We start from the raw sequence: 71,712 nt of genomic DNA on the forward strand, positions 1-71,712 counted from the left end.
GAGGGATATGGATATCGAGGATATTGAGGGATATGGATATCGAGGGAGATTGAGGGATATGGATATCGAGGATATTGAGGGATATGAATATTGAGGGAGATTGAGGGATTGGGATATCGAGGATATTGAGGGATATGGATATAGAGGGAGATTGAGGGATTTGGATATCGAGGGAGATTGAGGGATATGGATATCGAGGGATTTGGATATCGAGGGAGATTGAGGGATATGGATATCGAGAGAGATTGAGGGATAGGGATATCGAGGGAGATTGAGGGATATGGATATCGAGGATATTGAGGGATATGGATATCGAGGGAGATTGAGGGATTTGGATATCGAGGGAGATTGAGGGATATGGATATCGAGGGAGATTGAGGGATATGGATATCGAGGGAGATTGAGGGATATGGATATCGAGGGAGATTGAGGGATATGGATATCGAGGGAGATTGAGGGATTTGGATATCGAGGGAGATTGAGGGGTATGGATATCGAGGGAGATTGAGGGATATGGATATCGAGGGAGATTGAGGGATATGGATATCGAGGATACTGAGGGATATGGATATCGAGGGAGATTGAGGGATATGGATATCGAGGATATTGCGGGATATGGATATCGAGGATATTGAGGGATATTGAGGGATATTGAGGATATTGAGTTACAGGAAGTGAAAATACAAAATCAGGTGGAATCGAAGTGAATGGAAGAAAAGACATTCCAGCATCTGAATGACATCACCACCTGTCTCACACTTTCACGTTGGAGACCGGATGAAAACAGGGGCAACAAGTTGCTGCGACACCTAATGGCCACCGGGGGGAGTGAGATTCCACATTTTGGTTCACATCACCAACACAGAACATAATAAAATAGAATCCACTCATTATAATTTGCGTTTACTTTACAGTTCCACGCACACTGACTCTCACTGGGATACAGTTCCACACACACTGACTCTCACTGGGATACAGTTCCACACATACTGACTCCCACTGGGGTACAGTTCCACACACACTGACTCTCACTGGGATACAGTTCCACACACACTGACTCTCACTGGGATACAGTTCCACACACACTGACTCTCACTGGGGTACAGTTCCACACACACTGACTCACTGGGGTACAGTTCCACACACACTGACTCTCACTGGGATACAGTTCCACACATACTGACTCACTGGGGTACAGTTCCACACACACTGACTCTCACTGGGATACAGTTCCACACACACTGACTCTCACTGGGATACAGTTCCACACACACTGACTCTCACTGGGGTACAGTTCCACACACACTGACTCTCACTGGGATACAGTTCCACACACACTGGCTCTCACTGGGATATAGTTCCACACACTCTGGCTCTCACTGGGATGCAGTTCCACACACACTGGCTCTCACTGGGATACAGTTCCACACACACTGACTCTCACTGGGATATAGTTCCACACACTCTGGCTCTCACTGGGATACAGTTCCACACACACTGGCTCTCACTGGGATACAGTTCCACACACACTGACTCTCACTGGGATACAGTTCCACACACACTGACTCTCACTGGGATACAATTCCACACACACTGACTCTCACTGGGATACAGTTCCACACACTCTGGCTCTCACTGGGATACAGTTCCACACACACTGACTCTCACTGGGATACAGTTCCACACACACTGACTCTCACTGGGATACAGTTCCACACACACTGACTCTCACTGGGATACAGTTCCACACACTCTGACTCTCACTGGGATACAGTTCCACACACACTGACTCTCACTGGGGTACAGTTCCACACACACTGACTCTCATTGGGATACAGTTCCACACACACTGACTCTCATTGGGATACAGTTCCACACACACTGACTCTCACTGGGATACAGTTCCACACACACTGACTCTCACTGTGATACAGTTCCACACACATTGACTCTCACTGGGATACAGTTCCACACACACTGACTCTCACTGGGGTACAGTTCCACACACACTGACTCTCACTGGATACAGTTCCACACACACCGGCTCTCACTGGGGTACAGTTCCACACACACTGACTCTCACTGAGATACAGTTCCACACACACTGACTATCACTGGGGGACAGTTCCACACACACTGACTCTCACTGGGATACAGTTCCACACACACTGACTCTCACTGGGATACAGTTCCACACACACTGACTCTCACTGGGATACAGTTCCACACACACTGACTCTCACTGGGGTACAGTTCCACACACACTGACTCTCATTGGGGTACAGTTCCACACACACTGACTCTCACTGGGATACAGTTCTACACTCACTGACTCTCATTGGGGTACAGTTCCACACACACTGACTCTCACTGAATACAGTTCCACACACACTGACTCTCACTGGGATACAGTTCCACACACACTGACTCTCACTGGGATACAGTTCCACACACACTGACTCTCACTGGGATACAGTTCCACACACACTGACTCTCACTGGGGTACAGTTCCACACACACTGACTCTCACTGGGATACAGTTCCACACACACTGCCTCTCACTGAGATACAGTTCCACACACACTGACTCTCACTGGGATACAGTTCCACACACACTGACTCTCACTGGGATACAGTTCCACACACACTGACTCTCACTGGGATACAGTTCCACACACACTGACTCTCACTGGGATACAGTTCCACACACACTGACTCTCACTGGGATACAGTTCCACACACACTGACTCTCACTGGGATACAGTTCCACACACACTGACTCTCACTGGGATACATGGTTGGTAATCTGTTAAATTAAAAAATAATAATAATATTGTAAAAAAAATCTATTTGATTAACTAGATAGTGGAGTATCTAAACCTGAGGGCAGAGATCAGTATTTAGCATTTAATTTTACAGTAAAAATCTAACGTCAGGGCCATATACGTAATTGTAACTCAATCTAACAATAATTCAAGTCATAGAGTGTTTATTTTAAATTAATTAATTAGTACGCAAATGTCACTCCGCGGGGTGCAGTGCTCCAACTGTGAGATGTGGCAGATCTGGGACGCTTCCAGTGTCCCGGTCGTCTACATCTGCAGCAAGTGTAACCAATGGCAGCTCCTCACAGACCACGTGGTTCGGTTGGAGCAGCAATTGGATGCACTTAGGAGCATGCAGGTGGCGGAAAGCGTCATAGATAGGAGTTATAGAGATGTGGTCACACCCAAGGTGCAGGCAGAGAGATGGGTGACCACCAGAAGGGGCAGGAAGTCAGTGCAGGAATCCCCTGTGGTTGTCCCCCTCTCGAACAGGTATACTGCTTTGGATACTGTTGGGGGAATAGCTTATCAGGGGAAAACAGCAGCAGACAGAGAGGTGGCACCACGGCTGGCTCTGAAGTTCAGCAGGGAGGGTCAAAGCACAGAAGAGCAATAGTCAATAGGGGACTCTATAGTCAGGGGCACAGATAGGCGCTTCTGTGGATGTGAAAGAGACTCCAGGATGGTATGTTGCCTCCCTGGCGCCAGGATCCAGGATGTTTCAGAACGGGTAGCGGGCATCCTGAAGGGGGAGGGCAAACAGGCAGAGGTCATTGTACATATTGGTACTAACGACATAGGCAGGAAGGGGCATGAGGTCCTGCAGCAGGAGTGTAGGGAGCTCGGCAGAAAGTTAAAAGACAGGACCTCCAGGGTTGTAATCTCGGGATTACTCCCTGTGCCACGTGTCAGTGAGGCTAGAAATACGAAGATAGAGCAGCTAAACACGTGGCTAAACAGCCGGTGTAGGAGGGAGGGTTTCAGTTATTTGGACCACTGGGAGCTCTTCCGGGGCACGTGTGACCTATATAAGAAGGACGGGTTGCATCTAAACTGGAGAGGCATAAATATCCTGGCCGCGAGGTTTGCTAGTGTCACACGGGAGGGTTTAAACTAGTATGGCAGGGGGGTGGGCACGGGAGCAATAGGTCAGAAGGTGAGAGCATTGAGGGAGAACTAGGGAATAGGGACAGTGTGGCTCTATGGCAGAGCAGACAGGGAGAAGTTGTTGAACACAGCGGGTCTGGTGGCCTGAAGTGCATATGTTTTAATGCAAGAAGTATTACAGGTAAGGCAGATGAACTTGGAGCTTGGATTAGTCCTTGGAACTATGATGTTGTTGCCATTACAGAGACCTGGTTGAGGGAAGGACAGGATTGGCAGCTAAACATTCCAGGATTTAGATGCTTCAGGTGGGATAGAGGGGGTGTAAAAGGGGTGGCGGAGTTGCGCTACTGGTTAGGGAGAATTTCACAGCTGTACTACGGGAGGACACCTCAGAGGGCAGTGAGGCTATATGGGTAGAGATCAGGAATAAGAAGGGTGCAGTCACAATGTTGGGGGTTTACTACATACCTCCCAACAGCTAGCGCGAGATAGAGGAGCAGATAGGGAGACAGATTTTGGAAAAGAGTAAAAACAACAGGGTTGTTGTGATGGGAGACTTTAACTTCCCCAATATTTACTGGGACTCACTTAGTGCTAGGGGCTTGGACGGGGCAGAGTTTGTAAGGAGCATCCAGGAGGGCTTCTTAAAACAATATGTAGATAGTCCAACTAGGGAAGGGGCTGTACTGGACCTGGTATTGGGGCTGTACTGGACCTGGCCAGGTGGTAGAAGTTTCAGTAGGGGAGCATTTCGGTAACAGTGACCACAATTAAGTTTTAAAGTGCTGGTGGACAAGGATAAGAGTGGTCCTAGGGTGAATGTGGTAAATTGGGAGAAGGATAATTGTAACAATATTATGCGGGAACTGAAGAACGTAGATTGGGGGCGGATGTTTGAGGGTAAATCAACATCTGACATGTGGGAGGCTTTCAAATGTCAGTTGAAAGGAATACAGGACCGGCATGTTCCTGTGCGGAAGAAGGACAAATACGGCAAATTTCGGGAACCTTGGATAACGAGAGATATTGTAGGCTTGGAACAGGCGAAGCCTGTGTGGAATATAAGGAAAGTAGGAAGGAACTTCAGCAAGGAGTCAGGAGGGCTAAAAGAGGTCATGAAAAGTCATTGGCAAATCGGGTTAAGGAAAATCCCAAGGCTTTTTACACAGACATAAAAAGCAAGAGGGTAGTGTAGCCACCTGGAATGGCCACTTCCCGATTACGGAACGGACACTTTGCAAAGATTGCAGGGAAAATGGACAGTACTGAGAAAGCAAGCAGGTTCAGAGTGTGTCTGTATATTGGAGCCGCAGCTCCCAGACAAGACCAAAACTGTAGGCCCATTGGCATACTATCTCCGGGAACATTTGAGTAACATTTGAGTAACCGATACTAAGGCAGACACCCCGGCGCCAGAGGAGACCGAAACAAAGCAGGCCAACGACCACCTCGGACACGCCCAGCCATCAGGGCACCCACCCCTGAAATCAATAGGAATGATCGAGAAACGGTCCAATTGATTGGGGCCAAGTTCAAGGCCCGCCCAAAAGAGCGCGAAGCCCCTTTGGGTATAAGAAGGATCCCCCAAGAGAGAATCGTTCTCTTGGACCTGGCTCTCACCGAGGAGAGACCTGTCCACCAGCTGCACCAGAAGCAAGTAAGTCCACGGTCAACGCACGCTGCCAGACAGACGACCGTAGCTGTTCCCCTTCACCAGTTCGACCCCAGCAGCCTCAGAACCGAACAATGGCCATTGTTCCTCTGACTGAGTGGGCGCCCAAAGCTAAGTATAGGCTTTAGCAGTAGTGATAGTTTAGTCTGTAGAGTTTCGTGCATGAGTATATTTAACTGTGTGTGTAAATAAATAAGCATTAACTTTGAACTAACTAACTGGTGTATCGAGTCTTTGATCAGTATTCGGGTTTGAAGCTTGTGGCGGTATCGAAAGATACCTGCCGACTCTACAGCAAACGTAATTAGAATTAAAGAAGGCGACCATATTGACCGCCATATTCAGAGCCAACCAAAGAGAGCAACAGTAGCCAGGGAAAGGGTTGGCCCACTGAAGGACAGAGGAAGGAATCTATGTGTGGAGCCAGAGGAAATGGGTGAGGTACTAAATGAATACTTTACATCAGCATTCACCAAAGAGAAGGAATTGGTGGATGTTGATACTGGAGAAGGGTGTGTAGATAGCCTGGGTCACATTGAGATCCAAAAAGACGAAGTGTTGGGCGTCTTGAAAAATATTAAGGTAGATAAGTCCCCAGGGCCTGATGGGATCTACCCCAGAATATTGAAGGAGGAAAGCGAGGAAATTGCTGAGGCCTTGTCAGAAATCTTTAGATCCTCATTGTCTTCACGTGATGTCCCGGAGGACTGGAGAATAGCCAATGTTGTTCCTTTGTTTAAGAAGGGTAGCAAGGATAACCCAGGGAACTACAGGCCGGTGAGCCTTACCTCAGTGGTAGGGAAATTACTGGAGAGAAATCTTCGAAATAGGATCTACTCCCATTTGGAAGCAAATGGACGTATTAGTGAGAGGCAGCATGGTTTTGTGAAGGGAAGGTCGTGTCTCACTAACTTGATAGAGTTTTTCGAGGAGGTCACTAAGATGATTGATGCAGGTAGGGCAGTGGATGTTGTCTATATGGACTTCAGTAAGGCCTTTGACAAGGTCCCTCATGGCAGACAGGTACAAAAGGTGAAGTCACACAGGATCAGGGGTGAGCTGGCAAGATGGATACAGAACTGGCTAGGTGATAGAAGGCAGAGAGTAACAATGCTTTTCTGATTGGAGGGCTGTGACTAGTGGTGTTCCGCAGGGATCAGTGCTGGGGCCTTTGCTGATCGTAGTATATATAAATGATTTGGAGGAAAATGTAACTGGTCTGATTCGTAAGTTTGCAGACGACACAAAGGTTGGTGGAATTGCGGATAGCGATGAGGACTGTCAGAGGATACAGCAGGATTTAGATCGATTGGAGACTTGGGCAGAGAGATGGCAGATGGAGTTTAATCCGGACAAGTGTGAGGTAATGCATTTTGGAAGGTCTAATGCAGGTAGGGAATATACAGTGAATGGTAGAACCCTCAAGAGTATTGACAGTCAGAGAGATCTAGGTGTCCAGGTCCACAGGTCACTGAAAGGGGCAACACAGGTGGAGAAGGTAGTCAAGAAGGCATACGGCATGCTTGCCTTCATTGGCCGGGGCATTGAGTCTAAGAATTGGCAAGTCATGTTGCAGCTGTATAGAACTTTAGTTAGGCCACACTTAGCGTATAGTGTTCAATAGTGGTCGCCACACTACCAGAAGGATGTGGAGGCTTTAGAGAGGGCGCAAAAGAGATTTACCAGAATGCTGCCTGGTATGGAGGGCATTAGCTATGAGGAGAGGTTGAATAAACTCGGTTTGCTCTCACTGGAACGAAGGAGGTTGAGGGGAGACCTGATAGAGATCTACAAAATTATGAGGGGCATAGACAGAGTGGATAGTCAGAGGCTTTTCCCTGGGGTAGAGGGGTCAATTACTAGGGGGGCATAGGTTTAAGGTGCGAGGGGCAAGGTTTAGAGTAGATGTACGAGGCAAGTTTTTTACGCAGAGGGTAGTGGGTGCCTGGAACTCGCTACCGGAGGAGGTGGTGGAAGCAGGGACGATAGTGACATTTAAGGGGCATCTTGACAAATACATGAATAGGATGGGAATAGAGGGATACGGACCCAGGAAGTGTAGAAGATTGTAGTTTAGTCGGGCAGCATGGTCGGCACAGGCTTGGAGGGCCGAAGGGCCTGTTCCTGTGCTGTACATTTCTTTGTTCTTTGTTTGTTCTTTGTTCAATGGGGTTTCCCATTGTGGCACCCCAATGCCGTCGGGAAATCCCCGGGCGTGAGTGCGCTGCCGGCGAAGTGGAGGATCCGGCCGATGGACAATCCCGTCGATGGAGAATTTCATCCATGATTTCTTAAGGTATGAGTGACCCTCTGACAGTGCAGCACTCCCTCAGTACTGACCCTCTGACAGTGCAGCACTCCCTCAGTACTGACCCTCTGACAGTGCAGCACTCCCTCAGTACTGACCCTCTGACAGTGCGGCACTCCCTCAGTACTGACCCTCTGACAGTGCGGCACTCCCTCAGTACTGACCCTCTGACAGTGCGGCACTCCCTCGGTACTGACCCTCTGACAGTGCAGCACTCTCTCAGTACTGACCCTCTGACAGTGCAGCACTCTCTCAGTACTGACCCTCTGACAGTGCGGCGCTCCCTCAGTACTGACCCTCTGACAGTGCTGCACTCCCTCAGTACTGACCCTCTGACTGTGCGGCACTCCCTCAGTACTGACCCTCTGACAGTGTGGCACTCCCTCAGTACTGACCCTCTGACAGTGCGGCACTCCCTCGGTACTGACCCTCTGACAGTGCAGCACTCCCTCAGTACTGACCCTCTGACAGTGCAGCACTCCCTCAGTACTGACCCTCTGACAGTGCGGCACTCCCTCAGTACTGACCCTCTGACAGTGCTGCACTCCCTCAGTACTGACCCTCTGACAGTGCGGCACTCCCTCAGTACTGACCCTCTGACAGTGTGGCACTCCCTCAGTACTGACCCTCTGACAGTGCGGCACTCCCTCGGTACTGACCCTCTGACAGTGCAGCACTCCCTCAGTACTGACCCTCTGACAGTGCAGCACTCCCTCGGTACTGACCCTCTGACAGTGCAGCAGTCCCTCAGCACTGACCCTCTGACAGTGCAGCACTCCCTCGGTACTGACCCTCTGATAGTGTGTCAATCCCTCAGTACTGACCCTCTGACAGTGCAGCACTCCCTCGGTACTGACCCTCTGACAGTGCAGCACTCACTCAGTACTGACCCTCTGACAGTGCGGCACTCCCTCAGCACTGACCCTCTGACAGTGCGGCACTCCCTCAGTACTGACCCTCTGACAGTGCAGCACTCCCTCAGTACTGACCCTCTGACAGTGCGGCTCTCCTTCAGTACTGACCCTCTGACAGTGCAGCACTCACTCAGTACTGACCCTCTGACAGTGCGGCACTCCCTCAGCACTGACCCTCTAACAGTGCGGCACTCACTCAGTACTGACCCTCTGACAGTGCGGCACTACCTCAGTACTGACCCTCTGACAGTGCAGCACTCCCTCGGTACTGACCCTCTGACAGTGTGTCAATCCCTCAGTACTGACCCTCTGACAGTGCGGCACTCCCTCAGTACTGACCCTCTGAGAGTGCAGCATTCCCTCAGCACTGACCCTCTGACAGTGCGGTGCTCCCTCAGTACTGACCCTCTGACAGTGCGGCACTCCCTCGGTACTGACCCTCTGACAGTGCAGCACTCCCTCAGTACTGACCCTCTGACAGTGCAGCACTCCCTCAGTACTGACCCTCTGACAGTGCAGCACTCCCTCAGTACTGACCCTCTGACAGTGCAGCACTCCTTCAGTATGAACCCTAACCCTTCTCAGCCTTAATCATCTCCATTTATATTCCTTTTATCTTCTGTCCTCGGCACCTTTGTCTATCTCCACCTATCGCTGGCCACCTATCCAGCCCGCCCCCCCCTCTACTACAGTATAAATTTGACCCCATTTCCAGTTCTCTCCAGCTGTGACAAAGAGTCACCCAGATCGAAACGTAGCTCTATTTTCTCTCAGATGCGGTCTGTCATCTGCTGAGATTGTCCAGTATTTTGTTTTTGTACAGTTCCCATCTTCCCCTCTTGGTGCTGCTGACTTCCTGCCCCAGGGTCCTCCTGTCGCACTCTCCTCTAGGTGCTGCTGACTGTCTGTATAATGGTCTTCCTTTCACTCTCTAGGTGCTGACTGCCTGTCCCAGGGTCCTTCTCTCACATTTATTGGGTCGGCAAGATTTCATCTCTGCGAAGTCCGTGCAGTGGTCACTCCTATCGATACTGCCATGGCCAAATGCATCTGAGAATGGTCGATTGGTGAGGACGAGGTCAAGTAGGTTTTTCTCTCTTCTTACTTCCCTCACCACCTGCCACAGGCCCAGTCTAGCAACCACGTCCTTTCAGACTCCACCAGCTGGGTCAGTAGTATTGCTACCGAGCCGCTCTTTATAATGGACATTGTAGGCCCCCAACCAGAGTACCTTCTGTGCCTTTTCCACCCTCAGTGTCTTCCAATGGAGGTGGGGTATATATCACTCCAGCAGCACCTCTGCTTGATCTGTCCTACTGTGGGACAGTACGTACCCACAGACGGTGATGGTGATGTCGATGACATTTTTATAAGGCATGATTTTGTGAGTATGACAATAAGGCTGCTGCTTGACAAGTCTGTGAGACAGCTCTCCCAATTTTGGCACAAGCCCTTCAGATGCTAAAGAGGATTGTAGAGTCATAGAGACGTCAGAGACATAGAAAATAGGAGCGGGGGAGGCCATTCGGCCCTCCAGGCCTGCTCCACCATTCATTCTGATCATGAAACTCAATAGGCTGATCCTACCTTCCCTACATATTCTTTGATCCCCTTCGCCCCAAGTGTCATGTGAAAAATGAAATGAAAATCGCTTAGTCACAAGTAGGCTTCAATGAAGTTACTGTGAAAAGCCCCTAGTCGCCACATTCCGGCACCTGTTCGGGGAGGCTGGTACAGGAATTGAACCGTGCTGCTGGCCTGCCTGGGTCTGCTTTCAAAGCCAGCGATTTAGCCCAGTGTGCTAAACCAGCCCCATTTTGTTCCCTCATCTAAATTATTTATATTGCGAATAGCTGGGGTCCCAGCATTGATCTCTGTGGTACCCACTAGTCACTGCCTGACAATTAGAAAAAGACCCATTTATTCCTATTCTGACAACCAATTTTCTATCCATCTCAAGACACTACCCCTAATCCCATGCACTTTAATTTTACACGCAAATCTCTTATGCGGGACTTTTTGTCAAAAGCCTCCTGAAAGTCCAAAAGCACCACATCCATTGGCTCTCCCTCGTCAACTCGGTCAGTTAAATCCTCGAAGAATTCCACCCATGAAGATTTGTCAAACATGATTTCCCTTCATAAATCTACGTTGATACTGTCCAATCCTGCCACTGTTTTCTAAGTGCTTGGCTAATTCTTGACAATGGATTCTAGAATTTTCCCCACCACCGACATCAGACAACGGTCTATAATTCCGTTTTCTCTCCAACTCCCTTTTTTAAATAGTGGGGCTACATTCGCGACCAGGAGTCTATAGAATTTTGGAAGGTGAACCAACGCACCCACTATTTCTAGGGCCACTTCCTTAACTACACTGGGATGCAGATTATCACAGGGCTGGGTGGTCAATGTTGTCTCCGGTGCCTCAGTCGATGCCAGTAGGTTTTAAAAAAAACGTAGCATTTTGATACAACGCAGTGGCTTGCTGGGCCATGTCAGTCAGCATCTAAAAGTCAATCACATGGCTGCGTGCTTGGAATCAGATGTGGGCCGGACCAGGTCAAGGACGGCAGATTTCCTTCCTGTCGGCAAACCCATATCGCCACAAACTGTATTTTTCTTTTAAAACTATTTGGGTACTTTTTTTTTTTTTAAAAAGTCATAAATTTACCTTGATCTCACAACAAGCAGGGAACTCACATTTCAGCTACCTGATCAGCATGGTGGGGGTGTGAGAGAGCTGTTTGCTTGTTTGAACGGAAATGTATTTTATTTGAAGGGGTGAAGACTGGGATGAAGGAAAGGCCGAGTGGTTTACTGGAAATCGCCTGACAGAGAATCGTGAACCTGTTGTTTTGAACTCCGCTTTGGTGAAAAAGCCAAAAAGGAACTTGCTCTCACGCTGCCTTGCCTGAAACTCCATGTGGTTATCAGCCTGTAGCCTGAAAACCCTCATCCGATTATAGCTTGTCTGCATTTGGAAACCTGCAAAGCCGAGAAGCAAAGAATTGATCCAGATCTATATTTTCCTCCACACCGAAGCTCCGTTGGTGTGACCGTCCATCTACTGAGCTCTAGATTCACAGCTTCAAAACCCTGCAAACATTATCCTTTAATTTATAAAGCCTATCCTCCAAAGTCCACATCGGCAGCAACTATTTTTCCGTCCTTCGATTGTGTGCACATGTGCATGCGAGGGTATTTTTATAAAGGGAGATATTTATACTTAAAAAAAAAAAAATTTAGAGTACCCAATTCATTTTTTCCAATTAAGGGGCAATTTAGCATGGCCAATCCACCGAGCTTGCACATTTTTGGGTTGTGGAGCGAAACCCACGCAAGCACGGGGAGAATGTGCAAACTCCAAACGGACAGTGACCCAGAGCCGGGATCGAACCTGGGGCCTCGGCGCCTTGCTAACCACTGCAGCACTGTGCTGCCCGAGATATTTATACTTAAAGAGTACAATTCAGTGTTAGCTAGTTCTTGCAATTGGCTTTAAAACGTTTTGTTTTACAATAAATCAATCATTGAGTTTATTGCAAGCTGTTTGGTTAAAGCCTCTTTTATTTAGGGTCACAGCAGCGAAGATAATGAACTGCCCATTTTGGTGAGTGAATTAAAGTTTTTAAAGTAATGGTGTCATTTGTGGATCAGGTAAACTGTGCATCCCTCCCATCCCAATGAGAATATTCCTTAAAGGACATTAGTGAAGCAGATGGGTTTTTTACAACAATCCACAAAAGTTCCATAGTCACCATTATTGAGACTAGTTTTATATTCAAAATTTATTAATTGAACTTAAATTCTACAAGCTGCTGTGGTGGGATTTGAACCAATGTCCCCAGAGCATCAGCCCAGGTTTCTAGGGTACTAGTCCAGTGATTCACCACAACCTCTCACCCCACACCCTCAATACCAGTTCTCCAAGAGTTAAACATTCCTCAGTACTGGCCATGCGAGAGTGCAGCATCGCCTCAGTACTACCCCTCCACCAGTACGGCGCACCCGCTGTACTGACCCTCCGACTGTGCAGCACTCCCTCATCAGCCAGGATGATTTGTGTGGAGTCAGACCTGAAATCCTGACCTTGTGACTCACAGATTGTCAACTGACGCTAGAATTCAGAGATTTGCTATCAGTTTTCAATGTGAATTCATTTCTGTTACAAACAATTGACAACAACATTTCTGTTACGTGTGTAAATGTTTTAATTATATTTGAAATATATAGCCAAGTTTAAACATAATTCTTTGTTTAAAAAAACTTTACTGATGTTGTAAACCTGCTCTCCCATTAGAAAGAGGATCGTTTTTTTCTTCATGTTTTAACTATTCGACTTTCAGTTAAAACAGTCATTTATAGAACCAGATTCTAAATCTCAAGCAAGTCAACAATGTCAGTAAATCAGCAACTACTTCTGCAGAAAATCCCAGCACTGTGTTATACAGCAGAGAAAAGACAGGACAGAATATTCCGATTGTGAGCAACGTGCTGCACTCCTCATCCACCGCCAAGATGTGATGAGATTAGATCAGTAACCTTGAAATAACAACCTCCTCGTTGATACAAGACAGAGGTACAGAGAAACCTGCTTCTCTGAACACGGTCAGATCTATCATTTCCTGTTCTTCAGATCAATCAGAACACATTGCGCCGGGACCGGAGGGATGTAGGTTTCCGATGCTCATCTCAATCTCAGACAAGTTGTGAGGAGGATGTCACGCAGAAATCAAATGTCTTCCTGATTAGTCAGGAGGCACGAACGGGAATGAAAGAGCGGGTTGTCAGCATTCTTCCCCCCCATTAATGTGTGGGCGCAGTTACAAATCAGTGGCTTTTGTCAGCTGAATCTGGCTGCTTTAATTTACTAGCCCGGATTTCAGAAGACTACATTTACCAGGGTAAGGGGAGGGGAGCTGAGAAGGCAACAGAGCTCTGCATCACTGACAGAATCCCAGGAACAAACAGAATAGCAGAACAGTGTCTGCCCAAGGAGGAGCTAAAGGGGAAATAGAAGAGCAACAAAGTAGTGATTTGTCAGCTACTTTGGATGGAAAGAGGACTTTAAAATGCATTTGCCAGAAAATATCAGAGGAGCAAGAATTATGGTCTTATGGTCTAAAAGTTACAGCGGAAACAGAATGAGCTAGCAGAAAAATCTAAAATCTGTCAGGTCGACACAGCTTCAAAGAATAAATAATTTGGCAGCACCCAGACTCGAAGACTTGGGGCTCGGGTGTTTCTGTATCTCTACAACCTGGACAGAACACGTGCTGGAAACAAAGCAGATTAGTAGCTGATAGAAGGCACCATCCAAGCAGAGCTACAGAATGACACAAGGAGGGCGGCTCTTGAGAATCTTTTGTACTGCTTCTCCATTACTTGCTTTCTTGACTTCTTTGACAACCTGTAAAAGAGAGTAACAAAAACATTGATTAGCAACCATGCAGGACAACATGACTGGTAGTGATAATATCCTTCACGGTTTAATTTTGCTTCATTACGTACACCAACACACACCTTCCGTCAAAAGTGAATCACTGCAGTTCATGGCTACACAAGTACAGCAAGTACTTGCCTTAACATAGTCTAACATCCACAAACACTCCGCAGGACCAATCAAACACGTTTGTCACAGCCGCCCACATACAGAGATATCCCGAGAGAAAGCCACAAACCTGCGTCTGTATTCAGGACTGAATTGAAGGAAAGAACACAAGAGGCGGCTGAGATGCTATGGTCAGGGATTCTCCGTTTCGCCGGCTGGTCAATGGGGTTTCCCATTGTGGGGCAGCCCCACGCCGTCGGGAAACCCGCGGGCTGCCAGCAAAACGGAGCATCCCGCCGGCGGAGAATCCAGCCCAATATCTCTGCAATGGCGATTAGATATAAATGATTTACCTCTATTTGCACCACTACGTCATCCATCTTATTGCAGACTCTTTGTGGATTTAGGGAAGGAATTCCAGAGCTTAGGCCAAGGCAGGTAAAGGCACAGCAGCCAATGGTGGAGGGGTTAAAATCAGGCAATTGCAAGAGGTGAGAATTGGAGTAACATTGTGATTTGAGGATTGTAGGGCTGCAAGTGGTTGCAGAGCTGGGGAAGAGAGAGCGAAGTCATGGAGGGTTTGGAACACAAGGATACTATTGCAGGATTCAACGTGGGTCAAGAAGCACAGGAGGTGATGGATAAACGGGTATTTTCTACGAGTGGAGCAGTTGGCTGAATGATCTGTTTCCGTGCTGTAAAATCTACACGATGTGCAGAGCAGAACAGGGTGGGGCAGCGGGGAACTAACAATGTTGAGAATTGTACAAATTCAACTTAAAAGGATTCCACTTTCTACTTACATCATCTTCATAAGGGAACCCGCTGTTTTCTAGCTTGGAAAAGACCAGATTCCCATTGATTTCAATCTCAAAGCTTCCTGAGAAAGAAAAATATATTAACACACAATAATTCCTTTATAGGACACTATACAGAGAGAAAAGCAGACGGGTAATGCGTTACTGCCTTGAGACTGTACCATGGAGTGTTGGACCCAGTCTAGGCCAGGACCCCCTGCTAAATAACAAAATAATTTCAAGTGGCTGAATGGCCTGCTTCTGCCCCGAATGGAAACACAAAGGGAGAAAAGGAGGAACGATTTAAATAAACATTGAAACATCCTCCAGCATTCTTCTCGAGAAACACCCATCAGTGGCACTACGGACATTAAGAGGAGAGAACTGAACTATACAGCACGGCAGCACACGTGGATAGCACTTTGGCTGCACAGGTACGATTCCCGGCTTGGGTCAGTGCAGAGTCTGCACGTTCTCCCTGTGTCTGCGTGGGTTTCCTCCGGGTGCTCCGGTTTCCTCCCACAGTCCAAAGACGTGCAGGTTAGGTGGATTGGCCATGATAAATTGCCCTTAGTGACCAAAAAGGTTAGGAGGGGTTACTGGGTTAAGGTGGAAGTGAGGACTTAAGTGGGCCGGTGCAGACTTGATGGGCCGAATGGCCTCCTTCTGCACTGTATGTTCTATATTCTATATGTTCTATGTACATCATTATACCGATGGAGAATACATCAGTCCAAAGGGAATAGCAACCTGCTGGTAAACATAGCAGGAATTGATAACCCCGTAAAACAACACCTCCCTCGAGGAGGGAAAGTAAAACAACAAAGAGCTTCCAAGGTGGAAAGCGATGAGGAGACACTTCAGATACTAGAACTGTTTGGAGCAGAGAAAATCAAGGAGATTTAACCAAGATCGTCACAGCTAAAGTGTTGAGAGAGTGAACTAAGAGAAATTATTTTAGTTGGATGGGAAATTAAATACAAGGAGATATCAAATTAAAATTGTAATTGTGAGCAAGGAGAGGGGTCGAGAGATTATTTTTCAAGTAGATTTTTGCTGGACCAAACCTGCTGTGTCACAGAAGTGACAAAACCAGACATCAGGGCATCTTTTAAGGGAAGATTGAAGAAATATTTGAAGCAGATTTGAGGATGTAAGGATTGGAATTAGTTTGGAATACTCCAGCAAAGAACCAACATCAGCACCGTGGACCAACTGGCTTCCTGCTGTGCAGTAAATATACAGCCCGGGGGGAGACTGGTCCGGGGGGGGGGGGGGGGGGGGGGGGGTGATCAGCCTGCTCTCCAGCCCGGGAGGGGACCGACCCGCCATGCAGCTCAGGAGGGGACTAGCCCAAGCGGGGACCGGCCCACGCCACAGTCCAGGAGGGGACCGGCCCACGCCACAGTCCAGGAGGGGACCGGCCGCTCTGCAACCCGGGAGGGGACCGACCCACTCCGCAGCCCGGGAGGGGACCGGCCCGCTCCGCAGCCCGGGAGGGGACCGGCCCGCTCCGCAGCCCGGGAGGGGACCGGCCCGCTCCGCAGCCCGGGAGGGGACCGGCCCGCTCCGCAGCCCGGGAGGGGACCGGCCCGCTCCGCAGCCCGGGAGGGGACCGGCCCGCTCCGCAGCCCGGGAGGGGACCGGCCCGCTCCGCAGCCCGGGAGGGGACCGACCCGCTCCGCAGCCCGGGAGGGGACCGGCCCACTCCGCAGCCCGGGAGGGGACCGGCCCGCTCCGCAGCCCGGGAGGGGACCGGCCCGCCATGCAGCGGAGGGGACCGGCCAGCCATGCAGCCCGGGAGGGGACCGGCCCGCTCCGCAGCCCGGGAGGGGACCGGCCCGCTCTGCAGCCCGGGAGGGGACCGGCCCGCTCCGCAGACCGGGAGGGGACCGGCCCGCTCCGCAGCCCGGGAGGGGACCGGCCCGCTCCGCAGCCCGGGAGGGGACCGGCCCGCTCCGCAGCCCGGGAGGGGACCGGCCCGCTCCGCAGCCCGGGAGGGGACCGGCCCGAACGGGGACCGGCCCGCTCCGCAGCCCGGGAGGGGACCGGCCCGAACGGGGACCGGCCCGCTCTGCAGCCCGGGAGGGGACCGACCCGCTCTGCAGCCCGGGAGGGGACCGGCCCGCTCTGCAACCCGGGAGGAGGCCGACCCGCTCTGCAGCCCGGGAGGGGACCGACCCGCTCCGCAGCCCGGGAGGGGACCGGCCCGCTCCGCAGCCCGGGAGGGGACCGACCCGCTCCGCAGCCCGGGAGGGGACCGGCCCGCTCCGCAGCCCGGGAGGGGACCGGCCCGCTCTGCAGCCCGGGAGGGGACCGGCCCGCTCCGCAGCCCGGGAGGGGACCGACCCGCTCCGCAGCCCGGGAGGGGACTGGCCCGCTCCGCAGCCCGGGAGGGGACCGACCCGCTCTGCAGCCCGGGAGGGGACCGGCCCGCTCCGCAGCCCGGGAGGGGACCGACCCGCTCTGCAGCCCGGGAGGGGACCGGCCCGCTCCGCAGCCCGGGAGGGGACCAGCCCGCTCCGCAGCCCGGGAGGGGACCGGCCCGCTCCGCAGCCCGGGAGGGGACCGGCCCGAGCGGGGACCGGCCCACTCCGCAGCCGAGGAGGGGACCGGCCCGAACGGGGACCGGCCCGCTCTGCAGCCCGGGAGGGGACTGGCCCGAACGGGGACCGGCCCGCTCTGCAGCCCGGGAGGGGACCGGCCCGCTTTGCAGCCCGGGAGGGGACCGGCCCGCTCTGCAGCCCGGGAGGGGACTGGCCCGAACGGGGACCGGCCCGCTCTGCAGCCCGGGAGGGGACCGGCCCGCTCTGCAGCCCGGGAGGGGACTGGCCCGCTCTGCAGCCCGGGAGGGGACTGGCCCACTCCACAGCCGAGGAGGGACTGGCCCACTCCACAGTCCGGGAGGCAATCGACCCGGGAGGCAGCCTGCGAACCTGCTGTCACTCTTTTCTGGTGGATCAAATGGGCATTATAATGGGTGGCACGGTAGCACAGTGAACCCGAACAGGTGGCGGAGTGTGGCGACTAGGGGATTTTCACAGTAATTTCATTGCAGTGTTAATGTAAGCCTACTTGTGACAATAATAAAGATTATAATCTGATTGCTGGAATAATATATATGCACGTTGAATGCAATTAGCCAGATATCTATTGAGGCAGATAGCGAACTCCTACAGTAACATATTTCAGCCTTATTGACATTCACCGATTGATGCTCACACGAAAAATGTTCTTCCTGGTCAATGAGACGGATGAGGGAGTGAACAATCCTCAACATCCTGGTGGCACGGTGGTTGGCACTGCTGCCTCACAGCACCAGGGACCCAGTTTCAATTCCAGCATCTGGTGTCTGTGCGGAGTGTGTACGTTCTCCCCGTGTGTGCGAGGGTTTCCTCCAGGTGTTCCGGTTTCCTCCCACAGTCCAAAGATGTGTAGGTTAGGTGGGGTTACGGGGAGTGGGCATGGGCAGGTGCTCTTTCCAAGAGTCGATGGAGACTCGATGGGCCGAATGGCCCCCTTCTGCACTGTAGGGATTCTATAATCCTGCATAAAGTGGTCCCTAACTGAACGAACAGAGCTGATGTATTTATGTTACCTGTTCTCCCAACATTTCCAGAAATCTCCGCATCAGGACAAGCCTCAGTGATGATGTCGGCAAGTTTGAGATAGCGGGGTTCGTACCCTCAGCCACCGCTACAATAAACACAACAATGGAGTTAGTCTCAAACTTCACTCAATCTGCCAGCAGATTTTCTTTTCTCTTTTTTTTTCACGTATGAATCTATCACAAGAAATCAGTGCATTCAGCTAACACTGTCACACGAAAGTTAAATTCTGAACACATTGCTGTGTCGCCTCGCTCCCACAGCTTCCTGATTCCAGTAAGACCCCCCTTCACCCTGTGTCCTGGATTGCAAACTTTTTAATTTGCTAGCTGTGATTCACTGACGAGCACAAAACACCGAAAGCCAGGAGTGTAGCTTCCAGCCAGAGATTGGAGTACTGAATACAGGTTTCAGCATCAGAGGAATTCTGAGAGTGCCCCGCACAGCCCAAGGGGCAGGACTGGAGGGAGTGCCCCCCATCAACGAGGGTCAGGAATCGAGGGAGTGCCCTGGAGGGAGTGCCCCGCATCAACGAGGGTCAGGACTGGAGGGAGTGCCCTGCATCAACGAGGGTCAGGCCTGGAGGGAGTGCCCTGCATCAACGAGGGTCAGGCCAGGAGGGAGGGGCAGCACGGTGGCGCAGTGGGTTAGCACTGCTGCCTCACGGCGCCGAGGTCACAGGTTCGATCCCGGCTCTGTGTCACTGTCCGTGTGGAGTTTGCATATTCTCCTCGTGTTCGTGTGGGTTTCGCCCCCACAACCCAAAGATGTGCAGGGTAGGTGGACTGGCCACGCTAAATTGCCCCGTAATTGGAAAATATTAATTGGGTATTCTAAATTTATTTTAAAAAAAGGACTGGAGGGCACAAGAGGAGCTGCATTGAGGGAGTGTCGCGCTGACAGAGGAGCCACATTGAGGGAGTGTCGTGCTGACAGAGGAGCCACATTGAGGGAGTGCCGTGCTGACAGAGGAGCCACATTGAGGGAGTGCCGCGCGGACAGAGGAGCTGCATTGAGGGAGTGTCGCGCTGACAGAGGAGCCACATTGAGGGAGTGCCGTGCTGACAGAGGAGCTGCATTGAGGGAGTGCCGTGCTGACAGAGGAGCCGCAATGAGGGAGTGTCGTGCTGACAGAGGAGCTGCATTGAGGGAGTGTCGCGCTGACAGAGGAGCCACATTGAGGGAGTGCCGCGCTGACAGAGGAGCCACATTGAGGGAGTGCCGTGCTGACAGAGGAGCCGCAATGAGGGAGTGTCGTGCTGACAGAGGAGCTGCATTGAGGGAGTGTCGCGCTGACAGAGGAGCCACATTGAGGGAGTGCCGCGCTGACAGAGGAGCCACATTGAGGGAGTGCCGCGCTGACAGAGGAGCCACATTGAGGGAGTGCCGCGCTGACAGAGGAGCCACATTGAGGGAGTGCCGTGCTGACAGAGGAGCCGCAATGAGGGAGTGTCGTGCTGACAGAGGAGCTGCATTGAGGGAGTGCCGCGCTGACAGAGGAGCCACATTGAGGGAGTGCCGCGCTGACAGAGGAGCCACATTGAGGGAGTGCCGCGCTGACAGAGGAGCCACATTGAGGGAGTGCCGCGCTGACAGAGGAGCTGCATTGAGGGAGTGTCGTGCTGACAGAGGAGCCACATTGAGGGAGTGTCGCGCTGACAGAGGAGCCACATTGAGGGAGTGCCGCGCTGACAGAGGAGCCACATTGAGGGAGTGTCGCGCTGACAGAGGAGCCACATTGAGGGAGTGCCGCGCTGACAGAGGAGCCACATTGAGGGAGTGCCGCGCTGACAGAGGAGCTGCATTGAGGGAGTGTCGTGCTGACAGAGGAGCCACATTGAGGGAGTGCCGCGCTGACAGAGGAGCTGCATTGAGGGAGCGCCGCGCTGACAGAGGAGTCGCATTGAGGGAGTGCCGCGCTGACAGAGGAGCTGCATTGAGGGAGTGTCGTGCAGACAGAGGAGCTGCATTGAGGGAGTGTCGTGCTGACAGAGGAGCCACATTGAGGGAGTGTCGCGCTGACAGAGGAGCTGCATTGAGGGAGCGCCGCGCTGACAGAGGAGCTGCATTGAGGGAGTGTCGTGCTGACAGAGGAGCCGCATTGAGGGAGTGTCGTGCTGACAGAGGAGCCGCATTGAGGGAGTGTCGTGCTGACAGAGGAGCCACATTGAGGGAGTGTCGCGCTGACAGAGGAGCTGCATTGAGGGAGCGCCGCGCTGACAGAGGAGCTGCATTGAGGGAGTGTCGCGCTGACAGAGGAGCCACATTGAGGGAGTGTCGTGCTGACAGAGGAGCCGCATTGAGGGAGTGTCGCGCTGACAGAGGAGTCGCATTGAGGGAGCACCGCGCTGACAGAGGAGCCACATTGAGGGAGTGCCGCGCTGACAGTGGAGCCGCATTGAGGGAGTGTCGCGCTGACAGAGGAGCCGCATTGAGGGAGCGCCGCGCTGACAGAGGAGCCACATTGAGGGAGCGCCGCGCTGACAGAGGAGCCACATTGAGGGAGTGCCGCGCTGACAGAGGAGCCACATTGAGGGAGTGCCGCGCTGACAGAGGAGCCACAATGAGGGAGTGTCGCGCTGACAGAGGAGCCACATTGAGGGAGTGCCGCGCTGTCAGAGGAGCTGCATTGAGGGAGTGTCGCGCTGACAGAGGAGCCGCATTGAGGGAGCGCCGCGCTGACAGAGGAGCCACATTGAGGGAGTGCCGCGCTGACAGAGGAGCCACAATGAGGGAGTGTCGCGCTGACAGAGGAGCCACATTGAGGGAGTGCCGCGCTGTCAGAGGAGCTGCATTGAGGGAGTGTCGCGCTGACAGAGGAGCCGCATTGAGGGAGTGTCGCGCTGACAGAGGAGCCGCATTGAGGGAGCGCCGCGCTGACAGAGGAGCCACAATGAGGGAGTGTCGCGCTGACAGAGGAGCCACATTGAGGGAGTGCCGCGCTGTCAGAGGAGCTGCATTGAGGGAGTGTCGCGCTGACAGAGGAGCCGCATTGAGGGAGCGCCGCGCTGACAGAGGAGCCACATTGAGGGAGTGCCGCGCTGACAGAGGAGCCACAATGAGGGAGTGTCGCGCTGACAGAGGAGCCACATTGAGGGAGTGCCGCGCTGTCAGAGGAGCTGCATTGAGGGAGTGTCGTGCTGTCAGAGGAGCCGCATTGAGGGAGTGCCGCGCTGACAGAGGAGCCGCATTGAGGGAGCGCCGCGCTGACAGAGGAGCCGCATTGAGGGAGCGCCGCGCTGACAGAGGAGTCGCATTGAGGGAGTGCCGCGCTGACAGAGGAGCCGCATTGAGGGAGTGCCGCGCTGTCAGAGGAGCCGCATTGAGGGAGTGTCGTGCTGACAGAGGAGTCGCATTGAGGGAGTGCCGCGCTGACAGAGGAGCTGCATTGAGGGAGTGTCGCGCTGACAGAGGAGCTGCATTGAGGGAGTGTCGCGCTGACAGAGGAACCGCACTGAGGGAGTGTCGTGCTGACAGAGGAGCTGCATTGAGGGAGTGCCGCGCTGACAGAGGAGCTGCATTGAGGGAGTGCCGCGCTGACAGAGGAGCTGCATTGAGGGAGTGTCGCGCTGACAGAGGAACCGCACTGAGGGAGTGTCGTGCTGACAGAGGAGCCACAATGAGGGAGTGCCGCGCTGACAGAGGAGCCACAATGAGGGAGTGCCGCGCTGACAGAGGAGCCGCATTGAGGGAGTGTCGTGCTGACAGAGGAGCCACAATGAGGGAGTGTCGTGCTGACAGAGGAGCTGCATTGAGGGAGTGTCGTGCTGACAGAGGAGCCACAATGAGGGAGTGTCGTGCTGACAGAGGAGCCACATTGAGGGAGTGTCGTGCTGACAGAGGAGCCACAATGAGGGAGTGCCGCGCTGACAGAGGAGCCGCACTGAGGGAGTGTCGCACTGTCAGAGGAGCCGCATTGAGGGAGTGCCGCGCTGACAGAGGAGCTGCATTGAGGGAGTGCCGTGCTGACAGTGGAGCTGCATTGAGGGAGTGCCGTGCTGACAGAGGTGCTGCATTGAGGGAGTGCCGTGCTGACAGAGGAGCTGCATTGAGGGAGTGCCGCGCTGACAGAGGAGCTGCATTGAGGGAGTGCCGCGCTGACAGAGGAGCTGCATTGAGGGAGTGCCGCGCTGACAGAGGAGCTGCATTGAGGGAGTGTCGTGCTGACAGAGGAGCTGCATTGAGGGAGTGTCGTGCTGTCAGAGGAGCTGCATTGAGGGAGTACCGGGCTGACAGAGGAGCTGCATTGAGGGAGTGCCGCGCTGACAGAGGAGCTGCATTGAGGGAGTGTCGTGCTGTCAGAGGAGCCGCATTGAGGGAGTACCGGGCTGACAGAGGAGTCGCATTGAGGGAGTGTCGTGCTGACAGAGGAGCTGCATTGAGGGAGTGCCGCGCTGACAGAGGAGTCGCATTGAGGGAGTGTCGTGCTGACAGAGGAGCCACAGTGAGGGAGTGCCGCGCTGACAGAGGAGTCGCATTGAGGGAGTGTCGTGCTGACAGAGGAGCTGCATTGAGGGAGTGCCGCGCTGACAGAGGAGCCACATTGAGGGAGTGCCGCGCTGACAGAGGAGCTGCATTGAGGGAGTGCCGCGCTGTCAGAGGAGCTGCATTGAGGGAGTGTCGTGCTGACAGAGGAGCTGCATTGAGGGAGTGCCGCGCTGACAGAGGAGCCACATTGAGGGAGTGCCGCGCTGACAGAGGAGCTGCATTGAGGGAGTGCCGCGCTGTCAGAGGAGCTGCATTGAGGGAGTGCCGCGCTGACAGAGGAGCCACATTGAGGGAGTGCCGCGCTGACAGAGGAGCTGCATTGAGGGAGTGCCGCGCTGTCAGAGGAGCTGCATTGAGGGAGTACCGGGCTGACAGAGGAGCCGCATTGAGGGAGTGCCGCGCTGACAGAGGAGCCGCATTGAGGGAGTGCCGTGCTGACAGAGGAGTCGCATTGAGGGAGTGTCGTGCTGACAGAGGAGTCGCATTGAGGGAGCGCCGTGCTGACAGAGGAGCCGCATTGAGGGAGCGCCGCGCTGACAGAGGAGCCGCACTGAGGGAGTGTCGTGCTGACAGAGGAGCCGCACTGAGGGAGTGTCGTGCTGACAGAGGAGCTGCACTGAGGGAGTGTCGTGCTGACAGAGGAGTCGCATTGAGGGAGTGCCGTGCTGACAGAGGAGCTGCATTGAGGGAGTGTCGTGCTGACAGAGGAGTCGCATTGAGGGAGTGCCGTGCTGACAGAGGAGCTGCACTGAGGGAGTGTCGTGCTGACAGAGGAGTCGCATTGAGGGAGTGCCGTGCTGACAGAGGAGCCACATTGAGGGAGTGTCGTGCTGACAGAGGAGCTGCATTGAGGGAGTGCCGTGCTGACAGAGGAGCCGCATTGAGGGAGTGTCGTGCTGACAGAGGAGCCGCACTGAGGGAGCGCCGCGCTGACAGAGGAGCCGCATTGAGGGAGTGTCGTGCTGACAGAGGAGCCGCATTGAGGGAGTGTCGTGCTGACAGAGGAGCCGCATTGAGGGAGTGCCGCGCTGACAGAGGAGCCGCATTGAGGGAGTGTCGTGCTGACAGAGGAGCCGCATTGAGGGAGTGTCGTGCTGACAGAGGAGCCGCATTGAGGGAGTGTCGCGCTGACAGAGGAGCCGTCATGAGGGAGTGTCGTGCTGACAGAGGAGCTGCATTGAGGGAGTGTCGTGCTGACAGAGGAGCTGCATTGAGGGAGTGCCGCGCTGACAGAGGAGCCGCACTGAGGGAGTGTCGTGCTGACAGAGGAGCTGCACTGAGGGAGTGTCGTGCTGACAGAGGAGCTGCATTGAGGGAGTGTCGTGCTGACAGTGGAGCTGCATTGAGGGAGTGTCGTGCTGACAGAGGAGCTGCACTGAGGGAGTGTCGTGCTGACAGAGGAGCCGCATTGAGGGAGCGCCGCGCTGACAGAGGAGCCGCACTGAGGGAGTGTCGTGCTGTCAGAGGAGTCGCATTGAGGGAGCGCCGCGCTGACAGAGGAGCTGCATTGAGGGAGTGCCGCACTGTCAGAGGAGCCGCATTGAGGGAGTGTCGTGCTGACAGAGGAGTCGCATTGAGGGAGTGTCGTGCTGACAGAGGAGCCGCAATGAGGGAGCGCCGCGCTGTCAGAGGAGCTGCATTGAGGGAGTGCCGCACTGTCAGAGGAGCCGCAATGAGGGAGTGTCGTGCTGACAGAGGAGCCGCACTGAGGGAGCGCCGCGCTGACAGAGGAGCTGCATTGAGGGAGTGCCGCACTGTCAGAGGAGCCGCAATGAGGGAGTGTCGTGCTGACAGAGGAGCCGCATTGAGGGAGTGCCGCGCTGACAGAGGAGCTGCATTGAGGGAGTGTCGTGCTGTCAGAGGAGTCGCATTGAGGGAGCGCCGCGCTGACAGAGGAGCTGCATTGAGGGAGTGCCGCACTGTCAGAGGAGCCGCATTGAGGGAGTGCCGCGCTGACAGAGGAGCTGCATTGAGGGAGTGCCGCGCTGACAGAGGAGCTGCATTGAGGGAGTGTCGTGCTGACAGAGGAGCCGCATTGAGGGAGTGCCGCGCTGACAGAGGAGCTGCATTGAGGGAGTGCCGCGCTGACAGAGGAGCTGCATTGAGGGAATGCCGTGCTGACAGAGGAGCCGCATTGAGGGAGTGCCGCGCTGACAGAGGAGCTGCATTGAGGGAGTGCCGCGCTGACAGAGGAGCTGCATTGAGGGAGTGTCGTGCTGACAGAGGAGCCGCATTGAGGGAGTGCCGCGCTGACAGAGGAGCTGCATTGAGGGAGTGCCGCGCTGACAGAGGAGCCACATTGAGGGAGTGCCGCGCTGACAGAGGAGCCGCATTGAGGGAGTGCCGCGCTGACAGAGGAGCCCCACTGAGGGAGTGCGCGCTGTCATAGGAGTCGCATTGAGGGAGTGCCGCGCTGACAGAGGAGCCCCACTGAGGGAGTGCGCGCTGTCATAGGAGTCGCATTGAGGGAGTGCCGCGCTGACAGAGGAGCCACATTGAGGGAGCGCCGTGCTGACAGAGGAGCTGCATTGAGGGAGCGCCGTGCTGACAGAGGAGCTGCATTGAGGGAGTGTCGTGCTGACAGAGGAGCCGTAATGAGGGAGTGCCGCACTGTCAGAGGAGCTGCATTGAGGGAGTGCCGTGCTGACAGAGGAGTCGCATTGAGGGAGTGTCGCGCTGACAGAGGAGCCACATTGAGGGAGCGCCGCGCTGACAGAGGAGCCACATTGAGGGAGTGTCGTGCTGACAGAGGAGTCGCATTGAGGGAGTGTCGTGCTGACAGAGGAGCCGTAATGAGGGAGTGCCGCGCTGTCAGAGGAGCCGCATTGAGGGAGTGCCGTGCTGACAGAGGTGCCACATTGAGGGAGTGTCGTGCTGACAGAGGAGCTGCATTGAGGGAGTGCCGCGCTGACAGAGGAGCCGCATTGAGGGAGTGTCGTGCTGACAGAGGAGCCACATTGAGGGAGTGCCGCGCTGTCAGAGGAGCCGCATTGAGGGAGTGCCGCGCTGACAGAGGAGCCGCAATGAGGGAGTGTCGTGCTGACAGAGGAGCCACATTGAGGGAGTGCCGCGCTGATAGAGGAGCCGCATTGAGGGAGTGTCGTGCTGACAGAGGAGCCGCAATGAGGGAGTGTCGCGCTGATAGAGGAGCCGCATTGAGGGAGTGCCGCGCTGTCAGAGGAGCCGCATTGAGGGAGTGTCGTGCTGACAGAGGAGCCGCAATGAGGGAGTGTCGTGCTGACAGAGGAGCCACATTGAGGGAGTGCCGCGCTGACAGAGGAGCCGCATTGAGGGAGTGTCGTGCTGACAGAGGAGCCGCAATGAGGGAGTGTCGCGCTGATAGAGGAGCCGCATTGAGGGAGTGCCGCGCTGTCAGAGGAGCCGCACTGAGGGAGTGCCGCGCTGACAGAGGAGCCGCAATGAGGGAGTGCCGCGCTGACAGAGGAGCCGCAATGAGGGAGTGCCGCGCTGACAGAGGAGCCGCAATGAGGGAGTGTCGCGCTGATAGAGGAGCCGCATTGAGGGGGTGCCGCGCTGATAGAGGAGCCGCATTGAGGGAGTGCCGCGCTGACAGAGGAGCCGCAATGAGGGAGTGTTGCGCTGATAGAGGAGCCGCATTGAGGGGGTGCCGCGCTGATAGAGGAGCCGCATTGAGGGGGTGCCGCGCTGACAGAGGAGCCGCATTGAGGGAGTGCCGCGCTGACAGAGGAGCCGCATTGAGGGAGTGCCGCGCTGACAGAGGAGCCACATTGAGGGAGTGCCGCGCTGATAGAGGCGCCGCATTGAGGGAGCGCCGCGCTGATAGAGGAGCCGCATTGAGGGAGTGCCGCGCTGACAGAGGAGCCGCATTGAGGGAGTGCCGCGCTGACAGAGGAGCCGCATTGAGGGAGTGCCGCGCTGACAGAGGAGCTGCATTGAGGGAGTGTCGTGCTGACAGAGGAGCCACATTGAGGGAGTGTCGTGCTGACAGAGGAGCCGCATTGAGGGAGTGCCGCGCTGATAGAGGAGCCGCATTGAGGGAGTGTCGCGCTGTCAGAGGAGCCGCATTGAGGGAGTGCCGCGCTGACAGAGGAGCCACATTGAGGGAGTGCCGCGCTGACAGAGGAGCCACATTGAGGGAGTGTCGTGCTGACAGAGGAGCCGCATTGAGGGAGTGCCGCGCTGATAGAGGAGCCGCATTGAGGGAGTGTCGCGCTGACAGAGGAGCTGCATTGAGGGAGTGCCGCGCTGACAGAGGAGCCGCATTGAGGGAGTGTCGTGCTGACAGAGGAGCCACATTGAGGGAGTGCCGCGCTGACAGAGGAGTCGCATTGAGGGAGTGTCGTGCTGATAGAGGAGCCACAATGAGGGAGTGTCGCGCTGACAGAGGAGCCGCATTGAGGGAGTGTCGTGCTGATAGAGGAGCCACATTGAGGGAGTGCCGCGCTGACAGAGGAGTCGCATTGAGGGAGTGCCGTGCTGATAGAGGAGCCGCATTGAGGGAGTGTCGTGCTGACAGAGGAGCCACATTGAGGGAGTGCCGCGCTGACAGAGGAGCCACATTGAGGGAGTGTCGCGCTGACAGAGGAGCCACATTGAGGGAGTGCCGCGCTGACAGAGGAGCCACATTGAGGGAGTGTCGCGCTGACAGAGGAGCTGCATTGAGGGAGCGCCGCGCTGACAGAGGAGCCACAATGAGGGAGTGTCGTGCTGACAGAGGAGCCGCACTGAGGGAGTGTCGTGCTGACAGTGGAGCCGCATTGAGGGAGTGTCGTGCTGACAGAGGAGCCGCACTGAGGGAGTGTCGTGCTGACAGTGGAGCCACATTGAGGGAGTGTCGTGCTGACAGAGGAGCCACATTGAGGGAGTGCCGCGCTGATAGAGGAGCCGCATTGAGGGAGTGCCGCGCTGACAGAGGAGCCGCATTGAGGGAGTGTCGTGCTGACAGAGGAGCCACATTGAGGGAGTGCCGCGCTGACAGAGGAGCCGCATTGAGGGAGCGCCGCGCTGACAGAGGAGCTGCATTGAGGGAGTGTCGTGCTGACAGAGGAGCCACATTGAGGGAGTGTCGCGCTGACAGAGGAGCTGCATTGAGGGAGCGCCGCGCTGACAGAGGAGCCGCATTGAGGGAGCGCCGCGCTGACAGAGGAGCCGCATTGAGGGAGTGCCGCGCTGACAGAGGAGCCGCATTGAGGGAGCGCCGCGCTGACAGAGGAGCTGCATTGAGGGAGTGTCGTGCTGACAGAGGAGCCACATTGAGGGAGTGTCGCGCTGACAGAGGAGCTGCATTGAGGGAGTGCCGCGCTGATAGAGGAGCTGCATTGAGGGAGTGTCGTGCTGACAGAGGAGCCACATTGAGGGAGTGTCGTGCTGACAGAGGAGCCACATTGAGGGAGTGCCGCGCTGATAGAGGAGCTGCATTGAGGGAGCGCCGCGCTGACAGAGGAGCCACATTGAGGGAGTGTCGCGCTGACAGAGGAGCTGCATTGAGGGAGCGCCGCGCTGACAGAGGAGCCGCATTGAGGGAGCGCCGCGCTGACAGAGGAGCCACATTGAGGGAGTGCCGCGCTGACAGAGGAGCCGCATTGAGGGAGCGCCGCGCTGACAGAGGAGCCACATTGAGGGAGTGTCGTGCTGACAGAGGAGCCACATTGAGGGAGTGTCGCGCTGACAGAGGAGCTGCATTGAGGGAGCGCCGCGCTGACAGAGGAGCCGCATTGAGGGAGCGCCGCGCTGACAGAGGAGCCGCATTGAGGGAGTGCCGCGCTGACAGAGGAGCTGCATTGAGGGAGTGTCGTGCTGACAGAGGAGCTGCATTGAGGGAGTGCCGCGCTGACAGAGGAGCTGCATTGAGGGAGTGTCGTGCTGACAGAGGAGCTGCATTGAGGGAGTGCCGCGCTGACAGAGGAGCTGCATTGAGGGAGTGCCGTGCTGACAGAGGAGCCGCATTGAGGGAGTGTCGCGCTGACAGAGGAGCTGCATTGAGGGAGTGTCGTGCTGACAGAGGAGCCGCATTGAGGGAGCGCCGCGCTGACAGAGGAGCTGCATTGAGGGAGTGTCGTGCTGACAGAGGAGCCGCATTGAGGGAGTGTCGTGCTGACAGAGGAGCCGCATTGAGGGAATGCCGTGCTGACAGAGGAGCCGCATTGAGGGAGTGTCGTGCTGACAGAGGAGCTGCATTGAGGGAGTGCCGCGCTGACAGAGGAGCTGCATTGAGGGAGCGCCGCGCTGACAGAGGAGCTGCATTGAGGGAGTGCCGCGCTGACAGAGGAGCTGCATTGAGGGAGTGCCGCGCTGACAGAGGAGCTGCATTGAGGGAGCGCCGCGCTGACAGAGGAGCTGCATTGAGGGAGTGCCGCGCTGATAGAGGAGCCGCATTGAGGGAGCGCCGCGCTGACAGAGGAGCTGCATTGAGGGAGTGCCATGCTGATAGAGGAGCCGCATTGAGGGAGCGCCGTGCTGACAGAGGAGTTGCTTTGAGGGAGCGCCGCGCTGACAGAGGAGCTGCATTGAGGGAGTGCCGCGCTGACAGAGGAGCCACATTGAGGGAGTGTCGTGCTGACAGAGGAGCCACATTGAGGGAGTGTCGTGCTGACAGAGGAGCCGCATTGAGGGAGTGCCGCGCTGACAGAGGAGCTGCATTGAGGGAGTGCCGTGCTGACAGAGGAGCCGCATTGAGGGAGTGCCGCGCTGACAGAGGAGCTGCATTGAGGGAGCGCCGTGCTGACAGAGGAGCCGCATTGAGGGAGTGTCGTGCTGACAGAGGAGCCGCATTGAGGGAGTGCCGCGCTGACAGAGGAGCTGCATTGAGGGAGTGTCGTGCTGACAGAGGAGTCGCATTGAGGGAGTGTCGTGCTGTCAGAGGAGCTGCATTGAGGGAGCGCCGTGCTGACAGAGGAGCCGCATTGAGGGAGTGCCGCGCTGACAGAGGAGCCACATTGAGGGAGTGTCGTGCTGTCAGAGGAGCTGCATTGAGGGAGCGCCGTGCTGACAGAGGAGCCGCATTGAGGGAGTGCCGCGCTGACAGAGGAGCTGCATTGAGGGAGTGCCGTGCTGACAGAGGAGCCGCATTGAGGGAGTGTCGCGCTGACAGAGGAGCCGCATTGAGGGAGTGCCGCGCTGACAGAGGAGCCGCATTGAGGGAGTGCCGCGCTGACAGAGGAGCCGCATTGAGGGAGTGTCGTGCTGACAGAGGAGCCGCATTGCGGGAGTGCCGTGCTGACAGAGGAGCTGCATTGAGGGAGTGCCGTGCTGACAGAGGAGCTGCATTGAGGGAGTGCCGTGCTGACAGAGGAGCTGCATTGCGGGAGTGCGCGCTGGCAGAGGAGCTGCATTGAGGGAGTGCCGTGCTGACAGAGGAGCTGCATTGAGGGAGTGCCGTGCTGACAGAGGAGCCACATTGAGGGAGTGCCGCGCTGACAGAGGAGCTGCACTGAGGGAGTGCCGCGCTGACAGAGGAGCTGCACTGAGGGAGTGTCGTGCTGGCAGAGGAGCTGCATTGAGGGAGTGCCGTGCTGACAGAGGAGCTGCATTGCGGGAGTGCCGCACTGTCAGAGGAGCTGCATTGAGGGAGTGCCGTGCTGACAGAGGAGCTGCATTGCGGGAGTGCCGCACTGTCAGAGGAGCTGCATTGAGGGAGTGCCGTGCTGACAGAGGAGCTGCATTGAGGGAGTGCCGCGCTGACAGAGGAGCCGCATTGTGGGAGTGTCGTGCTGACAGAGGAGCCGCATTGAGGGAGTGCCGCGCTGACAGAGGAGCCGCATTGAGGGAGTGCCGCGCTGACAGAGGAGCCGCATTGAGGGAGTGCCGCGCTGACAGAGGAGCTGCATTGAGGGAGTGCCGCGCTGACAGAGGAGCCGCATTGAGGGAGTGTCGTGCTGACAGAGGAGCCGCATTGAGGGAGTGCCGTGCTGACAGAGGAGCCGCATTGAGGGAGTGCCGCGCTGACAGAGGAGCCGCATTGAGGGAGTGTCGTGCTGACAGAGGAGCTGCATTGCGGGAGTGCCGTGCTGACAGAGGAGCTGCATTGAGGGAGTGCCGCGCTGACAGAGGAGCCGCATTGAGGGAGTGCCGTGCTGACAGAGGAGCTGCACTGAGGGAGTGCCGTGCTGACAGAGGAGCTACATTGAGGGAGTGCCGCGCTGACAGAGGAGCTGCATTGCGGGAGTGTCGTGCTGACAGAGGAGCCGCATTGAGGGAGTGCCGTGCTGACAGAGGAGCTGCACTGAGGGAGTGCCGTGCTGACAGAGGAGCTGCACTGAGGGAGTGTCGTGCTGACAGAGGAGCTACATTGAGGGAGTGCCGCGCTGACAGAGGAGCTGCATTGCGGGAGTGTCGTGCTGACAGAGGAGCCGCATTGAGGGAGTGCCGTGCTGACAGAGGAGCTACATTGAGGGAGTGCCGTGCTGACAGAGGAGCTACATTGAGGGAGTGCCGTGCTGACAGAGGAGCTGCACTGAGGGAGTGCCGTGCTGACAGAGGAGCTACATTGAGGGAGTGCCGCGCTGACAGAGGAGCTGCATTGCGGGAGTGTCGTGCTGACAGAGGAGCCGCATTGAGGGAGTGCCGTGCTGACAGAGGAGCTGCACTGAGGGAGTGCCGTGCTGACAGAGGAGCTGCATTGAGGGAGTGCCGCGCTGACAGAGGAGCCACATTGTGGGAGTGTCGTGCTGACAGAGGAGCTGCATTGAGGGAGTGTCGTGCTGACAGAGGAGCTGCATTGAGGGAGTGCCGTGCTGACAGAGGAGCCGCATTGAGGGAGTGTCGTGCTGACAGAGGAGCTGCATTGAGGGAGTGTCGTGCTGACAGAGGAGCTGCAATGAGGGAGTGCCGCGCTGACAGAGGAGCCGCATTGAGGGAGTGCCGTGCTGACAGAGGAGCTGCATTGAGGGAGTGCCGCGCTGACAGAGGAGCCACATTGTGGGAGTGTCGTGCTGACAGAGGAGCCGCATTGAGGGAGTGCCGTGCTGACAGAGGAGCCGCATTGAGGGAGTGCCGCGCTGACAGAGGAGCTGCATTGAGGGAGTGTCGTGCTGACAGAGGAGTCGCATTGAGGGAGTGTCGTGCTGACAGAGGAGTCGCATTGAGGGAGTGCCGCGCTGACAGAGGAGCTGCATTGAGGGAGTGCCGCGCTGACAGAGGAGCTGCATTGAGGGAGTGTCGTGCTGACAGAGGAGCTGCATTGAGGGAGTACCGGGCTGACAGAGGAGCCGCATTGAGGGAGTGCCGCGCTGACAGAGGAGCCGCATTGAGGGAGTGTCGTGCTGACAGAGGAGCTGCATTGAGGGAGTGTCGTGCTGACAGAGGAGTCGCATTGAGGGAGTGTCGTGCTGACAGAGGAGCCACATTGAGGGAGTACCGCGCTGACAGAGGAGTCGCATTGAGGGAGTGCCGCGCTGACAGAGGAGCTGCATTGAGGGAGTGCCGCGCTGACAGAGGAGCTGCATTGAGGGAGTACCGGGCTGACAGAGGAGTCGCATTGAGGGAGTGTCGTGCTGACAGAGGAGCCGCATTGAGGGAGTGTCGTGCTGACAGAGGAGTCGCATTGAGGGAGTGCCGCGCTGACAGAGGAGCCGCATTGAGGGAGTGTCGTGCTGACAGAGGAGCTGCATTGAGGGAGTGTCGTGCTGACAGAGGAGTCGCATTGAGGGAGTGTCGTGCTGACAGAGGAGCCGCATTGAGGGAGTGTCGTGCTGACAGAGGAGTCGCATTGAGGGAGTGCCGCGCTGACAGAGGAGCTGCATTGAGGGAGTGCCGGGCGGACAGAGGAGCTGCATTGAGGGAGTGCCGCGCTGACAGAGGAGCCACATGAATGAATGAATGAAATTTGCTTATTGTCACAAGTAGGCTTCAAATGAAGTTACTGTGAAAAGCCCCTAGTCGCCACATTCCAGCGCCTGTTTGGGGAGACTGGTACATTGAGGGAGTGCCACGCTGTCAGAGGAGCTGCACTGAGGGAGTGTCGTGCTGACAGAGGAGCCACATTGTGGGAGTGTCGTGCAGACAGAGGAGCCGCATTGAGGGAGTGCCGCGCTGACAGAGGAGCCGTAATGAGGGAGTGTCGTGCTGACAGAGGAGCCGCATTGAGGGAGTGTCGCGCTGTCAGAGGAGCTGCATTGAGGGAGTGCCGCGCTGACAGAGGAGCCGTAATGAGGGAGTGCCGTGCAGACAGAGGAGCCGCATTGAGGGAGTGTCGTGCTGACAGAGGAGCCGCATTGAGGGAGTGTCGCGCTGTCAGAGGAGCTGCATTGAGGGAGTGTCGCGCTGACAGAGGAGCCGCATTGAGGGAGTGTCGTGCTGACAGAGGAGCCGTAATGAGGGAGTGTCGTGCTGACAGAGGAGCCGCATTGAGGGAGTGTCGCGCTGTCAGAGGAGCTGCATTGAGGGAGTGTCGCGCTGTCAGAGGAGCTGCATTGAGGGAGTGACGCGCTGACAGAGGAGCCGCATTGAGGGAGTGTCGCGCTGTCAGAGGAGCTGCATTGAGGGAGTGACGCGCTGACAGAGGAGCCGTAATGAGGGAGTGTCGTGCTGACAGAGGAGCCGTAATGAGGGAGTGTCGCGCTGACAGAGGAGCCACATTGAGGGAGTGCCGCGCTGACAGAGGAGCCGTAATGAGGGAGTGTCGTGCTGACAGAGGAGCCGTAATGAGGGAGTGTCGCGCTGACAGAGGAGCCGCATTGAGGGAGTGCCGCGCTGACAGAGGAGCTGCATTGAGGGAGTGTCGCGCTGTCAGAGGAGCTGCATTGAGGGAGTGACGCGCTGACAGAGGAGCCGCATTGAGGGAGTGTCGCGCTGTCAGAGGAGCTGCATTGAGGGAGTGACGCGCTGACAGAGGAGCCGCATTGAGGGAGTGCCGCGCTGACAGAGGAGTCGCATTGAGGGAGTGCCGCGCTGACAGAGGAGCTGCATTGAGGGAGTGCCGCGCTGACAGAGGAGCTGCATTGAGGGAGTACCGGGCTGACAGAGGAGTCGCATTGAGGGAGTGTCGTGCTGACAGAGGAGCCGCATTGAGGGAGTGTCGTGCTGACAGAGGAGTCGCATTGAGGGAGTGCCGCGCTGACAGAGGAGCCGCATTGAGGGAGTGTCGTGCTGACAGAGGAGCTGCATTGAGGGAGTGTCGTGCTGACAGAGGAGTCGCATTGAGGGAGTGTCGTGCTGACAGAGGAGCCGCATTGAGGGAGTGTCGTGCTGACAGAGGAGTCGCATTGAGGGAGTGCCGCGCTGACAGAGGAGCTGCATTGAGGGAGTGCCGGGCGGACAGAGGAGCTGCATTGAGGGAGTGTCGTGCTGACAGAGGAGCCACATGAATGAATGAATGAAATTTGCTTATTGTCACAAGTAGGCTTCAAATGAAGTTACTGTGAAAAGCCCCTAGTCGCCACATTCCAGCGCCTGTTTGGGGAGACTGGTACATTGAGGGAGTGCCACGCTGTCAGAGGAGCTGCACTGAGGGAGTGTCGTGCTGACAGAGGAGCCACATTGTGGGAGTGTCGTGCTGACAGAGGAGCCGTAATGAGGGAGTGTCGTGCTGACAGAGGAGCCGCATTGAGGGAGTGCCGCGCTGACAGAGGAGCCGTAATGAGGGAGTGTCGTGCTGACAGAGGAGCCGCATTGAGGGAGTGTCGCGCTGTCAGAGGAGCTGCATTGAGGGAGCGCCGCGCTGACAGAGGAGCCACATTGAGGGAGTGCCGCGCTGACAGAGGAGCCGTAATGAGGGAGTGTCGTGCTGACAGAGGAGCCGTAATGAGGGAGTGTCGCGCTGACAGAGGAGCCGCATTGAGGGAGTGCCGCGCTGACAGAGGAGCTGCATTGAGGGAGTGTCGCGCTGTCAGAGGAGCTGCATTGAGGGAGTGACGCGCTGACAGAGGAGCCGCATTGAGGGAGTGTCGCGCTGTCAGAGGAGCTGCATTGAGGGAGTGACGCGCTGACAGAGGAGCCGCATTGAGGGAGTGCCGTGCTGACAGAGGAGCTGCATTGAGGGAGTGTCGCGCTGTCAGAGGAGCTGCATTGAGGGAGTGACGCGCTGACAGAGGAGCTGCATTGAGGGAGCGCCGCGCTGACAGAGGAGCTGCATTGAGGGAGTGTCGCGCTGTCAGAGGAGCTGCATTGAGGGAGTGACGCGCTGACAGAGGAGCCGCATTGAGGGAGTGCCGCGCTGACAGAGGAGCCGCATTGAGGGAGTGTCGTGCTGACAGAGGAGCCACATTGAGGGAGTGCCGCGCTGACAGAGGAGCCGCATTGAGGGAGTGCCGCGCTGACAGAGGAGCTGCATTGAGGGAGTGCCGCGCTGACAGAGGAGCTGCATTGAGGGAGTGTCGTGCTGACAGAGGAGCTGCATTGAGGGAGTGTCGTGCTGACAGAGGAGCTGCATTGAGGGAGTGCCGCGCTGACAGAGGAGCTGCATTGAGGGAGTGCCGCGCTGACAGAGGAGCTGCATTGAGGGAGTGTCGTGCTGACAGAGGAGCTGCATTGAGGGAGTACCGGGCTGACAGAGGAGCTGCATTGAGGGAGTGCCGCGCTGACAGAGGAGCTGCATTGAGGGAGTGTCGTGCTGACAGAGGAGCTGCATTGAGGGAGTACCGGGCTGACAGAGGAGCTGCATTGAGGGAGTGCCGCGCTGACAGAGGAGCTGCATTGAGGGAGTGTCGTGCTGACAGAGGAGCTGCATTGAGGGAGTACCGGGCTGACAGAGGAGCTGCATTGAGGGAGTGCCGCGCTGACAGAGGAGCTGCATTGAGGGAGTGTCGTGCTGACAGAGGAGCTGCATTGAGGGAGTACCGGGCTGACAGAGGAGCTGCATTGAGGGAGTGCCGCGCTGACAGAGGAGCTGCATTGAGGGAGTGCCGCGCTGACAGAGGAGCTGCATTGAGGGAGTGTCGTGCTGACAGTGGAGCTGCATTGAGGGAGTGCCGTGCTGACAGAGGAGCTGCATTGAGGGAGTGTCGTGCTGACAGACGAGCTGCATTGAGGGAGTGTCGTGCTGACAGAGGAGCTGCATTGAGGGAGTGTCGTGCTGACAGAGGAGCTGCATTGAGGGAGTGCCGTGCTGACAGAGGAGCTGCATTGAGGGAGTGTCGTGCTGACAGAGGAGCTGCATTGAGGGAGTGCCGCGCTGACAGAGGAGCCGCATTGAGGGAGTGCCGTGCTGACAGAGGAGCTGCATTGAGGGAGTGTCGTGCTGACAGAGGAGCCGCATTGAGGGAGCGCCGCGCTGACAGAGGAGCCACATTGAGGGAGTGTCGCGCTGACAGAGGAGCTGCATTGAGGGAGTGCCGTGCTGACAGAGGAGCTGCATTGAGGGAGTGCCGCGCTGACAGAGGAGCCACATTGAGGGAGTGCCGCGCTGACAGAGGAGCTGCATTGAGGGAGTGTCGTGCTGACAGAGGAGCTGCATTGAGGGAGTGCCGCGCTGACAGAGGAGTCGCATTGAGGGAGTGTCGTGCAGACAGAGGAGTCGCATTGAGGGAGTGTCGCGCTGACAGAGGAGCCGCATTGAGGGAGTGTCGTGCTGACAGAGGAGCCGCATTGAGGGAGTGCCGCGCTGACAGAGGAGCCACATTGTGGGAGTGTCGTGCTGACAGAGGAGCTGCATTGAGGGAGTGTCGTGCTGACAGAGGAGCTGCATTGAGGGAGTGTCGTGCTGACAGAGGAGCCGCATTGAGGGAGTGCCGCGCTGACAGAGGAGCTGCATTGAGGGAGTGCCGCGCTGACAGAGGAGCCACATTGTGGGAGTGTCGTGCTGACAGAGGAGCTGCATTGAGGGAGTGTCGTGCTGACAGAGGAGTCGCATTGAGGGAGTGCCGTGCTGACAGAGGAGCTGCATTGAGGGAGTGTCGTGCTGACAGAGGAGTCGCATTGAGGGAGTGCCGCGCTGACAGAGGAGCTGCATTGAGGGAGTGCCGCGCTGACAGAGGAGCTGCATTGAGGGAGTGTCGTGCTGACAGAGGAGCTGCATTGAGGGAGTGTCGTGCTGACAGAGGAGCTGCATTGAGGGAGTGTCGTGCTGACAGAGGAGCCGCATTGAGGGAGTGTCGTGCTGACAGAGGAGCCGCATTGAGGGAGTGTCGTGCTGACAGAGGAGCCGCATTGAGGGAGTGTCGTGCTGACAGAGGAGTCGCATTGAGGGAGTGCCGCGCTGACAGAGGAGCTGCATTGAGGGAGTGCCGTGCTGACAGAGGAGCCGCATTGAGGGAGTGTCGTGCTGACAGAGGAGCCGCATTGAGGGAGTGTCGCGCTGACAGAGGAGCCGCATTGAGGGAGTGTCGTGCTGACAGAGGAGCCACATTGAGGGAGTGCCGCGCTGTCAGAGGAGCTGCATTGAGGGAGTGCCGCGCTGACAGAGGAGCTGCATTGAGGGAGTGTCGTGCTGACAGAGGAGCTGCATTGAGGGAGTGTCGTGCTGACAGAGGAGCTGCATTGAGGGAGTACCGGGCTGACAGAGGAGCCGCATTGAGGGAGTGTCGTGCTGACAGAGGAGCCGCATTGAGGGAGTGCCGCGCTGACAGAGGAGCCGCATTGAGGGAGTGCCGCGCTGACAGAGGAGCCGCATTGAGGGAGTGTCGTGCTGACAGAGGAGTCGCATTGAGGGAGTGCCGCGCTGACAGAGGATCCACATTGAGGGAGTGCCGCGCTGACAGAGGAACCACATTGAGGGAGTGCCGCGCTGACAGAGGAGCCGCATTGAGGGAGTGTCGTGCTGACAGAGGAGCCGCATTGAGGGAGCGCCGCGCTGACAGAGGAACCACATTGAGGGAGTGCCGCGCTGACAGAGGAGCCGCATTGAGGGAGTGTCGTGCTGACAGAGGAGTCGCATTGAGGGAGTGCCGCGCTGACAGAGGATCCACATTGAGGGAGTGCCGCGCTGACAGAGGAACCACATTGAGGGAGTGCCGCGCTGACAGAGGAGCCGCATTGAGGGAGTGTCGTGCTGACAGAGGAGCTGCATTGAGGGAGTGTCGTGCTGACAGAGGAGCCGCATTGAGGGAGTGTCGTGCAGACAGAGGAGTCGCATTGAGGGAGTGTCGTGCTGACAGAGGAGCTGCATTGAGGGAGTGTCGTGCTGACAGAGGAGCCGCATTGAGGGAGTGCCGCGCTGACAGAGGAACCACATTGAGGGAGTGCCGCGCTGACAGAGGAGCCGCATTGAGGGAGTGCCGCGCTGACAGAGGAACCACATTGAGGGAGTGCCGCGCTGACAGAGGAGCCGCATTGAGGGAGTGTCGTGCTGACAGAGGAGCCGCATTGAGGGAGTGCCGCGCTGACAGAGGAGCTGCATTGAGGGAGTGCCGTGCTGACAGAGGAGTCGCATTGAGGGAGTGTCGTGCAGACAGAGGAGTCGCATTGAGGGAGTGTCGCGCTGACAGAGGAGCCGCATTGAGGGAGTGTCGTGCTGACAGAGGAGCCGCATTGAGGGAGTGCCGTGCTGACAGAGGAGCTGCATTGAGGGAGTGCCGCGCTGACAGAGGAGCTGCATTGAGGGAGTGCCGCGCTGACAGAGGAGCCACATTGTGGGAGTGTCGTGCTGACAGAGGAGCTGCATTGAGGGAGTGTCGTGCTGACAGAGGAGTCGCATTGAGGGAGTGCCGCGCGGACAGAGGAGCTGCATTGAGGGAGTGCCGCGCTGACAGAGGAGCTGCATTGAGGGAGTGTCGTGCTGACAGAGGAGCTGCATTGAGGGAGTGTCGTGCTGACAGAGGAGCTGCATTGAGGGAGTACCGGGCTGACAGAGGAGCCGCATTGAGGGAGTGTCGTGCTGACAGAGGAGCCGCATTGAGGGAGTGTCGTGCTGACAGAGGAGTCGCATTGAGGGAGTGCCGCGCTGACAGAGGAGCTGCATTGAGGGAGTGCCGTGCTGACAGAGGAGCCGCATTGAGGGAGTGTCGTGCTGACAGAGGAGCCGCATTGAGGGAGTGTCGTGCTGACAGAGGAGCCACATTGAGGGAGTGTCGTGCTGACAGAGGAGCCGCATTGAGGGAGTGTCGTGCTGACAGAGGAGCTGCATTGAGGGAGTGTCGTGCTGACAGAGGAGCTGCATTGAGGGAGTACCGGGCTGACAGAGGAGCCGCATTGAGGGAGTGTCGTGCTGACAGAGGAGCCGCATTGAGGGAGTGCCGCGCTGACAGAGGAGCCGCATTGAGGGAGTGCCGCGCTGACAGAGGAACCACATTGAGGGAGTGCCGCGCTGACAGAGGAGCCGCATTGAGGGAGTGTCGTGCTGACAGAGGAGCTGCATTGAGGGAGTGTCGTGCTGACAGAGGAGCTGCATTGAGGGAGTGTCGTGCTGACAGAGGAGCCGCATTGAGGGAGTGTCGTGCTGACAGAGGAGCCGCATTGAGGGAGTGTCGTGCTGACAGAGGAGCCGCATTGAGGGAGTGTCGTGCTGACAGAGGAGCCGCATTGAGGGAGTGTCGTGCTGACAGAGGAGCCGCATTGAGGGAGTGTCGTGCTGACAGAGGAGCCGCATTGAGGGAGTGTCGTGCGGACAGAGGAGCTGCATTGAGGAAGTGTCGTGCTGACAGAGGAGCTGCATTGAGGGAGTGCCGCGCTGACAGAGGAGCCGCATTGAGGGAGTGTCGTGCTGACAGAGGAGCCGCATTGAGGGAGTGTCGTGCTGACAGAGGAGCCGCATTGAGGGAGCGCCGCGCTGACAGAGGAGCCGCATTGAGGGAGTGTCGTGCTGACAGAGGAGCCGCATTGAGGGAGTGCCGCGCTGACAGAGGAGCTGCATTGAGGGAGTGCCGTGCTGACAGAGGAGCCGCATTGAGGGAGTGTCGTGCTGACAGAGGAGCCGCATTGAGGGAGTGTCGTGCTGACAGAGGAGCCGCATTGAGGGAGTGTCGTGCTGACAGAGGAGCCACATTGAGGGAGTGCCGCGCTGACAGAGGAGCTGCATTGAGGGAGTGCCGCGCTGACAGAGGAGCTGCATTGAGGGAGTGCCGCGCTGACAGAGGAGCCGCATTGAGGGAGTGCCGCGCTGACAGAGGAGCCGCATTGAGGGAGTGCCGCGCTGACAGAGGAGCTGCATTGAGGGAGTACCGGGCTGACAGAGGAGCCGCATTGAGGGAGTGTCGTGCTGACAGAGGAGCCGCATTGAGGGAGCGCCGCGCTGACAGAGGAGCCGCATTGAGGGAGTGCCGCGCTGACAGAGGAGCTGCATTGAGGGAGTACCGGGCTGACAGAGGAGCCGCATTGAGGGAGTGTCGTGCTGACAGAGGAGCCGCATTGAGGGAGTGCCGCGCTGACAGAGGAGCCGCATTGAGGGAGTGTCGTGCTGACAGAGGAGCCACATTGAGGGAGTGCCGCGCTGACAGAGGAACCACATTGAGGGAGTGCCGCGCTGACAGAGGAGCCGCATTGAGGGAGTGTCGTGCTGACAGAGGAGCCGCATTGAGGGAGTGTCGTGCTGACAGAGGAGCCGCATTGAGGGAGTGTCGTGCTGACAGAGGAGTCGCATTGAGGGAGTGCCGCGCTGACAGAGGAGCCGCATTGAGGGAGTGTCGTGCTGACAGAGGAGCTGCATTGAGGGAGTGTCGTGCTGACAGAGGAGTCGCATTGAGGGAGTGTCGTGCTGACAGAGGAGCTGCATTGAGGGAGTGTCGTGCTGACAGAGGAGCTGCATTGAGGGAGTGCCGCGCTGACAGAGGAGCCGCATTGAGGGAGTGTCGTGCTGACAGAGGAGCCGCATTGAGGGAGTGTCGTGCTGACAGAGGAGCCGCATTGAGGGAGTGTCGCGCTGACAGAGGAGCCGCATTGAGGGAGTGCCGCGCTGACAGAGGAGCCACATTGAGGGAGTGCCGCGCTGACAGAGGAGTCGCATTGAGGGAGTGCCGCGCTGACAGAGGAGCCGCATTGAGGGAGTGTCGTGCTGACAGAGGAGCCGCATTGAGGGAGTGTCGCGCTGACAGAGGAGCCGCATTGAGGGAGTGTCGTGCTGACAGAGGAGCTGCATTGAGGGAGTGCCGCGCTGACAGAGGAGCTGCATTGAGGGAGTGCCGCGCTGACAGAGGAGCTGCATTGAGGGAGTGTCGTGCTGACAGAGGAGCCGCATTGAGGGAGTGCCGCGCTGACAGAGGAGCTGCATTGAGGGAGTGTCGTGCTGACAGAGGAGCTGCATTGAGGGAGTGCCGCGCTGACAGAGGAGCCGCATTGAGGGAGTGTCGCGCTGACAGAGGAGCTGCATTGAGGGAGTGTCGCGCTGACAGAGGAGCTGCATTGAGGGAGTGTCGTGCTGACAGAGGAGCCGCATTGAGGGAGCGCCGCGCTGACAGAGGAGCTGCATTGAGGGAGCGTCGCGCTGACAGAGGAGCCGCATTGAGGGAGTGCCGCGCTGACAGAGGAGCCGCATTGAGGGAGTGTCGCGCTGACAGAGGAGCTGCATTGAGGGAGTGCCGCGCTGACAGAGGAGCTGCATTGAGGGAGTGTCGCGCTGACAGAGGAGCCGCATTGAGGGAGTGTCGCGCTGACAGAGGAGCCGCATTGAGGGAGTGCCGCGCTGACAGAGGAGCTGCATTGAGGGAGTGTCGCGCTGACAGAGGAGCTGCATTGAGGGAGTGTCGTGCTGACAGAGGAGCCGCATTGAGGGAGTGTCGCGCTGACAGAGGAGCCGCATTGAGGGAGTGCCGCGCTGACAGAGGAGCCGTAATGAGGGAGTGTCGTGCTGACAGAGGAGCTGCATTGAGGGAGTGTCGTGCTGACAGAGGAGTCGCATTGAGGGAGTGCCGTGCAGACAGAGGAGCCGCATTGAGGGAGCGCCGCGCTGACAGAGGAGCTGCATTGAGGGAGTGTCGTGCTGACAGAGGAGCCGCATTGAGGGAGTGTCGTGCTGACAGAGGAGTCGCATTGAGGGAGTGCCGTGCAGACAGAGGAGCCGCATTGAGGGAGTGTCGTGCTGACAGAGGAGTCGCATTGAGGGAGTGCCGTGCAGACAGAGGAGCCGCATTGAGGGAGTGTCGCGCTGACAGAGGAGCCGCACTGAGGGAGCGCCGCGCTGACAGAGGAGTCGCATTGAGGGAGTGTCGCGCTGACAGAGGAGCTGCATTGAGGGAGTGTCGTGCTGACAGAGGAGCTGCATTGAGGGAGTGCCGTGCTGACAGAGGAGCTGCATTGAGGGAGTGTCGTGCTGACAGAGGAGCTGCATTGAGGGAGTGCCGCGCTGACAGAGGAGCCGCATTGAGGGAGTGTCGTGCTGACAGAGGAGTCGCATTGAGGGAGTGTCGTGCAGAGGAGTCGCATTGAGGGAGTGTCGCGCTGACAGAGGAGTCGCATTGAGGGAGTGTCGTGCTAACAGAGGAGCGACATTGAGGGAGTGCCACATTGGAGTGTCGTGCTGACAGAGAAGCCACATTGAGGAATGCCGTGCGGACAGAGGAGCCACATTGAGGAATGCCGTGCGGACAGAGGAGCCACATTGAGGAATGCCGTGCGGACAGAGGAGCCGCATTGTGTGTGGAGCTGGAATTCCACACTTAGAACCGGTTTCTCCTGAGTAACAACTTTTAACCAGAATTTAAGCACTGTCCTTTCCACAAAATATCAGTCACCACTGAATTCATAAACAGGAACATCTCTCAACCTTCCCTTAGAATAGGACAGCCATTAATTATCTGCCATTATCTCAAAACTCACCAATGAGAAAGACAATGAATGGTGAGATAGAAACCAAACCCAACCTCACCGAGCCCTGAAACCCACCGCTCCCCTGGTCTCAGGTTCAATTGAGAAAAAAATACTTCAAACAAAACTGGCCCAACCTGCCACCCCCTCGTCATTCAGCCAATTAGTGCCCATCAGGGGATTTCGTTGACATTCTCACTCAATTACCCTTTTCTTTGGAGCCATGGAGTCTCCCCTGGGAGCAGTGTGGAGAACATAAGAACATAAGAACTAGGAACAGGAGTAGGCCATCTGGCCCCTCGAGCCTGCTCCGCCATTCAATGAGATCATGGCTGATCTTTGTGGACTCAGCTCCACTCTCCGGCCCGTACACCATATCCCCGAATCCCCTTATTCTTTAGAAAGGCATCTATCTTTTTCTTAAAAACGTTTAAAGAAGGAGCCTCAACTGCTTCACTGGGCAAGGAATTCCAGAGATTCACAACCCTTTGGGTGAAGAAGTTCCTCCTGCACTCCGTCCTAAATGGGGGTACAACCCACATCCCAAGACCTTATCGCTGGCAACCTATCACATCGGTATTTCAGAGGTCTGCAGTTTCACTCCCATCCCCGCACGAAGGAATTTCCTACATTGCAACAGAACCCAGTGCAAAACAACTCCTGATGCTGTTTGTCACAGCCTGCTTGGCAACCAACATAATAATCATCTCAATATTGTTTTGAAGGGTTTGTTTTTAATGAAGGTCTCCACCCTGCTTACTCCCCAGGCAGTAAGGGCAGGTGGCAGGTCCCTAAGGCTTCTGTAACTACTGTAAATACCTGTCTGTCAATACCTCCTATCCTCTTGTACTCTGTCAACCCCAAACAAATGGGCAATCATATAGAGAAACTGCCTGGTTACTCGGACAAGTAAACAAGACAGGGTCCTTGGATAGACTCAGAATGCGAGAGAGAATTGTCTAATTTAATTATAGCTATGCCAAGCATCACAATGCCAATACGGGCAAAACCCTGCCAAAGTCAACTGATGTATCAAATGTTTTGCCCATTGCTGTCAACATTGACTGTAGAAAATCAGACAGCACAGAACAAGATCATTCGTCCCATTGCCATGATGCCAGTTCTCTGAAAAAGTTGTCCAATCAGTCCCGACCCATCCTCCCCCTGCACCCACACTCCGTGCCAACTGCCCCCACCCCCTCCCCTCCTCACCCTCCCCACCCCCTCCCCTCCTCACCCTCCCCACCCCCTCCCCTCCCCCTCCCCACCCCTTGTCGCCCCCATGCCCTCGTCGCCCCCCCTGCCCTCGTCTCGCCCCCTCCCCTCCCCTCGTCGCCCACTGCCCTCCCCCTCATCCCCGCCCCCCTTCCCCTGGTCGCCCCCCCCGGCCCCCCGCCCTGGTCGCCCCCTCCCCCTCCCCCTCCCCCCTCACCAATACTCGATGTGGATCTTGACGCTCATCCTCTCTCTGTGTCTGCGCGAGTCTGGGCCCCGCGCCTGCGCACTGTCTGGTCAGCTGACCCAGGGGGCGGGGCTCCCGGGGTAACAGAGCTGCATTGATGGAGCGCCGGATCGTCCCGCCGCAGGTCAGAGAGAGGCCACTCGGCCCGCCGCCCCCTGCTGCCCCACCCCTCAGACCCTCAACCCTGGCGGCTTCAAATAAACTGAGTGTAAAATACATCAATCAACTGAAATATATCTCAAATGCCTGAAATTGGGTGGCTGACAGTTGGCTGGAGGCGTCTGCCAGGGTCGGGGGCATAGGGGGAGCGAGCAGGAGATGGTTGATGGGTCTGGGGTCCCCCCAGGACAGGGATGACGGGCACAGGTCGCCCTTGCTGCGGCCTGCAAGGCAGCCATGTGACTGCCCACTCTGTCCCCCAAATGTGCAGAGACCCTCAGTATGGGCACCCCCCTCTCCGGGCCACCCCCTTGGGACCCTCACACCCCAGCTGACCCATCAAGGGGACGGGCATGGTCCAGTATCCCACCGGGGTTGGCACTGCTCCGTACACTAAGGAAGAGAAGACGTGATTGCCAATGCTTATCACAACTTTGAGATGGAAGAAGACTGGACGTTCAAAGTTTGGAAAGGACTGGAATGGAGGGAGGTGGTGCTTTTTTTTGCTCCAATACCCTCAGTCAGATCTAACCAATTATATCTTTTTTAAAACTCCAATCCAGAGCACCCGTGCTTTTTCGACCCAGGCATCCTGCTTGATATCCTGATGAGCACTGGAATATATGTGTCTCTTCCCTAAGGTTGAATCGGTTTGTTTTCTGAGACACGTGCCCCCTCTGAGTGGTGTTGTTGCTGTTGGAACTTTACTGAGGACAAGGGTGGCCCTGAGTATCGCCCTATGGGGCGATTCGGCTGGGTGCCCCCACCTGGGGAGGTTCCTTCTTTTCTCCCTGCTCGGTGAGTGTGGTGTTGGTTCTGGTGTCGGCTTCGTCTGGTGGGATGGTGCTGCCCGGGGTGGTGGGGGAGAGGACTGCCACCCCCCCTCTCAGGGCATTCGTGATATTGGTGCCTTTTTCCTCAGTGCTGGGCGAAGTTCCTCATTGGTTTGGGCCAATTTGTATGTCCAATCTTCCTGGGTTGGGGGAGAAGTGCTTTATCCTGATTAGGACTGGGCTGCTGCAACCTCAGTGGGGTGTAAGGGTTGGGGTTAAGTGGAAGTTCCTGGGGCAGGGGATCACGTTCTCCTGAGCCTTTTGTGATGGTGCTGAGCTTGACCAGCCCCAGAACCCTGACCAATTTCCTCTGTCCCCAAGAAATGGGAGTGTCCTCTCTCGCGGCACCCAGAAGGGGAGCCCGGTTTGCCTGGGTCTGAGCAATAACTTTGGGACGGAACAAGTGTTGTACCCAAGGGTTATCCATTTCTTTTTTCCCCGGGGTAGGCTGCCATGCTTAAATGAGCAACCTTTTTGATGGGTGGTCTTGTGATAGCCCTACCCCTTTTTCCTGAGCGGTCCTGGTTGTCGGGGTGGGTCCCCTGATGCTGGGGGTGTGGGGAAGGTTGGGCGTGCTGACTCTCCCTCCCAGGGCACCGCTCTTTCAGGGGATGCCCTGACAGCCCCCTTCTCCCTGGGGCAGGGTTCCCCCTTTCCGGCTGGGATCTGTTGATGTCCTTCTTGGCGTCGAGCCTTATGGTTATTCTGGTGCTCCCGAGGGGATGTGTCTTTGTTCATCGGGTGGTTTGTTCTTCCCTTGGACCTGGGACCCAGTGGGTGGGGTTTGGTAGCTAGGTTCTTGCTTGCTGTTTGTTTCTTACTCTTTAATCTTTTCTTAATTCTCTACGGGAGACCCTGGGTTTGAGGTTTGAGACCTAAGATTTCCTTGGACTGTGGTGCTCGATCCTCCTTATTGAATTGTAGCTGTACCAATGGTTGTCTGTTCTGTCCTGGGCCTGGAAGGGAGTTTTGATTGAGTTGTGGGTGTCAGTGTAATTCCCCCATAGCTCTGGGTTCCCAGGATTTTTTATTCTTTTTGAAGCTAATGCAATCCCAAACCAGACCCCAACAGGCTAGGATACTGGACAGAAACCCCAATATTTTAATTTTGTAAGACTGAGGAAAGGACACCTCGCTCCCGGAGAGATTACCTGCAAAAGAGGGATATGGTATATTAAAATAAACTTTATTACTTACACAGTATTAGAATATCGTTAACATCACACAAGAAAATACCCCTTCAATAATACTATTCAATTCAGTGAATACAATACCCTTAACTGCTATCTTTATTCCCACTCAAACAACAAGAAAAAATATCTCCGCTCTCAATCCACTTAAATATCATTGGCACAATCAAATATCTGCTTGACAGAGATGTGTTTTTGAGAAAGAAAGATCTTATGCCACAGCTTTAAAGAAAAGATCTGACTCCTGGCAAACCCATGCAGAAACTCTGGCTGTATTTCTTCTGAAGAAGCTTCTCAGCTTGTTTGAGCTCACCTTGTTCTCAGACAAGTCTGCACTGCTCGGAAAGACTGTTAATCTCTTTTAACTGAACTCAGTGAGAGCAAACTGTTTGACGTCTGTCCACAGCTTCATCTAGAACTCCAGTGACCTGCTTTTCCTGAAAAATGCCTGACACCTTAGCTCCACTCATTAGCAGCATCATCTTACCAAGCTGAAATCTAATTAACTTCACAGGGAATCCCCCCAATCCAAACAAAACTGTTTTAGCCAAGTTTTTTTTAATGATGGTTTAATTACACCCCGTCTCACAAAGCCTCTGTTGTTTTAAAAAACAGGATTCTTTTAAAACATGATTTCAACAGTCATTCACATACTAACACAGGCTTTTAACCCTTACTGCAGCAAATACATATAATACAATATATCTGAAATTCCTACATTGATCACAAAGCTATGGGTATGATATAACTCTGTCTTTCGCTGCATACAGCTTAGAATCATTGCATCCCTACAGTGCACGATTCGGCCCAACGGGTCTGCACTGACCCTTTGAATGTGCATTCTACCCACGTCCACTCGCCCTATCCCCATAACTCCGGAATCTAACCTGCACATCCTTCAACAGTAAGGGTCAATTTCGCCTGGCCATTCCACCTGCCCTGAACATCTTTGGACTGTGGGAGGAAACCGGAGCACTCGGAGGAAACCCACGCACACACGGGGAGAACGTGCAGACTCCGCAAAGCCAGGGACCCAAGGCCGGAATTGAACCCGGATCCGTGGCGCTGTGAGGCAGCAGTGCTAAGCACTGAGCCACCGTGTCACACCACCCACTTGGTGCAGACGAATCTTTTATCTGTGGAGCGAACACGTTGGTGATTTAGTCCTTGTCTTATCTGTTCCTATGTTTTTGATTACTTCTGTTGTCTGCTGTACCTGTTTTGCATTGATACCAATGGCTTTTTTTCTCTTTTTCCTTTGTTTTGATGCAACCCCTGTTAAAAGCTTGAAAACTTCAATAAAAATGCATTAAAATAGATTGGGGTAAGACCCGAATTAAAGGAGTGCAGAGATCTGAGAGTTGTGGGACTGAAGAAGTTTGTGGAGATAGGGATAGATGAGTCCATTGATGGATTTGAAAACCAGGATGAGAATTTTAAATTTGAGGTGTTGCCAGACCTATTGATAATAATGAAGGTGGCGGAGGGATCAGAGAAGCATATGTCACAATTTAGTTATAATGGGAGATTTATCCAAATGTAGGCTGGGAGAAGCAGGAGACGTCAAGTAGTATTGGCAATAAACACATTGTTATGACACCCTGGGCTAGTGCGCGGTCAATTCCAGTCCCCGGAGTCCCAACTTAAGTGAATTAACCAATAATTCATGTAAAATTTGTGGGAGTTTTGTCCCTCAACTGCTCCAATGACATACAGGCACCAGATTTGTAAGTAAAACACAAAATAACTTTATTTATAACGATAAGAGTTAAACATGTAATGCGATAATAGAACAACGGTCTGCTAATCTAATTACTCCACAACCACCGTCCTGCCCTTCACCCACACACACACAAGACAGATGCACAGTGGGGCAGGGATGGATGAAAATAATAGGGATTAAAAGGGCGTGAGAGATGAGCATTTTCGCTGCTGAGATTGTGGTCTTTGTAGTCGGCGATCTTGGGACGCAAAGTGTTGGAACGGACCTTCTACTTTGTGCCTTCAATTAGAACCTGCAGGCTGTGGAATGTTCTCTGGGAGTCACATTCACTTGACTGACCTCCAAATTGGTTCTCAGTCCCACTGAGACTATCTTAGAACTCGCTGCCTGAGAATTTGAAAGAGGGTTTACATTGCATTTACTCTGCCTCTCGAACGCATGTCTGGCTTTTGTGCAAGTTTCTGGCTGCAGGGTAGAGTAAAAGGAAAGAGAAACCAAAGAGAAAATGCTGGAAAATCTCCTTAGGCAGGAAAGAGGTTCTTCTTCCAGACCCTCAGAGGTCTCAGGAGGGAGCTACAAGCGCCGTGCTTTCCTCAGCCTTTCAAACAGAGGTTAGGCTTTGGCAGACCTCGCCGCAGAGACTGCTTGCAGTCTTTTAATCAGAAGTTAAACGCCAGCCTCAGCTGATAGAGAGAGTCCAAACCTGCTCTCTCCTGGGCTACAACAGAACTGAACTCAAAATGGAGTCTGCCTTCTTTGCCAGACTGTTCTGGAACTCCCTCAATCGATCAGGATCGAAAGCCAACAAGGCCCGGGATTCCAGAGGAGCCAATTGGCTGCTAACCACATCCTTCAAAATGTGACATCACTGGACTATGCCAAATAGCACTGATGGGGATCCTCGAACCAGTTCAAGTAGCACCTTGTACCGGGGGGTGTTTCAATTTATAACCTGCAGAATTATGGAATCCAGCATCAAGGAACATAAAGGGGATTACACCGGAAAGCCAGAAAGGGAATCAAGGTTTAAACATGAGGTTCCTTACAACATCAATGAGCGGAGTTAAAAAAGCTAATGACGAAAACAATGGCAGAGCTGCCAACTAGCACGGATTTTCCGTATTTCGCATGGAAATTCGATTTGCCACATTGAAATACGGAATTGGGGAAATTTACAGCAACCCAGTGGGGTGGGGGGCGGGGGGGGGGGGGGGGGGGGAGATAGAGCTGCGTTATTTGCAACCATCATCCAAATTAATAAGCGAAGTGTTGTAGGAGAGGTAGAGTGTCTCCTGTCTAATTCTGACTGATCTTTCTGTTTTTTTGGGGGGGGGAGGGGGCTCGCCGCACCGCGGTGCCAGCGATGTTGGTCGGTTGCTCTGGAGAACAGGGTGTGGGGCAGGAGAGGCCTATGCGCGGGCACGGAGATGGGCAGGGAATATGTCAATGAGCTGGATGGGGGCGGTTCTCTGACCACATGGTGCGTGTGCTCCCATTTTCAGAGCCATTTGCAATGGGATCCAGTCCTAGTTCGTGGAGAGTGGGAGTGGGTTGGGAGAAGAGGAGGGGGTGGGGGCAACCAGAGATCTTCATTTTGTTTGATATTGGTTATATTCGACACAATTTGTTGCATTACAGAAGGGCTTACAGTGCAAAAGGAGGCCGCACAGTCCATCCTACAGAGCTGCCAGCTAGCACGGATTTAGAATACGGAAATATGATTTGTCATGTTGGAATACGTAATTGGGGAAATTTGCAGCAACCCAGTTACATGAACGTCCTGTGGAAAAGATAGCAGTACAACACCCAGTTATTGTAATCAAAAAATTCAAGTTGACGGTCTACACAATCACATGTAGTTACCTATTCCATATGTAAACATCACGCCTGCGTGTTGATATACTAAGCTAGTGCTACTGTCCGTACGTGTAGATCTACATCACAAATGCCTGGACTGACAGCGTTGTCACGTTTGAGTGGTTGAGTGGAAGAAAGCCCATGCAATGTTGAGTAGCGATCAAGACTTTGTTATCTGGTGCTACATCTAGAAAACAGACTTTCAAGAAGGACTATAGATCAAGATGGTCCTTCATTGCACCATCGAGAAAGGGTGAATACACTGCGTGATGTAACGTCTGCTCATCGGACTTCAGCATCGCTCACGGAGGAGCAAATGACATACAGGCACATATGCGATCCAAGGAACATAGTGCTGTGGCACAAGTTTCTGAAAGCACCCGCGACGTCAAACCTTCCATGCAACAGAAAGGCAACTTAGTCGTACGAGCAGAAACTTTGATGACACATTTCGTGATTAAACACAATGTGGAGTTTTCTGCTGCCGATCATTTGACTCATCTTGTGAAAGTAATGTTTCTGGGCAGTTCGATTGCTTCTAAGTTTGCTTCACGCCGGACCAAGATAGCAGCAATTGCCAAGACTCAAGACCAAGAGACGGAAGGTGGCATCCTTGAGAAAATCAGGAAAATCCCGTTCTCCATATTATCCGATGGGAGTTTTGACCATGGTGTGGAGGAACAACTCGATCCTATCGTTCGGTTCTTTGACACAGATGTGGACAGGGTGATCAGTGAGCTGCTTGAAATAGCGACAACGAAAGAGAGATCAAGCGGCAAAAACTTCTGGACAATGTTCTTGAGAAAAACAACATTTCTTGGAGAAACTTGACATGCTTTTCCGCAGACAATGCAGCAGGAATGATGGGAGTCCACAATGGTGTCGCTTCCTTTGTGAAGAAAGAAAAGACGGATATTTTCATTTTTGGATGTCCGCGCTACCTTCTTCACCTGGCTGCAGAGAGAGGGGCAAGTCACCTGCCATTCTCTCCAATGGACCTGCTTGTACTGGTCTATTACCACCTTGAGAAGTCTAGCAAGCACCACAAAGAGTTGAAGGAAATACAAATATTGTGCAATCTCGAAAATCACAGAATACATGTCTGCACAAGATGGTTGACCTTAGAAAGATCACCAGACAGAGTTCTGGAACAATGGTCTGCATTGCAATACTTCTTCCAAGAAGCAGAATCTGAGAAAGGAGGAAGGAAGAATGAAGGGGGCTTGAGAGACGCTGAACAACTGAAGGTTGACATTTCTGGAAAGACACCTACCAAGCCTCCAGCGGCAGAAACCATCACCAAGGAGAATGCTCAACCTCCACACACAAAGGGTAGTGTTACATTTAGCACATCCTCTACAACAAGAACATTGATTGCAGGAACATAAACCAGCGTTCATGTTGTGAAAGCAGAGTGTGGTTGCCTGGTTTTAGCTGCTGACAGGAAACAGGCCCCTGCAACAGTCAGACCCCAAAAGACCAGTGCAGGATTTTTTCAGAAAACTGCTGTTCTTGTGCATGGTACAAGACTGACAATGAAACAAAGATGGAAAAAGCGGCAGTTCAAGTGCTGGTAGCAAAAAGAAGTCTCCCACAGCTAGCAACCCTGTTGCTACTACAACACTACAGCCATCTCAAGGCAAAGCTTTGTCACAGAAGCAAGCAGCATTGTGCCTTTCTTCAATATACACTTCCTGTGTTCAACAGACTCACCCCGAGCTCCAAGAATAAGCTCCCAAGATACAAACTCTACATCAGAAGTTGCTTGACTTTCTTCAGGACCTGCTACTTCGCGTTGCCTGCTAGCTGCATGTACAAGGACAACTGTAATCAGAAGTCCAACGAATGGAAGTGGTATATCTAGACTTCCAGAAGGCGTTTGACAAGGTGCTGCGTAAAAGACTGATCCAGAAGGTGAGATCGCAGGGGATGGGGGTAGAGTATTAGATTGGATTGAGGATTGGCTGACTGACAGAAAGCAGAGGGTCGGGATAAATGGGTCCTTCTCTGGTTGGCAAGCTGTAACTAGCAGGCTGCCGCAGGGGTCAGTCCTCGGACCTCAACTGTTTACAATCCAAATATATGATCTGCAAACAGGGACAGAGTGTAACAGAACAAAATTTGTGGATGATACTGTAGCCACCTGAGTTGGCCAAGTCCCGATTTAAAATGGCGAACGGCAAAGGCTGAAGGGAAATTCAGCCAACACAGGCAGAAACCAGCAGGTGCAGGTTTGCTTTGTATTTAACTCTGCAAAAGCCCAGACAGCATCGATACCAGCGACCATCAGCTTAATAATGTAGCAGCCATCTACATACTAATGAGCAATCCCCGGGAACAATAGCAACATTTGGGACAAACAAAACTAAGCCAGACTCCCTGGCGCCAGCAGGAGCCAACACAAAGGAGGTTAACGGACACCTCAAGACCGCCCATCGATCAGGGAACCGCTCCAGTGTTGGAGAAATCGAACCAAGCGATTGGAACGAAGTCCAATCACCTAGAACCAGGTACAGGGTCCGCCCCGAAAGGCGGGAAGCCCCTGGGGACTATAAAGTTAAGCCCCCAAGTTCAAATCGGCCCTCTTCTTCTTGACCGGGTCACCCAGCAACGCAAACCAACATTGACCGTGACCGGTCCAGCGGCCGCCGAGAGATCGTAAGTCGTAAGTCAACGCTCGCTACGAGATAGGCGCTCCTAGCTACCAATCCGTACCAACTTCGAATCCCGCAGACTCAGAACCCGAACGAAAGGCTATTTGTTCCCCTGACCTGGTGGGCCAGTCCGAAGTTAAGTACAGGCCTGTTAGTTGTAGAAGTAGCTTAGACGTAGAATTTGTGCATGAGTAGCGATTACTGTGTATAATAAATGTGCTTTGATTTAAATCTTACTAATCAGAACATAGAACATAGAAAATACAGCACAGAACAGGCCCTTCGGCCCACGATGTTGTGCCGAACCTTTGTCCTAGATTAATCATAGATTATCATTGAATTTACAGTGCAGAAGGAGGCCATTCGGCCCATTGAGTCTGCACCGGCTCCCGGAAAGAGCACCCCACCCAAACTCAACACCTCCACCCAACACCAAGGGCAATTTTGGACATTAAGGGCAATTTATCATTGGCCAATTCACCTAACCTGCACATCTTTGGACTGTGGGAGGAAACCGGAGCACCCGGAGGAAACCCACGCAGACACAGGGAGGACGTGCAGACTCCGCACAGACAGTGACCCAAGCCGGAATCGAACCTGGGACCCTGGAGCTGTGAAGCAATTGTGCTATCCACAAGGCTACCGTGCTGCCTTTAAGAACAAATAAATCTACACTATATCATTCTACCGTAATCAGTGTATTGAGTTATTGGTCATTACTCGAACTTGAACCTCGTGGCGGTATCATAAAGATACCTGGCGACTCGAGAGCAAAGGTTATAAAACGAGCTAAGTGAACCAACCAAAAGTTAGCAACATATTACTGGCGACATTCTGACGGGACCCGAACGAGAAGTGGCTTCACCACTCCGGGAGAACTCAAAAATTTGAATTAGAGATCCAATTTGGAACAGAAAACCACAAGTGTTCAAGCAGTTCTGACCAATCCTCATAATTCGGAAGTGTGTGTATGCATGCGTAACTAACAGGGCTATAAGGTAAACTGATAGATTTATTGTTGCGACAAAACTGTCGGGAGTTTGTAGTCCGGAAAATAGCAAAAGCTGTACCCGTATTTACAGCACCGCCTTAGTACCCCTGTCCCAAATTTAAAAGATGCATTCGGACAAGAAAGATGGCAATGCAGGCAATGCAGCGCCTCATGAACCCACAGGAATTTGCGGTCGCAGCGACCAGCAGCAGTAGAGTAGGACAATGTCCCGTATGGGAGGAAGAAATCAGGAAGTACCTCAAAGGGAAAGGATGGCCCCTTTGGAGCGAATTCTGTAACAACGAGGAAACAGGTCCCGGGAGTATAGGACATACTTGGTGGGAGAACCTGAGCGAGATCCACAAGAAGAGCTTAGGGAAAGCTCGCAAGCCGATGGCAATCGTGTCCTGCTTGGCACAGTTGCGAGGCACAGAGGAGGTCGTTAGGACGCTCCGGAAAGAGGTATAAGGCATACATCGAATGAGTAATGTCGATGTAAGTGAGGTAGAAAGAGAGAACTTAGAGTTGAGGAGGAAGTTGGCGGCAAAAGATGGAGAGGTGGATGATGCCAAGGGGTCTCACCAGTCTTGTCTGGCACACTTAAGCAGCTTCCAGTCCCAGGATGAAAAGGCCTGTCAGGACACGCAACGTGCAGTCCTGGTACTTGAAGAAACCGAGAAGCAGGTAGAAGCATTGCAGAGGCAGTGTAGTGACCTGAAGGCAGCGTTAAGAGTACTCCATGCTGCCACCACGGAGCAAAGACAAAGGTCACTAGACCACGCAAAGTGCTAGAAGCAGATTGCAGAGCTGCAATCGCTGCTTTCAGTCCAAAAAGGATTCCAGGAAACCTTTGGAACAAAATTAGATGAGGAAGACGGCCCTGATTGGGAAGAGTTAAACGAGACAGTGCAGAGAAATGTTCAGGGAACATGTGCGCAGGGAAAGCCCCAAAAGAGGAAAGCGCCCCAACCCCCCACAGAGCAGACAGTTCAGGCTCCAATGAACCCAGTCACCACCCACCGCACAGCCACATCGGACGACACGGAATTTTTGTATACCACCACCTTAACAGTGACCCAATTACGGGATGCGTGCGATAAAATCAAACCGTTCCTCCCCACCTCAGACCCCCACCATTTCTTTGCCAGAGTAAAGCAGCAAGTGACCATGTACGGCCTGGATGAGCGAGAGCGTGTAAAGCTCACAGTTTTGAGTTTAGACCCTTCAGTCGCAGCAGCCCTTCCCGACCCACAGAATGTAGGAGGAGGCACCCTTGCAGAAATGCATACCGCGATCCTAGATGCGATCGGGTATAACCGGGGTGACCCCGTAGATGGCCTCAATAAATGCAGGCAAAAGAAAATCGAGCGTTTGCTGGACGCCTGTGGATCCACTTTGCAGCAGTTTTTGGAGACTTAGACCGCGCCCATTTGTCCCCAGACAACATGGCCAAATGGACCCGCACCCTTATCTCCCATGCCACAGAAACAGGACAGAAAGCGTGCGCAAATTATGATCCCTCAGAGGAGGCTCATAATGAAAAATTGGTAGTAAAAAGATTGTCCCGTGCCTGGGAGCAGTCTGTACAAAGCAAACCCGCAGTTAAAAATCCCGAAGAAAAGCAGGCAGGAGCAGACATACAAGTAGTTAAAGCACACCAGAACCCCGCATGGGTAAATGAAGGAAAGAACAGCCCCCCACAAAAGTCACAGGAGTGTTACAACTGTGGACAATTGGGACACTTTGCAAGGGAGTGCAATGCCCCACGAAAGCCACAGAGAGCCCAGCAGACGGGCACTCTAAGTAGGAATAAGACAGAGCCCATTCATAGTGTTAGCACCCGTTCCGATCAGACGGACCTGACCGGAACGGACTGACGGTGTTCGGGCTCCCCCAGTTGGGTCTGCGACACCCTTTGGGATAGGTCCGGACGACCGGTAGTCACAGCAAAGATATGGGGACAGCCCATCGAGTTTCTCTGGGACACAGGAGGGTCCCGCACCACAATAAATTCCTCCACCCTGTTTCAAAAAGACACGTAGCCCACTACAGCCACTATCACCCTCAGCGGCTTTACAGGCCACTCACAGCAGGGACACATCACAGCCCCTGTACCCATTCAAATTGGAACCATCACCACCAAACACCCCATGGTTTTAGTTGACCTGCCCCACACAGCAGAACACATTCTAGGAAACGATGTTATGAATTCCCACAACTTATCATTCGATCCAGTCAACCAATGTGTCTGGAAAATGGCAAAGTCTGCAAGAGCCCCCGCAACGCTCACCATAGGAGAATACGCCAACAAAATCAGCGCAGTCGGCGAATTTTGGTTTAACCCGACCACGCTTAGCACGGACAAGCAGGTTAGGGCAGTGTTACAAAAGAACAGGACAGCATTCGCGACCCACAAACACGACTGTGGCCGGATGGCTGGCTCCTTACAAATCACAGGACCTGACCCAAGACCCCCAAAACAGTATGGATTTCCCCAAGAGGCAGAGGGAGAAATCGTAAAAGTAATCGAAAGCTTATTAAGCAGGGCGTACTTAGATCAGTCGCCTCTGTAGCCACCTAAAATGGCTGATTCCCGATTAGAATGGTCAAACCCCGATCCAAAATGGTGAACGGCAGAGGCTGATGGGAAAATCAGCCAACAGGACTCAAACGGACGGCTGCAGGTAAAACAGTGTATTCGCCTCTGAGGGAATCCAGACAGATCGATACCTGCAGCCATTAACATCACAACAACCCAGCCACCTGCATAGCAAACAGCCATCCCCGGGAACAATTGCTACAAATGAGCAATTGTAAAGCTACTCCAGACCTCTCGGCGCCAGGGAGGCTAACAAAGAAAGGTGGGCGACCACCCCCCCGATCAAGGAATCGCCCCATTATTGGAGCATATCGAACCGAGTGATTGGGACCAAGTCCAATCACTTGGAACCAGGGTCAAGGTCCGCCCCGAGAGGCGGGAAGCCCCTGGGAACTATAAAAATAGGGGCCAAGTTCAGATCGACCCTTCTCTTCCTGCTCGCAACCTTCGCAAGAACCTTCGACCAAGAAACAGTAAGTTTGACTCCAGCGATCGCTACCCGATAGACACTCCTAACCATCGACCTTTATCAGCCTTTGAATCCCGCGGGCTCAGACCAATTCGAAAGACCATTTGTTTCCCTGACCTGGTGGGCCATTCTCAAAGTTAAGTATTGACCTGTAGTGGTAGGTAGTGATATAGAAAGTAGGATTATTGTGTAAGTATTTATTGCTGTATATAATAAATGATCGTTGATTTAACTCTTACTAAGCGGTGTGCTGCATTATTAATCATAACTTGAACTTGAACCACGTGGCGGTATCAGAAAGATACCTGGCGACTCGTGAGCAAAGGTGACTTAGAGCTAATAAAACTAAGGCTAATAAGAGCAACGCCTCCACTAATAATGCTCCGATTTGGCCAGTGAGAAAGCCCGATGGATCATGGCGACTGACCATCGATTACCGGGAACTCAACAAAATCACCCCGCAGCAGCCCCCACAGTAGCCACAAGTCCCGAGACCATGCTCAAGCAGGGACTCAATTCCCGATTCTTTACGGTTTTGGACATCAGTAATGGATTCTGGTCCATTCCATTGACAAAGGCGTGCCAGTACAAATTTGCCTTCACCTTTAAAAACCAACAGTACACGTGGACATGCCTTCCACAAGGATTCCACAACTCCCCGTCCATTTTCCACCGACAGCTGGCAAATGGCTTAGCCAAATTTTCTCGCCCCGAATGTCTGGTCCAGTATGTAGACGACCTACTACTGCAGACAGACACCAAGGAAGAGCACATTGAGCTTCTGTCCGAACTCCTGGAACTCTTACACTCAATTGGTTGTAAAGTTAACCCCAAAAAGGCCCAGATTCTGGAAGACAAGGTGATATATTTGGGTACAATTATCACACATGGTAAACGCGAGATCGAGCATAAAAGGATTGACTCGATCGCTAAATTGCCCCTTCCCCAGAACGTTTCAGCCCTCCGGTCGTTTTTAGGACTGGTTGGCTACTGCCGAAACCACATTGACGGTTTCGCCAGCAAGGCAGCACCCCTCTCAGACCTCCTAAAGAAAGGAGCCCCCTGGGAATGGCTTCCGCAGCATACGGATGCTGTGGATGCTTTGAAGCAAGCACTCATAGCAGCCCCCACACTACAAGTTTCAGACCCGCTTTCCCCCTACGCGATAGAGATAGCAAGCACAGACCGCACCCTTTCGGCCGTGCTCCTCCAGGAACGGCACGAACAGTTAAGGCCCGTGGCTTATGCCTCCAGAGTTTTAGATGCTGTGGAACAGGGATTTTCAGCCTGTGAAAGGCACCTGCTCGCAGTATTCTGGGCAGTACAGTATTTTTCGTACATTCCCGGACTGAACCCCATCACCATCCTCACGGAACACACCCCCACCCAACTTTTACTGGACGGACGACTAAAGGACGGTACAGTTAGTCAGATAAAAGCAGCCAGATGGACCCTTCTTTTGCAGGGACGGGACATCACTGTTAAAAGGACAAAGACCCACACTTTTTTAGCCGATAACTTACAGTACCCCGGAACCCCCCATGAATGTGAACTTATCTCTCCACACCACAACACAGGCCCCTTTATTGCTAAAACACCCCCCAGAAAGATAGGTAGTTCAACCCAGAGCCCCAAGCACACAGACACTTGCGAACCCATAAAGATATATGTGGATGGATCTTCCACAATATTAGAAGGGAAGCGCATAACAGGATGAGGTATTTATGTCGAGGACGCGCAGGGACGCGCCCTAGAAGAAATAGCAATAAAACTTCCAGGACACTTAGGCGCGCAGGTGGCAGAACTTGCGGCCATCGCATACAGAGTGGAACACCCAGATTCCTTCCCCAGCCCAGCAGACATATACTCGGACAGCCTCTATGTCTGCAACAGCCTTACGGAATTCCTACCCCTGTGGAAAGCAAGAGGATTTGTTTCCGCAGACGGAAAACCCCTCCCTTCAGCCCCATTGCTCCGTCACATCTTAGAGAGAGCACAAAACAGGACTTTGGGATAGTCAAAGTTCGTAGCCACCACCGTTCCCCCCTGGAAATGTAAAAGCTGACGCACTGGCAAAAGCAGGTTCCAGGCACAGATATTTTTGGACACCCCCCCGAGAGCGCACCAGTGAATGCAGTTCAGGTCTCGCAGACTAAGATCGAGGGTCTAGTGCAGGCCCAGAAGCAGGACAGCAATCTCAAGGAGATTTTGAAAGGAAACTGTCCAGCCCCCTATGATAGGTTTAGAAATGCACTGACCACACATGACGGTGTGGTGGTAAAAGACACCCTTTATGTGGTTCCTGAACAGGACAGGAATCAACTGATTTGTTTATTCCATGACGGTCATGGACATCAGGGAATCGATCCCACTACAGCCCACCTCAGGCAGCTCTGTTGGTGGCCGAGTTTAAAAGAAGATGTTACTCACTACGTTGAGAATTGTCTTATCTGTGCCCAGAATAATCCGGACAGATATGCCAAGAAGGCTCAGCTCAGTCACACCCGACCCGTTAATGGCCCCTGGACTAACCTCCAGATTGATTTTATAGGACCATTGCCCCCTTGTAGGAATGGTTATAAGTATGTACTCGTGGTGATAGACACGTTTACCAAATGGGTGGAAGCATTCCCATCCAGGACTAACACGACAAAGACCACAGCCAAGATTTTAACCCACCACATCTTTACGAGATGGGGACTCCCCCGCAGCATTGAATCCGACCAAGGTTCCCATTTTACGGGACGTGTCATGAAGAAGGTCCTCACGATATTTGGCATTACCCAAAAATTCCACATAGCATACCACCCCCAGTCAAGTGGTATCGTGGAGCGCATGAATCGGACCCTAAAATCCACCCTCAGAAAAATAGTCCAGCAAAACAACACCACTTGGGACTCAGTCCTCCCTTTTGCGCTGATGTTTCTGCGAAATACAGTTTCCACATCCACCGGTTACACCCCACACACCCTCATGACCGGACGCCCTATGAAAGGCACAGAATTTTTATTAGGTTTAGATTTGACCAGCCCCGAAGTGCCGGCCCTCACACACGAGAAAGCAGTAGAACAATTGGTGGAGAATGTTAAAATGGCTCAGCTAGCAGCCGCAGTGAAATTGGGCTCAAGAAAGAAACAGGGCAAGGCTTGTTTCGATAAGACAGTGCATGCGACTGAGTTCAGTGTAGGACAGCAAGTCATGCTCTCCGTATACAACCCCAGCACATTCCTGTCACCAAAGTACTCGGGTCCGTACTCCATTGCGGACCAAGTAAGCCCTTCCGTCTACAAAATAAAGTACCCCAATGGAAAGACCGCGTGGTTCCATATCAACCAGCTGAAGGCATATGGAACACAGTCTAACCACGCACACCACGTCATGCACGACGCAGCAGACCACGCCCCGCCCACAGCCAACGTAACCCTACCATCCCCCAACACGTCCAGCCCAGTCACGGACTCAACCTCGACTCCACCCCCGAAATATACACTCCGCCCCGGAACGCCCACAGACAGCAGCAGCAGCGACTGTGACTCGGACAATAGCCACAGCACGCCTCCCTACTATCCCTATGCAATAGGACCCACACCCAGCGAATCTGACCACGATTCGAGTGATCCCTTCATGATCACTTTCCTAAACAAACCCCACCACCGACCATCGACCTACAATGACGACCCCGATTCCGTCCCCACAGAACTAGACACCACCTTTTGGCACCGAGATAATTCGTACAGACTCGTCCGGAATGACGAGACTGATCCCAAATCACACCAAGCAGCCCTATCAGCCCTGATACACTCGAGAGTTTGGCATCCGGGAGAAGATGACGACCTTGAGTCTGACTCCCAAAACGCGAACCCCTTTGCGACCCTGTTCGCAACCGATAACTGAGGTATCCAGATGATGTTTTAAAAGGAACCGCTTGGGAGAAAACGGTGTCGTTTCTGATGGAACCTGCAGCATGTTTTATGTTGTTTGTACTTGTACTGTTAAATGTTGTATGTCAGACCGGAATTTTTTTTTCCACGGCCCCACGCCACCACCCTTCTGACGCCCACTGGCAGTCAGAGAAACTAGTTTGGCCAGACGCTAGTTCAGAGGAACTAGTTTGTCCGCAGAGACTTGTTAAGGTCCCAGACTCCAGTTCAGCGGAACTTGTCTGTCGACGGAAACACAGACCCCCGTTCGTAACTGCTCTTCTGGTTCGAGGAAGGAACCAATACGGCAGCCCCCTACGATGACTACATTTCTTGCCCGTTCTTGTCGGTTGCTCAGGCAGTGGAGAAACGACATTGGAACCCGCCCTGCCTGGAAACCCCCCCTCTGGTCAGCTACACTCGGGTAGAGAACACACGGCATTGGTCGCCGTCCTACCCGGGGACTCCATCCAAATCTTACCCGTCGCGGCCCATACGCACCTCATTTTGGAAAATTTGGTTCAAAAAGTTTTGTTTTGTTTCAGATGACCCTTAGGTTGCCAACCCTCTGCTATTTACATCCTGAAACATTGGGATGGTGGACCGCACAGTCTGCGAGACGGCTCACACTGGTTCATTATCTGTATGTGTGTCTTGTCCTGAAATTCGGTTTTTGAAAAAAAATGAGGGAGTCACACATAGTGACCAATTCTAAAGGGAGTAATTAGCACTAAAGGACAGACAGGCTATCGTACGAGATATTAACACAAGATAGTTACTGACACTATGCTTGTTTCCACAGAACCCCAGAAGCTCCAGGACCAGAGAAGAGAAGAGAAAGAAGAAGAAGAACCATGAGGACATCCTCCGTGTTGCTCATCGCCCTAATGGACATTTGGTTGCGCGCGAACGCGAACCCCCTGACCCCAAACCCCCCCAGCCGTTAATGATTCACTTCCCCACAGTACCCAGAGCCCAGTCACAAGCAACACCACACCATCTTGGTGTGACAGGTTTATAACCTGGTACTCCCTATCCTACGTGATAGAATCCTTGTTGGTATTGGCGATACTCTGCTGCATCGTGCAGACTACTCGTCTGAGAAAATTGAGAAGGAGAGCGCACCGTGCTCGCACCCCGGTATATAGAATAAGACCCCCTATTTTCAGATACGACCAGACCCCCGACCCCCACGATCTATAATAAAGAGCATTCATTTGCGATTTGTTGTAAATAAAGAAATGTTCATGAGCAATTGTACGATCCTGAGCTTGACTGCTAAGGTAGGAAAATGTGTATAAAACTGCTATGATTTTGTTTCTATGATTGAGGAAGTTAGAGTGATGAAATATTTGAGTGAGTGTAGTTTATTAAGGATAGTTAGAGATTCCCATTTTCTTGTTTTGTAATGCATGTCCCTGTTTTGACATAGCGCCCCTCAGAATTGTTAGTTAAAATTTTTTTGCATAGTTATGGTCAGTGTAGAGGCCATCGAAGAGTGCTCGCCGGGTCAGGGAATGGAAAGCAACGCAGTTATGTGATCCTTCACGCTTCACGTTAGGATCACAAGGAGGGAGTGTAGCCACCTGAGTTGGCCAAGTCCCGATTTAAAATGGCGAACGGCAAAGGCTGAAGGGAAATTCAGCCAACACAGGCAGAAACCAGCAGGTGCAGGTTTGCTGTGTATTTAACTCTGCAAAAGCCCATACAGCATCGATACCAGTGACCATCAGCATAATAATGTAGCAGCCATCTACATACTAATGAGCTGTACTGCTGAACTACTGTACTGTGCTGTATCGTTCTATGTTCTATAGTGTAGGTTAGATGGCTTTTGTTTCGGTGCAACATCGTGGGCCGAAGGGCCTGTACTGCGCTGTATCGTTCTATGTTCTATGAGCAATCCCCGGGAACAATAGCAACATTTGGGACAAACAAAACTAAGCCAGACTCCCCGGCGCCAGCAGGAGTCAACACAAAAGAGGTTAACGGACACCTCAAGACTGCCCATCGATCAGGGAACCGCTCCAGTATTGGAGAAATCGAACCAAGCGATTGGAACAAAGTCCAATCACCTAGAACCAGGTACAGTGTCCGCCCCGAAAGGCGGGAAGCCCCTGGCGACTATAAAGTTAAGCCCCCAAGTTCAAATCGGCCCTCTTCTTCTTGACCGGGTCACCCAGCAACGCGAACCAACATTGACCGTGACCAGTCCAGCGGCCGCCGAGAGATCGTAAGTCTTAAGTCAACGCTCACTACGAGATAGGCACTCCTAGCTATCAAGTCGTAGAAGTAGCTTAGATGTAGAATTTGTGCATGAGTAGCGATTACTGTGTATAATAAATGTGCTTTGATTTAAATCTTACTAATCGGTGTATTGAGTTATTGGTCACTACTCGAACCTGAACCTCGTGGTGGTATCATAAAGATACCCGGCGACTCGAGAGCAAAGGTTATAAAACAGAGCTAAGTGAACCAACCAAAAGTTAGCAACAATACTAAAATAGGTGGGAAAGCAGGCAGGGAAGAGGAGATACAGATTTTACAGCTGGATATAGATAGGCTAGGAGATTGGGACAAAGTTTGGCAGACGGAGTTTAATGCGGATAAGTGTGAGGTTATCCATTTTGGCCGAAAGAATAGGCAAATTATTATCTAAATGGAAAGCAGATTCAAAATGCGTCTGGGCAGAGGAATCTGGGTGTCTTTGTTCATGAATCGCAGAAAGTTGGTATTCAGGTACAAAATGTAATAAGAAAGGTAAATGGAATGTTAGCGTTTATTGCAAAAGGACTGGAGTATAAAAGTCGAGAAGTGTTTTTGCAATTGTATAGGGTGTTGGTGAGACCACATCTGGAGCATTGTGTCCAGTTTTGGTCTCCTTATTTGAGGAAGGATGTGGTGGCATTGGAGGCAGTTCAGAGGAGAGTCACCAGATTGATTCCGGGGATGAAAGGATTGACGGATGAGGAGAGATTAAACAGTTTGGGTTTATACTCGCTGGAGTTTAGAAGGATGAGAGGGGATCTGATCGAGGTGTATAAAATACTCAGTGGAATTGATAAAGTAAACGTAGAACAAATGTTCCCCCCTGTGTGGCAATCTGGAATAAGAGGTCACGGAAGTAGGTTGAAAGGCAGTAGATTTAGAACTGAGATGAGGAGGAACTACTTCTCGCAGAGGGTGGTGAATTTGTGGAACTCACTGTCCCATAGTGCGGTGGAATCTGAATCATTAAATGTTTTCAAGAAAGAGATAGATATATTTCAGATATTAAAAAAACAGGTTAATGAGATATGAGCAACAGGCGGGGAGGTTGATTTGAGACCAGGAAGAGATCAGCCATGACCTGATTGAATGACAGAGCAGGCTCGAAGGGCTGAATTGCCGACTTTGGTTCCTAATTCCTACGTTCTTATGAAGACCTCATCATTGGTGGGCAAGCGAGGCAGTTTCTCAAGATGGGACACCTCACCTCGCAAGATAGGAGTAACTGTGACTCATCAGTACAAAAGTACCATGTTGCAGTGTGTGACCATGACTACCACCAGATTTCGCTTTCAAGACGAATTGCTGCTACATGCAAGAGTGGCAAATCGAAGGGGGGGGATGGAGGGAAACTTTACGTCAGTTTGTTACTTTGCAAAGCGATTCCATGTCATGGAAGATGTTCTGGATGATGTAGCAGTGGAATTTGCTCAATTCCAGGTTGACACATGGGAAGGTATTGCATTAGACAGGATGATCCGACAAGGTTTGGGTGGATATCTCCCAGCTGAGGGGAAAATCAATCGGTGTGAGCTGAAATATCGTCACTTTCCAAGAATCATGCTGGCGGTCTCGTCAATTACGCTCAAGGTGAACGAATCTTCAGTCTGGTCAGGAAGAACTCCACTGAGCTTCGTCCCAGTTTAGGAACCAAGACACTTGCTGACTGCCTCACTCACAAAGTCTCCGCTCAAGCCAAAGGACAGTGCTGTCACAAAATGCAATTCAATGCAAAACTGCTTGGTAAGTACAAAAGAGCTACATGTACATCTTTAAGCCTGAGGTAAACTCTGAAATTAAGATGCAGTGTAGCTTGAAGGACCATTCCACATGAGAGCAGGTGATTGTAAGACTGTTTGACAAATGCAAAAGAGCTGCATCAGTCAAGTTGAACTGAGCTCTGAGGACAGGTGTAAAGCCAATAAAATTAATTATGAAAGCAGGTGATTTTCTAAATGTAAGTAAATATTCAGACCCACTGCAGTCCATTTTTCAGATGCTTACATGTACATACCCTCTCCGCATCACTCAGGAAGACCGGCCAAATTGTCAACACAATTGCATATACAGGGCCTACTATAAACTACACGAGTCCTTGAATTGTCAGCAGATCAAGAATATTGTGTAACAAACTAACTTCCTTTAGCTCGATAATACCAGGAGAATTTCCTTACATTTTTTCAAGATGACAGTGAAGTGAATTCCATGTATCAGAACACCAGTTAACCCAAAATTGAGTAGATGCCAAAGTTTCACCAATGTAAATGTTTATGTTTGTTTGAATGGTCAGATCGCCATAACTTGTTAGTTGTTGACATCCGATACCCTATCACTGATTTTTTGTTTGTTTACATTTTTTTTCATTAAAGGGCAATTTAGCGTGTCCAATTCACCCACCCTGCACGTCTTTGGGTTGTGGGGGGTGAGACCCACGCAGACACGGGGAGAATGTGCAAACTCCACACGGACAGTGACCCAGAGCCGGGATCGAACCTGGGACCTCGGCGCCGTGAGGCAGCAGTGCTAACCACTGCGCCACCGTCCTGCCCATGATTTACTGTATGTTTGAAACTTAATTTGAAAACACACGCTAATGACGCTGTACATGTAAACACGTGAGGTTTACACAATCCATTCGTGTTTTGGAAAAGTTGATTGACCAATGATGTTTAAGACGTCCACTGTACAACAGGTTGTTTAATCTTATCATATGCAGGGTGCAAGGAAGCAGATTTGGAATATTTAAAATAATAAAATCAAAGACTTTGCTTCATCATCGCACGCATGGCTGAATGTGATTGGCCACTGATTTGTGCACTGAGCTGTACTGCAGACTGATGGGCACTTTTTCTTTGAAATGAAGATACTGAATTTACTGCCAAAGTACTATTTCTGGTAGCTACTGATGATTCCTGTTGGAAAAGGTTGGCAGCTCTGCAATAGGACTAAAGATGGACAGCTTTCCCAGACCTGATGAGTTCCAATCTAGGCCATTACAAGGCTATGGATCAAGTGCTGGAAAATGGGATTAGAATAGCTAGGTGCTTGATGGTCGACCCAACGCAATGGGCCGAAGGGCCTCTTTCTATGCTGTAAAACTCTGTAACACAAAGTGAGGTTATTGCCAAGCTCTCCAGATTCAGGAATTGTCCCTTCTGGTTTGGGAAATTGGATTTGGGAAGAGAATGTTCCATCTGATTAACCTAATTGATTTTTTAAAAAATAAGTCGTGAGGATTTTGGATCAGAGTGTGTGTATCAGCCATTGACAGCGCCCGTGATCCTGAATCCGAATGTAATGTCTTCCAGCCCCAACCACCAGCTGCTCACCGCTGCCCTCAAGTGGGCAGTGATGATACAGCAGGATGATTCATGGAATCCACAATTTCACCTCTCATCCAAGGGGAGGTCAATCAATTTAAAACCACTTAATGTGAATTTCTCAAAACAGCCAACTTGGACGGTGGAAGAAATGAAAGGCAGCCGATGCTGGAAGGCAGCAAGGAGGCAGAAATTGCTGCAGGCAGCATCACTGGGGCGAATAGATGGGTTGACCAACAGGATCATGTAATAATGGACAGGAACATTAATCTAATCACAAACACCATCATAAAATACTATCACTAACTCCAGAAAGAGTTGCATGAAAGCCTGTCATCACCTCAGTGTTTCACAACCAATGAAGTACTTTTGAATTGTACTCACTGTCTGTCTTTTGCAGGATGGCAGCCGGTGACTAGTGGTGTGCCTCAGGGGTCTGTGCTGGGACCACAACTTTTCACAATATACATTAATGATCTGGAAGAAGGAACTGAAGGCACTGTTGCTAAGTTTGCAGATGATGCAGATGATACAAAGATCTGTAGAGGGACAGGTAGTATTGAGGAAGCAAGGGGGCTGCAGAAGGATTTGGACAGGCTAGGAGAGCGGGCAATGAAGTGGCAGATGAAATACAATGTGGAAAAGTGTGAGGTTATGCACTTTGGAAGGAGGAATTTAGGCATAGACTATGTTCTAAATGGGGAAATGCTTCGGAAAGCAGAAGCACAAAGGGACTTGGGAGTCCTTGTTCACGATTCTCTTAAGGTTAACGGCACGTTCAGTCGGCAGTTAAGAAGGCAAATTCAATGTTAGCATTCATGTCAAGAGGACTAGAATACAAGACCAGGGATGTACTTTTGAGGCTATATAAAGCTCTGGTCAGACCCCATTTGGAGTATTGTGAGCAGTTTTGGGCCCCATATCTAAGGAAGGACGTGCTGGCCTTGGAAAGAGTCCAGAGGAGGTTCACAAGAATGATCCCTGGAATGAAGAACTTGTCGTATGCAGAACGTTTGAGGACTCTGGGTCTGTACTCGTTGGGGTTTAGAAGGATGAGAGGGGATCTTATTGAAACTTACAGGATACTGCGAGGCCTGGATAGAGTGGACATGGAGAGGATGTTTCCACTTGTAGGAAAAACTAGAAGCCGAGGACACCATCTCAGATTAAAGGGACGATCCTTTAAAACAGAGATGAGGAGGGTGCTGTACTTTTCTTTGTTCTTTTGTTCTTTGCACTCCCAGCAGGAGCACAAATAAGGTGCAATTCAGCTCCGCCAGGAGAACATAGGGCTGGATTCTCCGGTCCCCACGCCGCATGTTCCACTCTGCAGCGCGCTGTTTGCTGGTGAGGAGATTCTCTCTTCCTGCTGCTTGTAAATGGGATTTCCCATTGAAGCCAGCCCACGCTACTGGGAAACCTGTTGTGTTATGCTGCTTCGGATAACACAGGCCGCTACTTGATGCAGTCTTAACTAAAGGATGCTCCAGACTCTGAAATGAGTTCAACGTGTTTATTGAACTATTTACACAGTTCTCAAATGAGTTCGACTCTCTGTAAATCTAACTGTAGTAACTCAGTCTAACTGTAGCAGCTTGCTCTAAGCCAGGTGCTGGGGTGTGATGCTGCTGATCAACCCTGTCTAACTCTCTAGATGTGTGTCTGTGGAAAGAGGCAGGGTGTGAGTACCTCATCCCTTTTATAGCGTTTATGTCATGCCCCCTTGTGGTGATGCCACCTTTGAGCGTCCTGACTGCCCATTGGTTGTGTCCTATTCTGAGTGTTCATTGGTTGCATATTTGCCTATCATGCCAAAACCCATGGGTGGGGGGTGCTGGGAAAAGAGAATCCTGACTGCCAGAGAATCCTGGCCATAGTTTCCCAAATGGAGTATCCAGCCCGAATGTCACTCAGATAGAAATATCCAATATAGTATGCCTCTTTATATATTCAATATATAATTCTTTCACTCAATTAGTTTAATTCAAAATCCCTATATTCGTCAGACATTAGGATGATACTACAACATTTTTTTAAATTAATGCTATTGATTAGACCATTAAATTGTTCAAAGTGGGATCTGCGCATGTCAAGGAGAGAAAGCTGCACTGACTCGATATCTGATACAGAAGGAATGATGGTTGTTGGTGATTAATGATCACAGCACTTTTCAGCATGAATTTCTGAGGGCAGTGCCCCCACCCCAACCATCCTTAATTGACTGCTCGGTGACTCTCTAGATCCCAGCATGTTCACTGGGGATTCCAGCGTGCAACTCCATCATTTAACACCTCCCATAATGAAACCATCGATGCCAGTCCACAGAATAGTAACAAGTCTTACAACACCAGGTTCGAGTCGACAGAATGACATGTATAACACCGGGACTTAGGCTAAACGGCAACAATTGTGCCACTCGACTGGCAGGTAACGGCAGACTGTTAGGATCCCAAACAAGAACCCAACTATTTTCAATTTGTAAAACCGTGAGGGATTGTTACTGCACCATGGGAGTGATAACTATCCAATAGCTATCTTTCATGTCAAAACAAACTTTAATTTAATCACAGAATTTACCATTTTAGCAACAAAGAAATAGCTTTACAGTTAACAGTTACAACAGTTCTTCGGTAAAAGTAACTTATTTCCTAAACCTGCCACTATATTCCAATTAAGCAAACCAATATATATATGAAATATTACTCATGAATAAAGTTAACAACCAGGGTTTTACTTGCTTTTCTCTGTGCAGAATCTTTGGAGAGAGAACCTTTTAGGAGGTTCTCTCTCCCGGTGGGCAGCACGGTAGCATTGTGGATAGCACAATTGCTTCACAGCTCCAGGGTCCCAGGTTCGATTCCGGCTTGGGTCACTGTCTGTGCGGAGTCTGCACATCCTCCCCGTGTCTGCGTGGGTTTCCTCCGGGCGCTCCGGTTTCCTCCCACAGTCCAAAGATGTGCAGGTTAGGTGGATTGGCCATGATAAATTGCCCTTAGTGTCCAAAATTGCCCTTAGTGTTGGGTGGGGTTACTGGGTTATGGGGATTGGGCGGATGTGTTGACCTTGGGTAGGGTGCTCTTTCCAAGAGCCGATGCAGACTCGATGGGCCGAATGACCTCCTTCTGCACTGTAAATTCTATGATACATTCTATGAAAAAGGACCAAACTGAAATTCCTCTGTTCAAATTAGAGTTCTAGAACCTACTGTCTCTTCAGAGAGACCTGGCTCCTCCCATTAACTAAGGGGCTGCCATCGTTGGGGGGGGGGGGGGAGTGGGGTTGTCCCCTAGTCCTGGGAAGGCGCAGAGCCCACAAGTCTGCCACGCCACCCCCAGATCATTTACACCCATTACAGAGGCAGCTCCATCTGCTGCCTGTCAATCCCACCGAACACTCCCGTGACAGAGCGCTGCCCGTGGTAATATGGTGATGGTCACTCCCACTGACCATGGTGGCCGCTGGTTACATAGCTGAAGGCTATCGCTAATGGGGAATTGGCAATTCTAGTCATGTGAGCACTTCACAGCTCCCAAAGGGATTCCTGTAGGTACACGTGCCGTAACGCAGGCGGTTCTTACTGCCAAACATCTCAATCAGGCTGTGAGGCCTGGACAATTCTCCTGAGCGCCAGAGGCACCAATACCACAGAAGCAGCAGGCAACATTAGAGCTGGCCCTCAGCACTGGGGACATCCCACGACCAGAGGGTGGGTGTGTGGACCGGGGAGGGAACCAGCAGCCAGCCCAGGTAGCTTTACCAGTGTGTGCCTGGGGTACAGGCCTGGTGCCTCCGGTGCATCGCTGCGGCCAGGGGTGCGTGTGCAGAGTGTGTTGGATGGCACCACGAGGGATGGGAAGGGATGCGATGGCGGGGACGCTTGGGAGATCCAAGGTACCAGAGAGGATGCTATATCTGACAGTCAGTCTCATACCCTCTCCACTTTACAGATATTACACTCTGGATGATATCTTGAACCCCACGGAAGTTGCCCCCGTGGTATCGTTGGAAGGCCAGGTGGCCAGATGCCGGAAAAGGCGGCGACAGCAGCGTCGACAGAGGCTCGAGTCGACGGCTGCCCATGTGCCGGACCCCGCCCCACATCCTGAGGACCCGGCCGCCCATCAGGCCAAGGAGGGTCCCAGAGGGGGAGTCCCGCAACGGCCCAGGGTGTACAGGCATCGCTGGTCCTTCGAACAGATGATGGACAGCGTGTGTTGCAGGAGGCTTGGCCTCAACAAGGAGACGGTGTGTCACCTGTGCCATGTCCTTGCAGACTTGGCATCATGTGAAGGAGGAGGATACCCTCTCCCAGTGACCGTCAAGGTCATCGTAGCCCTGATTTTCTGTGCCTCAGGATCATTCCAGGGCTCGAGCCCTCAAGCGCACCTGTGAGGTCACGGATGCCCTGTTTGCATGGACAGCTGAAAGAGCACCCTACTTAAGCCCACGCCTCTACCCTATCCCTTTAACCCCACCTAACCTTTTAGACACTAAGGGGCAATTTAGCATGTCTAATGTACCTAACCTGCACATCTTTGGACTGTGCCCTCCACAACGTGACACAGCAGCAGGGCACTATGGTGGAGGAGGAGGAGGAGGACAGGGACCTTCCCATGGCGCATTTGGGCTGGGGGCAGGTCGGGGATTGCTTTGGGGGCCTCGGAGATTGCGAGTGCCGGGAAACATGCGGCTAAACGTGCTCGCTATGGGACTTTGTTCCCATTTGGTTGAATCGATCCCTCAGAAATAGAAAACAAAATGATGCACAATATTCCAAGTGTGGCCTCACCAAACATTGCTTCTGCCCAGAGAACATATTCAAAGAAAACTCCTCTGCCACAATTAATTCCTCTGTTACACTTACGGCATTTTCCATTCTGTTTTTTTATGTTTAACCTCTATTTCTTTTGTACCTAAAATGGAAAGTATCCTATAACAATGATACTTTCACCATTGCGAGCATCAGTGTATTTCCCATTGATAATTTCCCCTGCCCTCCATCCCAGGTATTTGGAAGAAGAACTGGAATGCCGAGCAGTTCAGGCTGCGTGCGAAGACCCTCTGTGCTCACCACCACGTCCCTGACACATATCTGCAGACAGAAGTGGGCAAACGTCACTTTGGCAGGTAATTTGAATGTAAAATGGCTCGTATTCCTCAGAGCCGCTGATGCTGCAGACTTCACGGCACCACCTAGGAAAAACTAAAAGCGGAGGACACAATCTCAGACTAAAGGGACGATCCTTTAAAACAGTTTAAATGTAGCTCTGTGGGAGGCAGGTCAGGTACACAATTCCTGGAAGTTCACAGATACACTGGCAGGAGAGCCCCAGACTGAACCTAGAGATCGGAGAATTGCATTGAGTCACATTCCAGAAGAAGGGGTTTATCCCATCGAGAGGACT

General features: G+C 53.3%; 1 protein-coding gene across 1 annotated transcript; it reads right to left on the reverse strand.

Annotated features, from left to right (window-relative positions):
- Positions 1-13,015: 13,015 nt before the first annotated feature.
- Positions 13,016-44,405, reverse strand: selenow2a (selenoprotein W, 2a). The gene is made up of 4 exons (XM_072487676.1): positions 44,295-44,405; positions 18,775-18,872; positions 15,183-15,259; positions 13,016-14,238 (listed from the first exon to the last, which is right to left on the reverse strand). The coding sequence occupies exons 1-4, from the start codon at positions 44,321-44,323 to the stop codon at positions 14,155-14,157; spliced, it is 288 nt and encodes a 95-aa protein (XP_072343777.1). The 5' UTR covers positions 44,324-44,405; the 3' UTR covers positions 13,016-14,154.
- Positions 44,406-71,712: the final 27,307 nt, after the last annotated feature.

This window comes from Scyliorhinus torazame, chromosome 21 (assembly GCF_047496885.1).
Source record: "Scyliorhinus torazame isolate Kashiwa2021f chromosome 21, sScyTor2.1, whole genome shotgun sequence".
In the NCBI taxonomy this organism is placed as follows: Eukaryota; Metazoa; Chordata; class Chondrichthyes; order Carcharhiniformes; family Scyliorhinidae; genus Scyliorhinus; species Scyliorhinus torazame.